The sequence below is a fragment of the Equus przewalskii genome, chromosome 6 (genome assembly GCF_037783145.1).
Source record: "Equus przewalskii isolate Varuska chromosome 6, EquPr2, whole genome shotgun sequence".
NCBI classification, from domain to species: Eukaryota; Metazoa; Chordata; class Mammalia; order Perissodactyla; family Equidae; genus Equus; species Equus przewalskii.
Genome location: NC_091836.1, coordinates 33,422,884 through 33,494,972, shown reverse-complemented (window position 1 = coordinate 33,494,972; position 72,089 = coordinate 33,422,884). Strand labels below are relative to the sequence as shown.

Here is a 72,089-nt window from a genome sequence, read left to right as displayed (position 1 = left end):
CTTTCTGTGAAAAAGCCTATTTGCTTGTCTTAAATCATCAGCCTGAGTGGCAGGCATCTAATTAACACACATCTAAGGGCATATTGAAATACTCTCTGGAGATGGAGCTAGTGGGAGCCATCTTTGTGCTCTCCTACTGACTCAGTTCAGCTTGCTGGTATCTCCCAGAAAAGAGGTTTGCTCCTTGCATGCCTCCCTGATTGCCGCAAATGCCACTCAGGGGACACTTCTAGATTGCCTGGCTCTGGTGACCAGCAAGGTTTGTACTTGTGGGTCTCACAGAACTCTAACCAATGGAAAATGTGCTCTTAACCAGCTTCCACCCCCAGGCCACAGCAAGAAGCAACAGCTGAAGTGCCCTCTCTTTCTGTGAAAGATGGCTATTATCTTATCTTCATAGCTTCAGCCTGAGTGTCAGGCTTCTAATTAAACACACTTCTAAGGGCCAACTTTAGTCCTCTCCAGAAACATTGAAGGGCAAGTGCTATCTTTACATTCTCCCTCTGCTGCTCTGCAGAACAGCAGTATCTCCCAGAGAAGAGGTAGTACATGTGTCTGGTGCCCAAGTTTTTACATCAGATGCTCCAGGTTTTGTGGCTGCTGCACAGGTGATGCCCCTTGATTACTTAGTTCTGGGGTCCAGCAGGACTTGAGTTCATGGGTCCCATGGAACTGCAAGAAGTGGAGAAATAGCTTGTGTTCTGCTACCATCTCTTGGCCATAGTGCACACAACAGACTAAAAGACATCCCCAGTCTTTCTGTGAAAGAGGCTTATTTGCTTGTCTTGGAGCTTCAACCTGAGGACCAGGCTTCTGTTTTGGCACAGAAATAGAGACCTAATTAAATGCCTTCAAGGATGGAGGCAGGTGGATGTCATTTTGTGTTCTTATTCTGCCTCACTCCAGGTCAGCAGTATCTCCTGGAAAGGAGTTTGTGCACTCATTTGGTGCACCCATTTTTGTGGATGTCCCCCAAAGACACCTCTAGATTGCCTGGCTCTGATGACCAATGAACTTACACTTGCGTTATGCAGTCTCACAGGCGTGTATGTATTTGCACACTTCAAAATCTGCTGCCTGAGAGTCTGGATTCCAATCAGCCTGAATCTAGATGCTGACAGTACCTTTAGGACACTGACAGATCTTAGTACACCCTTAAATATTGAGAACCACTAAAAAGAATCACAAAGGTTTGAAAGACAACAAAGAACTAGGGCAGAGTTGAGTGATAAGTTTCATCTCCTATACCAAGCCACTCCTTCAATGCTGGGAGAGATAGTTGTTTTATCTAATACATATAAACAAACAGAGAGAGTCAAGGAAAATGAAGAAAGAGAAAAAATATGTTACATATGGAAGAACAAGGTAAAACCACAGAAACAGTCCTTAATGAAACAAAGATAAGTAATTTACCTGATAAAGAATTCAAAATAACAGTCATAACGATGCTCACTGAACTTGGGAGAAGAATGGATGAATACAGTGAAAACTTCAACAAAGAGATAGAAAACATAAGAACGCATTAAAAAGGAGTCACTTTTTATGACTGAGGAATATAATAACTAAACTTAAAAATACACTAGAGATAGTCAACAACTGACTAGATGAATCAGAAGAATGGATCAGTGAACTTGAAGACACACAGAGGAACTCACTGAATCAGAGCATCAAAAAGAAAAAAAAGTGAAGATAACTTAAGGTTTTTATGGGACAAGATCAAGTGGACTAACATTCGCATTACAGGCTCCCAGAAGGAGAAGAGAGGGAGAAAGGGCCAGCAAAATTTTCTGAAGAAATAATGGCTGAAAACTTTCTTAACCTTGGAAAGAAAATGGACATTCAGATACAAGAAGCTCAGTGGTTCCCAAATAAGATGAACCCAAGGGACTCACACCAAAATGAATTATAATTAAAGTGTCAAAAGTTAGATAAGGAGAAAATCATAAAAGCAGCAAGAGAAAAACAACTTGTTACATACAAGGGAACCCCCCATAAGACTATCAAAGTTGTTTTCAGCAGAAACATTGCAGGCCAGATGGGAGTGGAAAGACATATTCAAAGTGCCGAAAGAAAAAAAGCATCCAACCAAGAATACTCTACCTGGCAAAATTGTCATTCAGAATTGAAGAAGAGAATAAGTACTTTTAAGACAAGCAAAAGTTAAAGGAATTGGCCACCACTAGACTGGCCTTCCAAGAAATTTTAAAGAGGCTTTTTTAAGCTTAAAAAACAGGACACTAATTAGTCATAGAAAATTATTTGAAAGTATAAGTCTTGATGTAAAGTAAATATACATTAAAAATCAGAATAATCTAATGTTGTAAAGTAGTGAGTCAATCACCTAAAAGTCTAGTACAAAGGTTAAAAGACAAAAGTACTTAAAATTGCCATAATACAATAAGTTTTTAATGGACACAAGGTAAAAAGATTTAAACTGTGACATCAAAAAATAAAGCATGTGGGGCCTGGACTGGTGGTGTAGTGGTTAAGTTTACATGCTCCACTTTGGCAGCCTGGGGTTTGTAGGTTCAAATCCCAGGTGCAGATCTAGCATCACATGTCAAACCACATAGTGGCAGCATCCCACATAAATTACAGGAAGATTGGCACAGATGTTAGCTCTTCAACAATCTTCCTTAAGCAAAAGAGGAAGATTGGCAACAGAGGTTAGCTGAGGGCCAATCTTCCTCACACATCAAAAAAACCCTGAAAATAAATAAATAAAAATAGATTACCATGGGTGAGAGTAAAAATGTAGAGATTTAGAATGTGTTCAAACTTAAGTTGTCAATTTAAAATAGACTTTTATGAATAGGAGGTTTTTTTAAATGTAAGCCTCATGGTAACCACAAAGCAAAAACCTACACTGGATACATAACTGTTAAAGGGAAAGGAATCTGAGCATACCACTATAGAACATGATCAAATCACAAAGGAAGAGAGGAAAAGAAGAGAAAGGAACAGTGGAAATACAAGACAGCTAGACAGAAATTTTAAAAATGGCCATAAGAATGTCTTTCAATAATTATGTTAGACATAAATGGACTAAATCCTCCAATCAAAAGACATAGAGTGACTGAATGGATAAAAAACAAGAGTCCTCTTGGGGCCGGCCCGGTGGCGCAGTGGTTAAGTTCGCATGTTCCGCTTCTCAGTGGCCTGTGGTTCGCCGGTTCAGATCCCGGTGCGGACATGGCACCGCTTGGCATGCCATGCTGTGGTAGGCATCCCACATATAAAGTAGAGGAAGATGGGCACGATGTTAGCTCAGGGCCAGGCTTCCTCAACAAAAAGAGGAGGACCTACAGTAGTTAGCTCAGGGCTAATCTTCCTCAAAAAAAAAAAAACAAAAACAAACAAGAGTCCTCTATATGCTGCCTACCAAAGCCTCACTTCAGATGTAAGGTCACACACAAACTGAAAGCAGAGAAATGGAAAAAGACATTCCATGCAAAAGGAAACCAAAAGAACGCTGGGGTAGCTATCCTTAAAGCAGATAAACAGGCTTTAAGACAAAGACTGTAACAAGAGACAAAGAAGACCATTACATAATGATAAAGGACTCAATCCAAAGTGAGGATATAACATTTATAAATATTTATACACCTAAAATAGGAGCACTTAAATTACATAAAAGAAATATTGACAGATAAAAAGGGAGAAATGGAGAGCAATACAATAATAGTAGGGGACTTTAATACCCCATTTTCACCAAGGAGCAGATCATCTAGCCAAAAAAATCATTAAGGAAACATTGGCTTAAACAACATGTTAACTAGATGGAGTTAAAAGACATGTACCAAAGATTCCAAACAAATTAAAAGAATTCACTTTCTTCTCCAACACATATAGTACATTCTCATAGATCATCTGATAGGCCACAAAACATGTCTTAATAAATTTAAGAAGATTGAAATCATATCAAGTATATATGCTGGCCTCAATAGTATGAAACTAGAGATCAATTGCAAGGGGAAAACTGGAAAATTGACAAATATGTGGAAATTAAACAACATGTTACTGAACAACCAATGGGTGAAAGAAGAAATCAAAAGAGAAATAAAAAAATACTTCAAGCCAAATGAAAAAGGAAGTACAACACACCATAACTTATGGGGAGCAGCAAAACCAGTTCCAAATAGCAAGTTCATAGCAATAACTGCCTATATCAAGAAACAAGAAAGATTTCAAATATACAATCTAACTCTGCAGCTCAAAGAATAACAATAAAAAGGAACAAACAAAGCCTAAAGTGAGCAGAGGAAGGAAATAACAAGTATCAGAGTGGAAATAAATGAAATAGAGACCAAGAAGACATTAGAAAAGATCAATGAAACTTAGAGCTGTTTCCTTGAAAAGATAAATAACACTGACAAAACTTTAGCTAGACTCACCAAGAGAAAAAGAGAGAGCACTCAAATAAATAAAATCAGAAGTGAAAGAAAAGACATTACAACTGATACCACAGAAATACCAAGAATCCTAAGAGACTATTATGAACAATTATACATCAAAAACTTAGACAATCCAGAAGAAATGGATAAAGTCCTAGAAACATAAAACCTCCCAAGGCGGAATCATAAAGAGACAGAAAATCTGAGCAGATTGTTTAATAATAGGGATATTGAATCAGTAATCAAAAACCTCCCAACACACAGAAGTCCAAAACCAGGTGGCTTCACTGGTGAAGTCTACCAAACATTCAAAGAAGAGTTAGTAGCAATCTTCCTCAAAGTCTTCCAGAGAAAAAAGAGGAAGGAAAACTTCCAAACTCACTTTATGATGCCAGGATTACCCTGACAACAAAGCCAGATAAGGAGGCTATAAGAAAAGAAAATTAAAGGCCAACATTCCTGATGAACATAGACAAAAAAATCCTCAACAAATATTAGCCAACTGAATTCAAAAGCACTATAAAAGGATTATAAATCATAATCAAGTAGCACTATTCCAGAGATACTATGATGGTTCAACATGGATAAATCAATCAATGTGAAACACAACACTAAAAAAATGAAGGATAAAAATCATATAATCATCTCAATAAATGTAGAAAAAGCATTTTATAAAATTCCACACCCATTTATGATAAAAACTCTCAACAAAGTGAGTACCTCAACATAAGTAAGGCATATATGACAAGCACATAGCTAACATCATACTCAATGGTGAAAAGCTGAATGCTTTTCCTGTAAGATTAGGAATAAGGCAAGGATGTTCACTCTTACCACTTTTATTCAACATAGTATTGGGAGTCCTTAGTCAGTAATTAGGAAGGAAAATGAAATAAAATGCATCAACACTAGAAAGAAAGAAATGAAATTGTCATTTATGTAGATGACGTGATCATATATGTAGAAAATCTTAAAAATTCCATCATAAAACTGTTAGAATTAATAAATGAATTCAGTAGATTTGCAGGATACAAAATTACTGTACAAAAATCTTTGCATTTATATACACTAATAACAAACTTCAGAGTGAGAAATTAAGAAAACAATCCCCTTTAAAACAGCATCAAAAAGAATAAAATGCCTGGGAAAAAATTTAACTAACTGATGAATGACTTGAACACTGAAAATAATAAGACACTGTGAAAGGAACTGAAAAAGACACAAATAGGCTGAAAGATATTCTTTGCTCATGGATTGGAAGAATTAATATACTTATCTTACTCTTTTTTTAATTGTGATCATAATAGTTTATAACATTGTGGAATTTCAGTTGCACATTATTTGTCGGATGCCATATTAATGTACCCTTTCACCCCTCGTGCCCACCCTACAGCCCCCTCTCCCTGGTAACCATTAAATTATTCTCTTTGTCAGTATGTTTGTTTATCTTCCACAAATGAGTAAAATTGCATGGTGTTTGTCTTTGTCTGATGTACTTCACTTAACATAATACCCTCAAGGTCCATCTGTATGGTACTAATGGGACAATTTTGTCTTTTTTATGGCTGAATAGTATTCCATTGTACATATATACCACATCTTCTTTACCCAATCATTAGTTGATAGGCACTGGGGTTGCTTCCACATCTTGGCTATTGTGAATAAAGCTGCAATGAACCTAGCAGTATATAAGTCTCTTTGTATCTTTGATTTCCATTCTTTGGATAAATACCCAGTAGTGAGATAGCTGGGTCATATGGTGTTTCTATTTTTAATTTTTTGAGAAATTTCCATACTGTTTTCCCCAGTGGCTACACCTGTTTGCATTCCCACAAGCATCGTATGAGGGTGCTCTTTTCTCCACAACCTCTCCCACGTTTGTCATTTTTGGTCTTCATGATTGTAGCCATTCTAACATGTGAAAGGTGATATCTAAGTATAGTTTTGATTCACATTTCCTTGATGATTAGTGATTTTGAGCATGTTTTCATGTGCCTATTGGCCATCTGTGTATCTTCTTTGGAAAAATGTCTGCTCATATCTTCTGCCCACTTTTTGATTGGGTTATTTGTCTTTTTGTAGTTGATTTGTGTGAGTTCTTTATATATTATGGAGATTAACCCCTTATCAGATATATGATTTGAAAATATTTTCTCCCATTTGGTGAGTTGTTTTTTTATTTTGATCTTGGTTTCCTTTGTCTTCCAGAAGCTTTTTAGTCTGATGAGGTCCCACTTGTTTATTTTTTATTTTGTTTCCCTTGTCTGAGTAGACATGGTATTTGGAAAGATCCTTTTAAGTCTGATGTCAGAGAATGTACTGCCTATATTTTCTTCAAGAAGTTTTATGGTTTGGGGTCTTATCTTCAAGTCTTTTGTCCTTTTTGAGTCTACTTTTGTGTATGGGGAAAGATAATGGTCTACTTCCATTCTTTTGCAGGTGGCTGTCCAGTTTTCCCAGCACTGTTTACTGAAGAGGCTTTCCTTTCTCCATTGTATAATTTTGGCTCTTTTGTCAAAGATTAGCTGTCCATGGGTGTGTGGTTTTATTTCTGGGCTTTCAATTCTGTTCCATTGATGTGTGTGCCTGTTCTTGTACCAGCATCATGATGTTTTAATTACTATAGCTTTGTATTTTGTTGAGGATTTTTGCATCTAATATCATCAGTGATATTAGCCTGTAATTTTCCTTCTTTTGTGTTGTCCTTGTCTGGTTTTGGTATCAGGGTGATGTTGGCCTTGTAGAATGTGTTAGGAATTTTTCTGTCTTCCTCAATTTTTTTGAATAGTTTGAGAAGAACACGTAATAAATCTTTGAATGTTTGGTAGAATTCTCCAGAGAAGCCATCTGGTCCTGGACTTTTTCTCAGGGAAGGTTTTTGATTACTGTTTCAGTGTCTTTAGTTATGATTGGTCTATTCAGATTCTGTATTTCTTCTTGATTCAGTTTGGGGAGGTTGTAAGAGTCTAAGAATTTATCTATTTCTTTAAGATTTTCCAGTTTGTTAGCATATAATTTTTCATAGTATTCTCTTATAATCTTTTCCATTTCTGTGGTATCCATTGTAATTTCTCCTTTTTCGTTTCTAATTTTATATATTTGAGACTGCTCTCACTTATTTTTTAGTGAGTCTGGCTAAAGGTTTGTCAATTTTGCTTATCTTCTCAAAGAACCAGCTCCCTGTTTCATTGATCCTTTCTATGATCTTTTTGTTTCAATTTAATTTATTTCTGCTGTAATTTTTATTGTTTCCCTCCTTCTGCTGAGTTTGCACTTTGTTTCTTCTTCCTTTTCTAGTTCTGTCAGGTGTAGTTTAAGATTGCTTATTTGAGCTTTTTACTGTTTGTTAACGTGGGCCTGAATTGCTATAAATTTCCCTTTCAGGACCACTATTTCTACATCCCATATGAGTTGGTATGTTGTGTTTTCATTCTTGTTTATCAGATATTTTTTGATTTCTCTCTTTATTTCTTCAATGATCCATTTATTGTTCAGTTGCATGTTGATTAGTCTCCACATTTTTGTTCCTTTCCCAGCTTTTTTCTCGTAGTTGATTTCTAGTTTCATAGCATTATTGTGGGAAAAGATACTATTTATGATTTCAATCTTCTTAAATTTATTGAGGTTTGCCTTGTTTCCCAACATATGGTCTATCCTTGAAAATGTGCACATGTGCACTTGAGAAGAATGTGTAACCTGCTGTTTTTGGATGAAGTGTTCTATATATATCTATTAAGTCCATCTGATCTAGTTCTACATTTGATTCCACTATTTCCTTGTTGACTTTTTGTCTGGATGATCTATCCATTGATGTATGGGGTGTTCAGGTCCCCTACTATTATTGTTTTGTCATTAATATCTCCTTTTACATTTGTTATAGTCGCTTTATGTACTTCAGTGCTCCTTTGTTGGGTTCACATATGTTTATGTGTTACATATGTTTATATACTGACTCTATTTGTCTCTCTACCTGTTTTGTCTTGAAGTCTACTTTGTCTGATATAAGTATGGAAACATATGCTTTCTTTTGTTTGCCATTAGCTTGGAGTATTGTCTTCCATCCCTTCACTCCAGGCCTGTATTTGTCTTTGGAGCTGAGAGGTGTTTCCTGGAAGCAGCATATTGTTGGGTCTTTGTTCTTTCATTCATCCTGACATTCTGTATCTCTTGATTAGAGCATTCAATCCATTTACATTTAGAGTGATTATTGATATATGAGGGCTTAATATTGACATCTTATCACTCATTTGCCAGTTCTTCTGCCTTTCCTTTGTTTCTTGTATTTCGGAGTACCAATTTGATTAGGTAGTTTTCTATGATGGTTTTCTTCATTTTCTCCTTGTTTATCATGTATGTCTCTGTTCTAATTATTTGTTTACTGGTTACCATTAGGTGTGCATAAGAAATATCATAGATGAGATAGTCCATTTTCTGATAGACTCTTATTTCTGTAGACTATGCCAATTCTGTCCCTTTCCTCTACCCCTTCTAACTTATTTTTGTCATATCTTTTTCCTTCTTGTGATGTGAGTTTGTGGTTAAAATGATGGATTATTTTTATTTTGGTATTACCTTTCTCCTTATCCTTAACATTAAAGTTAAGTGTTTACTAGTTGGATTTGATAAATAGCTGTCTTTTTCTAATCATTGTCTACCTATTCATCTCCTTGCTCAGGGGCTTGTATAGCTTTTCCTATTTTTCTTCAGGTATGAAGGCCTTCTTGACAATTTCTTGTGTGGGGAGCTCTTGTGGTGACACACTCCCTTAGCTTTTGTTTATCTGGGAAAGTTTTTATTTCTCTATCCTATCTGAAGGGTATTTTTGCTAGATAGAGTATTCTTGGCTGGAAGTTTTTGTCCTTCAGAATTTTGAATACATCATTCCACTCTCCCACAGCCTGTAAGTTTTCTTCTAAGAAATCCACTGAAAGCCTGATAGGGATTCCTTGATAAGTTATTTTCTTCTTTGCTGCCCTTCCTATTTTTCCTTTGCCACTGACTTTTGCCAGCTTTAGTACTATGTGGCTTGCAGTAGGTCATTTTACATTGATGTAATTAGGAGATCTATTGGCTCCATTCATTTGTATTTCCAGATTTTTTCCCAGGTTTGGGAAGTTCTCAGCTATTATTTCTTTGAACAAGTTTTCTGCTCCATTCTCCTTCTCTTCCTCCTCTGGAATACCTATAATCCTTATGTTGCATTTCCTACTTGAGTTAGATATTCTCTGAGAGTTTCTTTACTTCTTTTAGTCTTAGTTCTCTCTTCTCTACCTGAAGCATTTCTATATTACTGTCCTCTATGTTGCTAATTCAGTACTCCATAATGTCAGCTCTGCTATTTAGGGAATTCAGATTTTTCTTTATATCAACCATTGTGTTTTTCATCTCCTACAATTCTGATTGGTTCTTCTTTATAGTTTCAATCTCTTTTGTGAAGAAGATCCTGAATTCATTGATTTGTCTTTCTGTGTTTTCTTGTGACTCTTTGAGTTTTTTTATGACAGCTATTTTGAATTCTTTGTCACTTAAGTTACAAAATTCTGTGTCTTCAGGGTTCATTTCTGGTACTTGTCACTTACCTTCTGGGCTGGAGATTTAATATACTTCTTCATACTGCTTGACAGTGTGGAGGTTTGTCTCTGTATAGTGTTATTATCTGGTCACAGCTTCCACCTGCTGCCACTGGGTGGGGATCAGGTGCTGTGTATTCTGGGCACAGCATAATCCATGGCTTCTCAGCTCCAGCTGCTGACTCCTTTTCTCTCTGTATGAAGCTCTGACTGATGGCAGATCTGGAGCACCAGGCAGGGGAAGGGGCACCTTCTTTCACCTGCACTTCCCCAGCCACTGCTTTTCTCTCTGCCTGTTACCCTGGGTGATCACTGAACTGGAGTGCCAGACGGGGGAAGGGGTGCCTTCTTTCACCTGCATGCCTCATCCAGTGGCTGCGTTTCTCTCTGTGTGGTACTCTAGGTGATCACAGACCTGGAGTGCTGGGTGGAGGAAGGGGCACTTTCGTTCTCCTGCATTTCCACCAGCTGCTGCTTTTCTCTCCATGAGTTGCTCTGGGCAATCACATGGCTGGAGTGCTAAGGGGGAAGGGGTGTCTTCTTACACCTGCATACCCCTCCCAGCTGCTGCTTCTCTCTCCACATGGTGCTCTGGGCAATCACAGGGCTGGAGTGCTGGACAGGAGATGGGTACCTTCTTACACCTGAGCACATTTCCCAGCCTCTGATGCTCTCTCTTCACAGTGTTCTGGGCAATAGCCAGGCTGGAGTGCTGGGAAGGAGAAGGGGCATATTCTTACAGCACACCCCCCCTGGCCTCCATCTCTCTCTCTGCATAGCACTCTGGGTGATCACAGGGATGGAGTGCTGGACAAGGGAAGGGCCACTTTCCCTCACCTGCATGCTCCCCCAACCACCACCTCTCTCTGTTTGTAGAGCTCCCACCCATCAGCTTCCACTTCCTCTGGAGGATCCAGCCCCATCACCTTCAGATGTATGGCTGTGTGGGTCTCTCAGATGTCTGTTGTGTTGTGTAAATATTCTCTGTTGGTGTTTGAATTCCCTTTTGGTTGTATTTTAGATCGGAGTGTTCAAGGGGAGAGCTCACTCTGCCATAATGTTTATCTCACTAAGAATTAACATTTTTAAAAGTCCATAGTACCCAAAGCAGTCTACAGATTAAATGCAATACCCCCCAAAATTCAAAGGGCATTCTTCACAGCAATAGAACAAACAATCCTAAAGCGTGTATGGAAACACAAAAAACCCTATATATCCAAAGCAATCTAGAGAAAGAAGAGCAAAGCTAGAGAAATCAAGTTCCCTGATTTCAAACTATATTACAAAGTTATAGTAATCAAAACAGTATGGTACTAGCATAAAAACAGACACATAGATCAATGGAACACAATAGAGAGTCCAGAAATAAACCCACAAATATATGGTTAGTTAAGTTGTGACAATGGAGCCAGGAATATACAATTTGGAAAGGACAGTCTCTTCAATAAAAAGTACAGGGAAAACTGGACAGCCACATGCAAAAGAATGAAACTATACAACTCTCTTACACCGTAGACAGAAATCAACTCAAAATGTATTAAAAACTTGAATGTAAGATCTGAAACCATAAAACTCACAGAAAAAAAATGTGGCAAGCTATTCTCTTATGCATCAGTTTTGATGATATTTTTTGAATTTGATTTTAAAAGCAAAAATAAAAAAATGTGACTACATCAAAGTAAAAATCTTCTGCAAAAGAAAAACAGAAACAAAACTTCTGCACAGCAAAGGAACCCATCATCAAAATGAGAAGGCAACCTAGTGAATGGAAGAAAATATTTGCAAATTAAATATCTGATAAGGGTTAATATTTAAAATATGTAAAGATCTCATACTACAAATAGCAAAAAAGAGACAATCCAATCAAAAAATGAGCAGAGGATCCAAAGGAGACATAAAGATGGCCAACATGTACATCAGAAAGTGCTCAACATCACTAAATATCAGGGAAATGCAACTCAAAACCAAAATGAGATAACATCTCACACTAGTTAGAATGATTATCATCAAAAAGACAAGAAATTACAAGTGTGGTAAGGCTGTGGAGAAAAGAGAACCCTTGTGCACTGTTGGTGGGAATGAAAAATGGTGCTGCCACTATGGAAAACAGTATGGACTTCCTCAAAAAATTAAAAATAGAAGTACCGATAATCCATAAACATTACTTCTGGGTATTTATCCAAAGAAATGAAAACAATAACTTGAACATATATATGCACTGCCATGTTCATTTCAGCATTATTAACAATAGTCAAGATTATGTGTATAATATTATATTTACACACAATAGAATATTATTCAGTCCTGAAAAAGAAGCCAATCCTGCCATTTGCAACAACCTAGATGGACATTGAGGGCATTATGCTACATGAAATAAGTCAGACACAGAAAGACAAATACTGTATGATATCACTAATATGTGGAATCTAAAAAGAAAAAAAGAAAGGAACTAATAAATACAGAGATGAGATGGGTGGTTGCCAGATGTGGAGGGGGAAGGAGAATTGGTTAAAGGAGACAAAAGCTACAAACTTTGAATTATGAAATAAATATGTCATGGGGATATCATGCACTTTATGGTGACCTTAGTTAATAATACTGTATTTTATACTTGAAACTTGCTAAAAAAACACATCTTAAAAGTTCTCATCACAAGAAAAAAATTTGTAACTTTATATGTTGATGGGTGTTAATTAGACTTTTTGTCATCATTTTGCAATAAATACAAATATTGAATTATATTGCTGAACAACTGAAACTAAGATAATGTCATATGTTAATTATGCCTCAATTTAAAAAACCCAGCATTGAATTTATGTTTGTGATATGAATTTTTATAGAAGTATATTTGTATGGAAGTCTATTCTATTAAATAAGATTTTATAGTGCATCTATTATATATTCATCACTGTTTTAGATACTGGGTGTGTTAGTATATGCAAAAGTTATGAGATAGATTTTTCTTGGAAGGACCTTTTACTAGTTGTGGCTTATAGAATATATTCTTGAAATAATCAACAAATAGCAGAAGGCTCTTTTAGACCAAGTATATATAAAGAGTTATGTAAGAATGAGTGAACAGGACAACAAGAGAATGATCTAATTGTTATGTTCAGTCTATCTGTTGACTTCTCAAGAATATAGCCATCCCTCACCCTTCAACTCTTCTGCTCCCTCGACATGTGTGACACTTCATTTATTACACAATTATTTGCTAACTTGAATCTTTGCTAATGCTACATCAAATCCTCAGAAACACCTGCAAATTTAGAATTATTATCTCTGATTTTTATCGGGACACTGAGTGTAGACAATGTTAAGCAACTTGCCCAATTTCATGCAACTATTGAGTAATAGAGTTAGGATTTAATTCAAGGTCTGGTTGACTTCAAAACCTGCTCTTAGATGCTACACATGTTTTTTTAAACACTTCTGTTGATCCACTTCTTTTTCTCATGTAAGGGCAGCTTTAGGGGAGACTTTTAGCTCTTACCAATCATTCTCTTTTTAAACACACTTGCTTGGAGCAATTCACCATTCCCTTTTTTTTTGTGAACAACTCTGGCCCTATAATTCTCCAATTTGCATCTATATCTCTTCTCTCCCAAGCTCTGATCTTCCATTGTCAACTTCTTTCTGATCTTTGCCTTTTGATAATTCTGCTAGGACTTTTTATTCTTGTCTATAATTCAGAACATTACCCTCTTCACTCTTTAATTCTTCATTTCTGTCATTCTACTCCTGACTCCCAGGGCTTGAAATTTTAGTCAAATTTGATTTGTGTCTCTTTCCATCATTCTCTCCTGTACCACTGAAACACTAAATCGTGTTAATAATTCCATCACTACCTGTCCTACACTGCTTGTTTTTTTCTGTATTTACTCATTGTGAAAAGTTTCTAACTGATCTCCTTGCTTGCTGTTCTCTCTGTTTCAGCCTATTCTGACACCACTGGCTATATTAAACACCACTACTATTAATAGAGATGTTTCAATACTAACATTATTTAAACTACTTCATTTTATACCTTTTAAGTGCTGTAATCAGCACCATTTTTTCATCACAATAATCCTTTGAGGTGTGGTTATCATCTTGATTTTAAAGTAGGGGACTGGAAGGTCAGAGACAAGTTAAACACTTCCTAAGTTCACACATCTAGTTAGAGGAAGAGGCAAGTCACATACTGAAGTTAGTCTGATTCCAAAGTTCCTGCTCTGAAGATTTAGGGAGACCATTCACTAATATATATCTGAGACAGAAAGGTGGTGCTACTAATGGTTCTGCTGAAACAACAGGCATAACTAGGACTGTTTTCGACAAATTGACGGGGAGTCAGCTTATTGATACTCTATTGTCATATTGTTATTCCTTTCCAATACTGTACCCAGTTAATGGGGCAGGTTGAGGATGTATTTGCTTTTTCAGAAGAGGAACTCTGTTTTTATGTTGGTGTTTGATTCATCACAGGACAGCCTATTGTAAATATACAGTAAAGTTGTTGGATAATATTTTAGCTGCTTAGTAGAGAGATGAGAACTAAAGTAACGAATTTGAAGGCCATTCTTATAGAGGAAGTTGTTGAACAGAGGAGCTCACCAGGAAGAAGAAAAAGTACATAGGACACTGGGGAAGTAAAATATGAGGGGAGAGGAAAAGGAACAAGAGACAATATGAAAGTTATTTCTTTTAGACTATAAGTTCCTCCAATGCAGGAACAATGTCTTTTTGTTGCTAAATCTAGAATTTTAAAGTGCTAAATGAAGTACAAATTAAAGATTAATTGAACATTAAAAATAATTATATCCTTTCTGCCTCTTGAGTAATCACCTTAATTTTATTCATTTGCTTGGAAGTTCAGGCTATTTCAAACGAAGAGTAATCAGGTGCCATCTTTTTTTTTCCAGCTAGGCTCTATGCCTCTTCTTGTAGAATTAATGTGAGTTCTGGTGTTTCTCTGGTGTGTAGAATGAACAACTCACTCAGTACCATACTAGTGCCCTTTGATGGTCTACAGTGACTCTGAGACGTGTATGTAAACACATTGTATACATGTTTACATATCAAATATACATTTACATCACATATATATAATGTATATAGATACACATATGTTAGATACGTGCTAGAAGTAACTGAAACAAAGAAATCATTAAGCAGATATTCAGGTTTTAGAAAGGAGAAAATTCTGTACCAAAATGAACATGGTCAAAAATATTTCTCTGTATACTGTGCCAGCTTGTGCTGGAGCAAGTCATCAGTGAACTTGACTTTGGAGAAGCCATGGGTGAAATGTATTTGAAATAAAGTTTTCATGACAATAGCCTCTGAAGTGACATCAACTCAGAGGGAATATTCCTGGTGTTGCATCATACAGACAAGCAACCTCTGAGGCTCCTAGAGGGAAGCCAACTTTTAATGAATCCCTGAAGTCTTCTTTACCTTTAGTTCCCTGTGGGAGTTTATGACAGTTAATTATTTCTCTCCACTTGTAACTTATGTGTAGTGCAATTAAGATCAGGGTTTGGGATGCATTAGAAACACTAGGAAACAGCAAAATTCCAAGTGTAAATCTAAAAATGAAGCACCATTATTGTGGAATATTGGCTGAAAATGTCTCATAGAGATGGATAAACAAGCATACAGTGATGTATGCAAACACACAAACACAGTGATAGGTGCAGTAATTGCAGTTAGATTTGATAGGGAGCTGGGTTTCTGCCTTTGTGGTACAATTTCATAAACTCCACATGAGAAGCTCTCAGCAAAAACATAGCTTACCCACTTGTTCACTGAGGCTTGATTTTCTCTGAATACAGAATTTTTGTCCCCTTTTGCTAAAAGTAGCATAAACACCCTCTGAAAAGATTTGCAGTATAGGTGACCACACATCAGCTCAACTAGTGTCTGTACAAAGGGGTTATCGGATCCCTTCCTGTGAGCTGACTCAAAAATTAAGTGAATTTAGAGCAGCTGGTGCTGCCTATTTAAAGACCAGAAATGTGTGTGGACAGTGACCTTCATTGTGTGACTTTACGATTTTATAAAAAGCTCAGAAAGGTCTTTTGGTCTCTCTGTCTTGTCACTAAGCACAAAATTCCCTCCATGAGAGCCAGTGCTTATGCTGAAGCTATTGTCTGAAGCATAGGACAATAATGCATTGCCTGGGAGAAGTGATACATTAAGTCCATTAGAGCAGCTGATATTAACAGTACAGCTGTGACTATAGTCTTTCAAGTCTTTGTTCAAGTGTTACTTCACAGAGAGATCTTATCGACCATCCTATTTAAACACACCCTTTGGTTTGTTTTTTTATAGCTATTGCTATCTTATAAATCTTACCTAAGGTACTTATTTCTTTTATTTATTGTCTATCTTTCCCCTACTGGGGTAACCGCTCAATGAGGGGAGTGACTTTGATTTGTGTAGAACTTTATCTGCAGCCCCAAGAACAGTACAGGACACATAATTTCTCAACTAATATTTGTTGGCTAAATTTGTGGAGCTCTGCTTTGGCAGCCTGGGTTCAGTTCCCGGGTGCCGTCCTACACCTCTCATCAGGGGCCATGCTGTGGTGGTGACACACATACAAAAGAGAGGGAGACTGGGATGGATGTTAACTCAGGGTGAATCTTCCTTAGCAGAAAAAAATTCATTTAATTCTTGTTTCTAACTCTCTGTTGGAATTTGCTATCTGTTATTAAATTTTCTCTCTTTTATCTAAATTTAAATACACAATTAGACCAATAATTTCAAATTTTATGTCTGCTAATTACAACTCTTAGGTCCCATGTGGATCTTCTTTTATTTAGCATATTATTTTTTTCTTCGTGATTCTGGGTCCTATTTTCATGTTCTTTGCATTTCTAGCAACATTAATTTTATGATGCTGGGCATGTAAATATATTGTAGAGACAGTGGTTATGTTATTCTTTCCTACAGAGTATGAATTTTGTATTGGGATGATTTTAATTTACTAGCAGATCACATTGATCCTGTTCAGAACTGGATTTACCTTTTGCTACCATGTATCCGTTTCAGTTTGCCCTTATTCTGAGTGCTTAGTCCTTACTCTTAGGGTTTGGGTTTCAGGGGTCCCAGATTGATGCCTTGTTTCTTCTCCAAAGCCTCTCTACTCTCACTAGGTCAGAAATCTAACATCTCCCCAGTACTATGTGATCTATGTTCATGCCTTAGTCGTACTACAGCTGTTGTCTCCTAGACCTCTAGAGTCTTGCCATGCATACACAAAATTTAGGATTCAGCTAAGAACCCAAGTGAGCCCTTTATCCAGATGGCTGAGGGTCCTTGTCTATGTCTTCTTCTTCTCCACACCTGGACCTTAAAATTCCAGCTGTCTTAGTGTCCCTGAACACTGATCTTTCTTTATTCCACTGGTAGCGACTGCTGCCATTTGCTTGGGCTCCACCTCACTATGCTTGGTTTAGAAATTGCCCATAGGGAGCAAGTTAGGATGAAATGTGGTAGCCATTTAATTTTCTTACCTTCTCTTAAGTACTTCATCTCTGTGCTGTCAGCTTCCCAAAGCTTGAAAATAGTTGTTTTATATATATTTCCCAGTCTTATAGTTGTCTATGGTCAGAAGGTAAGTGTGAAACCAGCTACTCTATTACACCTGAAATCAGAAATCTCATTCCTTAATTTTTAATTACTTGTTCTTTGCATTCCTGCCAAACTAAGACCATATAGGCTCATGCACTAGGAGAGAATGGAAACCTGGAGAGTTAAACTAGATCTATCTGTGACCTTGGACCAGTGGCTTTACTTCTTTGGATCTCCTTATTTTGTCTGTAAGACAAGGGAGAATATGAATTCTATGGAGCTATAAGGTGATGGCATTGGGATCATGTGGGAAGATTTAAAAAAAATACAGCTACCATATTCATTCTCATAGAGATTCTAATTCAGAAGGTCTGAGTGAGGCACAGAATTTCTTTTTAGTAAATTCCGCATGTAGTTGTGGTTCTCAGCCATATTTTGGATATACTGGATTTGATAATTTGCTGTCTTCTCAGGTCTAAAACTCTATGAGTTTGTGGTCTTGATGTTAAATGAAGTAAGTAAAGATCTGAGAGACTGAGACATAAGGTAGATAATTTTTCTCAAGGAGAGGTTGGTGGTAGGGAATAGAAGTCAGAAAAAGACAAAAGCAAATCAAAGAGGAAGAACAACTTTGGATGTGTCTCTGCACTGGGCATCTGATCTGATAGGATTCAATTTGAGAAAACAGAGAAGCTAGAAAGTCACTGGAGAGAAGTGCTTGAAGAAAAGTGGGTGGAAGGCAGAGACAGTAAAGGGACTTTGACTAGCTGGTAATAAGAGAAAGGTTGTTTTAGAAAGAGGTTGAGAGCAATTTCCTGATATCCCTTACTCTGATATCTTGTTATCATAAAACTTAGACTCCATGAGAGGGCAGGGGAACAGAGAAGTCTCTTTTATTGTCTATGCTGGAAGTAGAGCAATTATTCCTAGAATGAGCTGGAAGATGAATAATTTACTGAATGTCCTGTCTTAAATTACAATAGATGTCCCCTTCTGTCAATCTTTCTTTGATATAATAACTTCTTTTTATTATAGTCATTGTTTATTTATTTGTTACTTTTCAAGAGATTGTCATATCCAATAGGCAATGACCACTCTTTATGGATTTCAGTAGCTCTACTCAGGAGGAAATTTAGTCTAGTGAATATGATTCAGGACCTTGGAGTTAGAGAGACATAGGCATGTGGGCTCTGAAACATATTGTCTGTGTGAGCAACTTACCTTTAAATGGATATCATTACTGCAAGGAATAAATGAGGATATGTTTGTGTAGTGCTTTGGATCTTGGCGGCCAGAAGTCAGTATAAGTGTGCTGTGTCAGGTACATTACTGGGTATGCAAGAAATGGAAATGATAATAATTTTTTTCACAATGATTTTTCCCCTGTAGTGCTGGTTAAATGTTACCTGGAAGAAAGAGTCATCTTTAAAAGCCTAAAAAGTAATATCAAGAGTATAAATAAACATCTGTTCTTCCTTTGGTAAAATAATCTCTGAGGAAATGGTCTTGAGGGAGTCTTTGTGTTAACAATTAGGCCACTGAGATCTGTAAAATGGAATAAAACACTTTAATCCCCTGTATCCATTGGTCAGGAAAAGGAACTGTCTTCTTCCTTGAAGCTGGATGACAAATCAACAATTGGAAATCATGTTCTTCTGTGCAGAAGAGGTTATAAGATAAAATAGATGTTCTGATCCTTTGGACTGGACTGGGAGAGGAGAGTTCTGAGCTCTAAGCTGTGTCTTCTATTCACTATGGTCACTTTCCTTCCCAGAAAAGTTGTGCACAAGAGACAGTATTATGGCTCTGAAAAAAGGAAGATGAGTCAGTCCCCGCCGGACCCTGGTGAGTCGTGTAACATCATTGCTACAAGTGCAAACTATGAGACTCGGGCTGCCTAAGTTCACCTTCTGGCAGCCACTCAGTAGTTTTGGGACTTTCGGATAGCTTCTTAACTCAGTTGTCTGATCTGCAAATGGGATAATAATATTATAACATAGCTCTTAGTACACAGCCCCTTGTAGCACCACTTAAATAAGTGTTAGCTTAAAAAACTATCATTAACCCCATAGCCACTTGAGCTAAGAAATCTTGGAAAATGTAACCTCACTTTCTTTATCCAACAGCAGTGAGCCAAATGCAGGAGCTTTGAGCAGAGTCACAGTGGTTTCTGCCTGTCAGGACTCCCACCATGGAAGAGGCCCAAGTTTCAGCAAATGAAGCAGAGGCAGAAGAGAGAAGGACATAGAAAATGGACTGACTTAAAAATCTAATGACATCTATCTTATTTTTCCTATCCTTTTCTCTGGTAGCACCAGTTCTCTCTCTGGAGGCAAAGTTCAGCCTCATAATGTTCTCCGGAAGTGAAGGTCACTTGGGATGTGAAGATAAATCCATAGCAGACAGTTGACAACCTTCCTACCATACTGAAGTTCAAATCTCTCTGTGTGGATTCTAATCTCAAGAATGGGGGGTAAATACTGGGAGTGTGTTCGTGGTGTTTCTTTCTCTCTAACATTTTCTCTTTTCTTGTCCCCACAGAATACCCTATTTCTGCTTGTCTCTAGAGAATAATGGCAGCCCCAAATTCTTCTGTGACAGAGTTTATCCTACTAGGCTTAACAGACCAACCAGGACTCCAGATACCTCTCTTCTTCCTGTTTTCAAGTTTCTACATGGTCACTGTGGTGGGGAACCTGGGCTTGGTAACTCTGATTGGGTTGAACTCTAACCTACACATTCCCATGTACTTTTTCCTTTTCAACCTCTCCTTAATAGATTTCTGTTACTCTACCACCATCATCCCCAAAATGCTGAAGAGTTTTGTCTCAAAGCAGAACATAATCATGCATGCAGGGTGCATGACTCAACTCTTTTTTTTATGCTTCTTTGTCATCTCTGAATCCTTCCTCCTGTCAGCAATGGCATATGACCGCTATGTTGCCATCTGTAAACCACTGGTGTACACTGTCACCATGTCTCTTCAGGTCTGTTTACTCCTCTTGTTGGGTGTGTATGTGATGGGATTTTCAGGGGCCTTGGCCCATACAGGAAACATAGCAGGTCTGACCTTCTGTGCCAAGAACCTTATCAATCATTTCATGTGTGACATCCTTCCTCTCCTTGAGCTCTCCTGCAACAGCACCTATGTCAATGAGCTGGTGGTTTTTGTAGTTGTTTCCATTGGCATTGGAATGCCCATTGTCACCATCTTCATCTCTTATGCTCTAATCTTCTCCAGCATTCTCCACATTCACTCCACTGAGGGCAAATCCAAAGCCTTCAGTACATGTGGCTCCCACATAATGGTGGTCTCTCTTTTCTATGGTTCTTCAGCTTTCATGTATCTCAAGCCACCTTCTATTTTGCCCCTTGAGAAAGGAAAAGTGTCCTCCCTATTCTATACCATTGTGGTTCCCATGTTAAACCCATTGATCTATAGTTTGAGGAACAAGGATGTCAAAGTTGCACTGAAGAAAACCTTGGGAAGAGAAATATTTTCTTGAGAAAGTGTAGTATTTGAGGAAGGAGATATAATGCTTTGTTTACTCTTGTGTGTGTTTTCAATGAGAGATCCAAGTTCTAGGTTTTTTTAGTCTCCTGTACAGAAAGAGAAGTTTAAGTCTTTATGTTTGGATTGGTCTTTAGTGCAGATCTGTTCTCCTTGTCCCTAGACCCATCTCTACTATTTCAAAATTTCTTTATTTTATTCAAAGTATGTCTACAATCATAGATAATTTAAGCTTGAATGTGCCTCAAAAATCATTTAGTCCAACTTCCTTAGTTAATGGCTTTGACACTTAGAAATATTTATTTTGGCCAAGGCCACACAACTCCCTGGTACTGAAATTGACTGGAATCCAGGCCCTTGAGTTCCAATCTACTTTTTTCTAATGTCATATTTTCATTCTTCACTGCTGCCCTTGCTGTTTTCAGTTTAAAAATATGATACCTTATCATTTAAAACCTCATTTTATTCGTAAAAATTTAATGTAACTTCTATATTAATAATTTTTGAACGTTTCATTTTTTTGAGTGATAGAAGTGAAAAATTTACTTAATTTGGTCTTTGCTCAACCAGAAGAGAGGCGTGTTGAGAATGTGGGGTGTGGGTGGCAAGTATGTAGGGCCCACTAGCAGGTAAAGCATGGTAATTCCTGAGATCATGTATGAAAACCTAGGGACCCTGCTTAGGGAATTAGGACTTCGGTAGGTTTAAGGTTCATGAAGATGCTGAGTGAAAAGTTTTATACATTATTTCAAGACCAAGAGAGTCAGAATTGAGAGATTTTTTTCCCTCTGTGTTAGTTTGGGTGTTTTAGCTATGAGGCAGAAATCTGTGGCTCACGATAATCACCTAAGTGTCTGTAAGTTCTAAAGGAGGAGTAAATAATTTGGGGGATCTAGTTAGTTATTGAGGCTGCACCAAGCAGCTGATTTTTAGAGGAAGCAATTTGCATTGAATTTTATGGAACTTCAGATTGCACTGATCTTCTCATACAGGTATATGTGAGGGATAATTCACCTCAGGACTTGTTTATAAATCCACAACATTGGGAAAGAGAGGTATTAATTACTCAGAACACTTTGATCTCAATGACTTAGTAATGGAAGGTTCTTTGGAAAAGCACTAATGTATTAAGTACTGGGTAGACACTGACTTGTCAGCTGTTCTTTGGGAAGTTTCTCTTCTTTGGGATAGAAGGAAGTTTAGATGAGTGTTTCGTTTTGACCTTTAGAATGACACAGACGAAGTTGGGGAAGCTGTAAAACTGAGAGGTTTGGGGGAACATTTTGCTTTAATCAGTATGGAATAGGGAAAAAGAACTGAGTTTGGGAGGACTGTGGGGTGTGTGTCAGGTGGGTAAGGTGAATAGGCCACATTCAGTAGGTAGTAAAGGAAACAGCAATTTGTGAGGCATACAGTGGGGACAGTTTTGTATCCCGGCTCAGTCACCTAGTAGTTGTGTGACTTTGAGCAAATGACTCAATGTCTCTAAATATTAATTTCTGTGTTTTTAAAAGAGAGACAATGATCTTGATTTCATTAGGTTTTTGAGAGAAATAAACACCAGGCACTTAATGAATCTTAGTTCCCTTCCTGCTGGAACTCCTTCATCCAGTTTCAGCACCTCCTCTAGCTTTTGCCTGACCTAAGGCAAATCACTTCATCGTCCTGGAACTCTGCTTAGTCATGAGAAAAAAGATCTCTTCTGTAACTTTCATTTAAAAGGTATATTAAATATTATTAAAATATATTTTGAGTAAGTAATACTTTGCCAGCCCTGGTGATCTAGTGGTTAAGATCTGGTGCTCTCTCAAGCACAGTGTGCGTCACTTCTGGGTCAGTGAACCACACCACCCATCTGTTGGTTGTCATACTGTGGTGGCTGCATGTCACCTTGATGCTGAAAGCTATACCTCAGTATTTCAAATACTAGCAGGGCCACCCACGATGGACAGGTTTCAGTGGAGCTTTCAGACTAAGAGACAGTAGGAAGAAGGACTTAGCCACTCACTTCTGAAAAATTAGCCATGAAAATCTTATGAATAACAGCAGAACATCCTCTGACACAGCCTCTAGAAGGTGAGAGGATGGCTCAAAAAGATCCGGCAGGATTCAGCTTTGCTATCAACAGGGTTGCTAGGAGTTGTAATTACCTCCACAGCACTAACGACAAAATTAATACTTGCACATGGTAGAAAATTGAAGAATATACGTAGAGATTATACAGTAAAAACATGTTTTCCTCCCATCTAGTCATGCTGTTCCTGAATTCTCTTCCTTAGAAGCAATAATTGTTGCTAATTCCTTATGAATCCTTCCATATTCAAGCATATACATGTCTTTATATATTTGTATGTATATTTCTTGTGCGCCTTCTTATATTCAAGTAGTATAAAAACGTATTGAAGAATGATTTTTTGAGTGGAAACAGCTTAGAAGAGGATGGAACAGAGAACATTTCAGAGGTAAAAAGAAGAGGAGCCAATCACAAAAGAGGCAAGGGGAAGGATTTGGGTGACAAGAAAAAGGAGAAGAGATGCATCCTTGGCCCTGGAAGTGTCCCTATGGATCCAAATCCTGCAGCCACAGAATAACATTTTGTCCCCTGGTCTTCTGTCCTCGTTCTAGGTTGCACCACCTTTATTCTTGGGTGATGCTGTAATGAGGTCAAAGCTCTTCATAGCTGAAATGCTTGTCAGGATGGCAAGTGTTTTTAATTCAGCACATGGTTCTAAACTTGTTTATTTATTTATTTTAATAAATGAGGCACATGCTTTCTCTTTTTCCCACTCTTGAAGTAATTCATATTTAATGTCACAAGTTCAGAATATAAAAAAATGTGTGAAGAAAAAAATTACCTATACTTCAATGTAGTAGTTTAGATTATTGGTCAAAATTTGTCACTCATCTAGTAATAGTATTGATCCATACTCTTGCCATGGTCTCATAGAAGTTCGCTATATTTGCTTGCCTCATTACTGGTCAGGTTTGCCATGTGACCCATTTAGGCCAATAGGGTATCAGCAAATGTGACGTAAGTAGATGCATGGGATGTGTTTACACGGTGGGGCTTGCCCTTTTGTGTTTCTGCCTTTGCCTTGAGAAGAGCTTCTCCTAGGCAACTGCTATTGCTTCCAACTGATTCTCATGGTGAAAACATGTGGAGCAGATATTGAATCAGAGTTGCCCACCTAGGCCCAGGCAAGATGAAGCACCACAATCACCTTGTTGATGCGTGAGGAACAAATATTCACTGTTTTATGCCAATGAGATTTTTAAGGTTGTAACTGATACACTCCATGTTTTGTGCTGGTCTCAGCTTATCAATAACCAATGTTGTGGTTGGACCAGTCTTCATGGTTCTTATTATGATTGCAAGATGCCCTTAAGCAATAACCATCAGGAAACTTTGAAAAAATAAAGGTTTATTACTTATAGGACCTGGCAATTAGACATCACAGCTGGGGCCACACAGCAAAGTTGCTGGCGGGCAGAGGCGGTGGGAGGCGGGGAATGCACAGGCCTAGAGTTTTACTTTTATTGGGGTTGAGGTTGATGGCCCAGGGTTTGGCAAGTTCACTCTTTAGTATAACTGTAAAACATAAGAGTGGAAATTTGAAGCATGGGAAGAGAAAAAACATGTGGCCCAGATAATCAGTTATTGAAATCAACCAAGATCTCTCAAACAAAGGAGCTTCAGTTGGCTAGGTGACCTGGATCTTTATCTAGTCCTGTGGCTGGTAATGTGTGTATTTGAAATAGCCATCTTTGAAGTGGATGCCTAGGTAAGCAAAGCTTAAGTCAGGCACTTCCATTACAAAAAAGAAAGAAAGAACACCCAGCTGTCTGTGTTTACACTCCTGCATTCCGAATTAAGGAAAGGAGCATCTCACCTGAAGTATAAAATTTTGTTCCAGTGGAATCATAGTCTATATTCCATGCTATAAAATATCGTCTAACATCTCTATAATGTGAACTTCTTTGCTTACCAATAAATATTTTCTGAATTATACTTTTTATGGTTTTCATTATGTAGGTATGCCATATTTTATTTAAACCTTTCCCTATTATTGAACATTAAAATTGTGTCAAGCTCTTCTGTTTTATTACTATAGATAATGCTGTGATTACAATTTCTGTTAACAATTTTGTCGGGGTTTCTGATTATTTTCTCAAGAGAGATTCCTATTTTATTTTCATTATTTTTTTGCTTCAAAATATTTCCAGTTGTCCCTCTGATTTCTTCTTATGTTTCCTATTTGTTACTTAGAAATGTGTTGTTAAATCTTTGTTTTCTCGGATAAGTTTTTGCTAAATTGACAGGTGGATCAGAGCTCCAGTCCTGTGTGTTCTCTTTGTTCTTTGGTCCTCCTGATTTGGATAATTCTAACTTCAACACCTCTGAACGTTTTGATCTTTAGCTTTTCCCTCATAATTTTCTTCTCCTCTATCATTTCTCCTAGAATGATGATTTTTGTGACAATTAAAAACATAACCACCTATTTGACATCAAAGACCCAGCTTTTCCCTGCTGCTATGTGTGATAATCCAGTTTTCCCAGCATCATTTACATTAGTTGACCATAAATGTGAAAGCAATTTATGGGCTCTCATTTCTGTTTCAGCAGTCTATGTGTCTATTTTTATGTGAGTACCCTTCTAGTTTGAAATCAGGAAGTGTGATGCCTCCAGCTTTGTCCTTCTTTCTCAGGTTTGCTTTGGCTATCCTGGGCTTTTTGTGGCTCCATACACATTTTAGGATTGTTTTTTGTATTTGTGAAAAATGACAGTATAATTTTGATAGAGATTGCTATGAGTGTATAGATGGCTTTGGGTAGTATGACCATTTTAACAATATTAATTCTTCCAGTCCATGATCGTGGAATATCTTTCCATTTATTTGCATCTTCTTCAATTTCTTTCATCAAAGTCTTATAGTTTTCAGTGTAAAGGTCTTTCATCTCCTTGGTTAAATTTATTTCTAAGTAATTTTTAATTTTTGATGTTATTGTAAATAAGATTGTTTACTTTATTTCTTTTGCAGATTATTTGTTGTTAGTATATAGAAATTCAACTGCTTTCTGAATGTTGATTTTACATTCTACAACATAACTGAGTTTGTTGTTTTGTTCTAACTTCACTGAATCAATTGATTAACTGAATTCATTGAATAGTTTTTTGGTGGAGACGAAGATTTTCTATATAAGATCCTGTCATCTGCAAACAAAGACAATTTTACTTCTTTTTTTCCAATTTGAATGCCTTGTTATTTTTTCTTGACTGATTGCTTTGGCTAGGACTTTTAGTTCTATGACAAATAGGAGTGATGAGAGTGGGTATTCTCACTTTTTTTCCAGATCTTAGAAGAAAAACTGTCAACTTTTCACTGTTGAGTATGATGTTAGCTTTGGGCTTGTCATATTTGGCCTTATCATATTGAGTTAGTTCCTTCTATACCCACTTTGTTGAGAGTTTTTAATATGAAAAGATCTTGTATTTTGTCAATGCATTTTCTGCATCTATTGAGATGATGGTATGATTTTTTCTTTCATTCTAACCATCCTTCAATCCCAGTGATGAAACCCACAGAATCGTGATGTCTAATTCTTTTGATGTGCTGTTGAATTCAGTTTACTAGAATTTTGTTCATAATTTTTGCATCTATATTCATCAGTGACATGGGCCTGTAATTTTCTTTGTTTGTACCTGGATTTGATATTAGGGTAATGGTGGCCTAATAAAGTAAGTTTGAGAGTGTTCCCTCCTTTTCAGTATTTCAAAATAGTTGAGAAAGTTTGACATTAATTGTTTTTTAAATGTTTAGTAGAATACTCCAGGGAAACCACCTGGTCCTGGGCTTTTCCTTGTTGGAATATTTTTGATTACTTATACAACCTCCATACTTGTTATTGATCTGTTCAGATTTTCTATTTCTTCCTGATTCAATTTTGAGAGGTTGTCTGTGTCTAGGAATTTTTTCATTTCTTTTAGATTATTGATTTGTTGGAATATAATTGTCCTTAGTAGTCTCCTATGATCTTTTATATTTCTGTGGTATCAGTTATAACATCTTTTTTATTTATGATTTAATTCATTTGAATCTCCTTTCTTTTTAATTACTCAGGGTAAAGGTTTGTCAATTTTGTTTGTCTTTTCAAAAACCAGATCATAGTTTTGTTAATCTTTACTATTGTTTTTCTGGTTTCGTTTCATTTACTTCTTCTCTGATCTTTGTTATTTCTTTCCTTCTGCTAACATTGGACTTCATTTGTTCTTCATTTCCTAGTTCCTTATGTGTAGAGTTAGGGTGTTTCTTTGAAATTTTTCTTTTTCCCGTTTTAATGTGGGTATTTATAGCTATAAACTTCTCTCTTAGAACTGCTTTTGCTGGAGTTCATAAGTTTTGATATGTTGTGTTTCCATTTCATTTGTCTCAAGATATTTTTAAAAGTTTCTTCTTTGACCTATTGGTTGTTCAGGACTGTCTTGTTTAATTGCCATGTATCTGTGAATTCTCCAGCTTTCCTCCTGTTATTGATTTCTAGTTTCACACCAATGAGGTTGGAAAATATATTTGGCATGACTTCCATCTTTTTACATTTCATAAGACTTGTTTATGACCTATCATATGATTTATCCAGGACAATGTCTCATGTACACTTGAGAAGAATGTGTATCCTGCTGCTACTGGATGGAATGTTCTGTATTTTTCTGTTAGGTTATTTGGTCTAAAATGAATAATTTTAAAAATTAATTAAAAAATTTAAAAGTAATCCATAATTACGCTAATGTATGTGCCTTTTGCTTGAGAATTTAATTCATTTACAGTAAGAGTAGGCATGGACTCACTAATGCTTTCTAGCCATTTTGTACTTCCCTTGTAACTTTTTCCCTCTCCTTCTACTTTCCTTTGTGATTATTTTCCATAGCATTATGCTTTTATTCAGTCTGTTCTCCTTATCTTTTGTGTGTCTACCGTAGGTTTTTGCTTTGTGATTACCATGAGGCTTACATAAAACATTTTATAGATAGAACAGTCTGTTTCACTGGATAGCAGCTTAACTTCAGTTGCACACAAAAACGCTACACCTTGACTCTCCCCATTTTCATGTTTTTGATGTCACAATTTGCTTCTCTTTATATTGTGTATCCATTAACTAACTAATGTCCCTACAGTTATTTTAATATTTTTGTCTTTTAATCTTTATACTAGAGTTAAGTGGTTAAGACACCACCATATTTCACTGTGAGAGTATTCTGAGTATGACTATATACTTACCTTTACAAATACTTGTATATTTTCACGTATTTTTATGATACTAATTAGTGTCCTTTTATCAGCTTGAAGAACTTCTTTTAGCATCTCTTGTAAGGCAGGTCTAGTGATGAACACCCTCAGCCCATGTGCATGGGCTTCAGATATAAACCAATGAATCCAGGGTGCATAACCCCCAAAACCCTCTTTATCAAGCTTTCAAACTCTGGGTGACTATCCACTTTAACTAATCATCCCAGAGTCAGATCCAGAAAACTGAAGACAGCCCTATGCTCCACAACCAGGTGAAATTATTCAAAAGTGGCCAATCCTACACCCACTTACTCTGGCTTACTCATTCTTTCCTTTGGAAAACACAATAAAATTTCTTATCCAATTTTCCCCTCTCTTTCTGCCTCCTGACCAATCCTGGTACTTCCCTCTTTGGCCTCACTGGTGTGGCATTCTCCCTTTTCTTGAAAACTATGAATGTGAAAAACTCTCTTTTCAAAAAAAAGCATTATTTTTCTTTGGAGCAGTTTTAGGCTTACAGCAAAATTGAGCAGAAAATACAGATATTTTCCACATATCTCTTGCCTCCCCACATGCATAGTCTCCCCCATTATCAACATTCTGCATCAGAGTTTTATATTTGCCATAATTGATGAACCTACATTGATATGTCATTGTAACCCCATGTACATGTATTATATTAGGGTTCACTCTTGGTGTTGTACATTTTATGGATTTGGACAAATGTATAACAACATATAGCCACAATTATAGTATCATACAGAGCAGTTTCATTGCCGTAAAAATACTCTGTGGTCTACCTATTCATCCCAACCTATTCCCTACTCCCTGGCAACCACTGATCTCTCTACTGTCTCCACAGTTTTGCCTTTTCCAGATTGTCACAGAGTTGGCTTCTTTCACTTAGTAATATGCATTTAAGGTTCCTCCATGTCTTTTCATGACTTGATAGCTCATTTCTTTTTAATGCTGTATAATATTTCATTGTCTGTATGTACTATAGTCTATTTATCCATTCACCAACTGAAGGACACCTTGGTTGCTTCCACATTTTCATAACTATGACTGCAACTGCTATAAACATCCATGCATAGATTTTTATGTAGACATGGGTTTCAGCTCCATTGTGTAAACATCGTGGAGCACAGTTGTGGGATCATATAGTAAGTGTATATTTAGTTTTGTAAGCAATTACCAAACTGTCTTCTAAAGTGGCTGTACCATTTTCCACTCTCACCAGCAATGAATAAGAATTTCTCTTACTCTACATACTCATCAGCATGTGGTGTTGTCAGTGTTCTTGATTTTAGTCATTTTAATAGGTGTCAAATGTTATCTCGTTGTTTTCATCTGCATTTTCCTGATGACAAATGATATGGGGCATCTTTTCATGTGTTTATTTGCCATGTGCATATCTTCTTTGGTGAGGTGCCCATTAAGGTCTTTGGCCCATATTTAAGTCAGGTCATTTTTTTTTTTATTGTTTAGTTTCAAGAGTTTGCATATTTTGGATAACAGTCCTTTATCAGATGTATCTCTTGCAAATATTTTCTCACAAACCTCTTTTCAATGGCAGTCATCTCCTGATCTGTTGTCTTTGCCATGCCTAAATAATAATAAAACTCATATTTTAAAACATCATCCTTTACCCTTACTGTACAATATCACATTTGGATTTGTCTATTCTTCCCAAAGTTCAGACTGAGAAAGGAAAGCCAGGTCTTCTCCTTTTTTCCATTTGGGCTCCTCTTCTTACAAGGTTGATTTCTTGTATAAGGATGCATTTATCACATTGTTGATTGACACTAGCAACCCTTTCACTCTGAAGAAGAACCCAGTGGGGCATCTCTTCAGTTTTGCAGCAAATGAAGGCATCAGAGTTTGATTAAAATCAGCCTGATCACAAAGCCTATATCGTTTTCACTGTATGATGCTTCTGCAAGATTTGCATTTCTCTGAGAATCAAGTTGTCATTTTTACCTGGAACCCATCAGATCTGTGAATATGAATTTCTAGTTATAATTTAGGCCTTAAAGAGAACATGATTTTTTGAGTCAATCTAAAAACATGTTCACATCTCTGTTCTGCCTGTCACTAACCATGCAAACGTGATCTAAGTATTTTTACCTTTTTTTTACCTTTGGCTACTTATTTGTATAATGCAAACATTATGTATCTCATATGGTTGTTATGAATATAAATTGCATTATATGTAGCAATCACGTAGAATAGGGTTGGACATTCTGTTATTTCTTTTTTTATCTTCCCCTCTGATTATATAAGAAATATATCTCATGTGCTATAATAATGTTGCTTGGGTTTACTCATAAGGAGGAAAAAATAGGACCCATGTCATAAGTTTCTCAATATTTCATGCCTCAGGTAGATAATATTATCAGCAGTTCAGATAAAGAGGCTCAGAGATTAAGTACCTTTCAATTTATAGAAAATATGGTAGAAAATTTTATTTGAATGTTAATTGATGCCCTTCCTCATTCTGTTTAAACACCTAAGTTTTGCAATTCCTTTTTGCCTAATCCACCCATCAGAAAAAGGTTGACTTTAAAGAGTTTGAACCAGAGAGACCTGGAGTGGGATCTACAAGCCCATCAGAATGAGGGGCGTGACTCTTTACTGCAAAGAGGGTGATTAAGTTTAGGAATGTTTACTAAAGGGTGAGATCTGCAGACTCTTCCAACTGCTGGATTCTAAGAATATTTGCAGTCAGTCTTATGGTCATCCTGCTTGACCCCCTGAAATTAGAAGATTGTAGGGCTTTTCTCTGGTGAAACAAACCTGCCTAAGGAAAAAGAACTAAGATACTGTTGGATGTTTGACTCCTAATAAAGTGGCCCACATGGATCACCCTTTCCCTAAGTCCTCTAGTTGACAAGTCCAGCCAGATTATAATGAGTGTTCAGTCAACTTGTTATTGACTTGAATATATGAGGACAGCCTAGGATCACCAGCCATTTGAGCAATGATTTTATATTTAAAAAAAGAGAGAAAATAAAATGTCATGTGACAGCTGCCCCCTCCTTTTTCTCAGTGAAGAGGCTCATGTCGGCTGTATTGTGAGAAACCAGAGAGGTGGCATGATTTTGTCAGTCAGGCTCATACTGAATGCAATGGGCAAGGAGTTCCTGCAAGAGCTATCCATGTAGGCAGCCTGCTGGGCATGGATGTTGGAGAAACAGATGCTGGGACAAGAATATTGCACTGAGGCATTCCTGAACTAGAACAGAGGAGTGGAAGGAACTCAGGGAGCAAGCATCTTGGTGTCTCTAGTGGGCCCTTCTATTTCTGCTCATCCATTGTCTTGATTTTCTTCACGTAGCCTCTGCTTTCTGGGTTGATACTGCTGGGATATAATAGTACAGAACATGACAGGTGCAAGGACTTTGCTCTTTGCCCTAGGTCAGCCAAATGTTCTGACTCAGTCTTTTGTTCTGATAGCTCCTTCCTCTCAAAGGCTCCCCTGGACTCCCAGGCTAATGAGCATTTGCATCTGCTGCCTTTGCATTTTGGCTCCAGCATGCATGTAATTTCATGACTCCTTCTTAAGATAGCTGACAGTTGTGGAACATTTTCTGCCTGGATTTCTGAAACAAGAGGGGTGTGGGGTGACATTGCAGGAAGGGATTGGGGTTGAGAGAGAGCCCCTGACATTCCATTTCCTTCTTCCAGAAGGAGAAGAGAAACAACACTTCTCCCCATCTGTGGTTGAAGAGGCAGGGGGTTGATGATGAACCATTCTTGGTAAGTGTAGTAAGCAAACAGCACAGATGGGGAAGAAAATAAGAAATCCCAATTCCCACATGGCCCATGTTCTCTTTAATAGGGGTTGTGGATTTGCTGAGTTATAATCTAAAACAACAGATATCTATATTTATATCTATATATGTATTTGTTTATATTTTTGTGACTTGGGTTTGTTGAGAGAAACAAAGGGAAGTGGAGAGTGAATGGAAGTGACTATTATCCAGAACCTATTTATGTGACAGGCATTGATATGCATTTTACCTAAGTGATGTAATCAATATCTCTGGACGTGGAAGTAAAGAGGCAACCAAAGCAAAAATAGACAAATGGCACTATACCAAACTTGAAAACTTTTGTGCATCAAGGGACACAATTGCTAGAATAAAAAAGCAAACTAGTTAATGGGAGAAAATATTTGCAAATCATATGTCTGATAAGGAGTTAATATCCAGAGTACATAAAGAACTCCTACAATTCAACAACAACAAAAAAACACAGTTAACCTGATTGAAAAATGGCTAAAGGACTTTGCTGTAGACAGAACGTTTTTATTCCCCCCAAATTCCTATGTTGAAACTTAATCCTCAATGTGATAGTAGTTGGACTTGGGCCTTTTTGGTGGTGATTAGGTCATAAGGGCAGAGCTCTCATGAATGGGTTTATTGCCCTTATAAATGATACCCCAGAGAGGTCCCTTGCTCCTTCCACCATGTGATGTTATAGGAAGAAGACAGCTATCTATGAACCAGGACACAGGCTCTCACCAGACACTGAATCTGCTAGCCCCTTCATCTTGGACTTAGCCTCCAGAACTGTGAGAAATAAATCTTTGTTATTTATAAGATACTCAATCTATGATATTGTGTTATTGCAGCTTGAATGGACTAAGGGAGACTTGAATAGACATTTCTCCAAAGATGATATATAAATGGCCAACAAGCAAAGATGCAAGTCAAAACCACAGTAAGATATCACTTCACACCCATTAGGATGGCTGCTATTAAAAAACAAAATAAAACAAAAACAACACAGCAAGTTTTGGTGAGGATACAGAAAAATTGTAACACTTGTGCATTATTAATGGCTGGGTAAAACATTACAACTACTATGGAAAACAGCGTGGAGGTTTCTCAAAAATTAAAAATAGGACTACCATATGATCCAGCATCCTACTTCTGTGATATATCTAAAAGAATTGAAAGCAGATATCAAAGAGATATTTGCACACTTATCTTCATCTCAGCACTATTCACAATAGCCAGGAGGTGAAAGCAACCCACATATCCTACAACAATGAATGAACAAACAAAGCATGGTGTATACATACAACAGAATATTATTCATCTGTAAAAAGTAGGAAGATCCTATCACAAGCTACCATATGGATGAAACTTGATGACACTATGCTAAATGAAATAAGCCAGTCACAAAATGAAAAATACTGTATGATTACACAAATACTGTATGATTATATAATGTATCTAAAGTAGTCAAATTCATACAATCATAAAGTAGAGTGGTGGTTACCAGGGGCTTCAGAAAGGAAGGAAAGGGTAATTGTTTTTTAATGGGTATAGAGTTTCAGACTTGTAAGATGAAAAAGTTCCAGAGATCTGTTTCACAACAATGTGAATATGCTTAACACTCCTGAACTATACACTTAAAAATAGTTAAGATGGTAAATTTTATATTATGTTACCCCAATAAAAAATAAGGCTAATAAAGTGATAAATAAAATATGTTCCTACCTCTTGCCTTGACAAACTATTTTAACAACCCTAGAAGGCCAGATTCAAATTTAGAATCCTGAGAATCTGTATAGTCCATGCCAAAACATGGTGGCACAGGGAGAGCCATCCTGGTTCCCAGGTACCTGCCCATGGGCCACAGCTTTCTCCCTCCACTTCTCACTCCCACTCTTCTTACAGTGTGTGGAGTCCACACATGCACAGATATGAACACCTCCAGTCCACAGGCCCAACTGCCATCCACATCCCTGGAATACAGCTTCTGCCCAACCACTTCATGAGGTGAACACAACAACAGTATGGTCTGCTACTGGAAGAATGGACCCACAGAAGAGGCTTGCATAGAGCTTGGAAGCTGAGTCGTCTTGCTCCAGGCCAAATCTCTGCAATCTTTCAGGCTGAGCATAGGCAATTATGAGGGCTCTTCCTGGCAGTCCTTACAGAGCAAAAGTCCAGGTGGTTCTAGCCCTCCAAAGGATAAAAGGAAATACCTAATTCCAGCCCTCTCTAGCCATCCTGTCCAGGTTTATATGGGTTTAATGGTGATTTCTACCAAATATTTAAGGAAGAAATTATACAATTGTCTAAAATTTCTCTCAGAAGATAGAGGCAGAGGGATTACTTCCTAGTTCATTCTATGAGGACAGCTTTATCCTAATATGAAAAGCAGACAAAAACTATACAAGAAAAAAATAAGAAAATTGCAGAACATCTGTCATGAACATAGATGCAAAAATCCCCAAAATATTAGCAAATAGAATTCAATGATATATAGAAAGAATTATACACCATGACTAGGAGGGATTTATCCCAGTTATGCAAGGTTGGTTGAACATTCAAAAGACAATTAGTATAAATCCTCACATAAACAAGCTAAAGAAGAAAAATCACATGATCATATCAATAGATTCAGAAAAAGCATTTGACAAAATCCAACATCCATTCACAATAAAGCTCTCAGTAAACTAAGAATAGAGAAGAGCTTCCTCTATCTGAAAAAGAACTTCTACACAAAATCTATAGTTAACATCACACTTATTGGTGACAAACTTGAGGTTTCCCCACTAAGACCAGGAACAAAGAAGAATGTCCCTCTCATGACTGCTTTAATATAGTACTGGTAGTCCTAGCTAATGCAGTCAGACAAGAAAAGGAAATATAAGTTATACACATTCGGAAGGAAGAAAAACTGTTTTGCGTGTGTGTGTGTGTAAGATTTGCCCTGAGCTAACATCTGTTGCCAATCCTTCACTCTTTTTTGGTTTTTGCTTGAGGAGTATTAGCCCTGAGCTAACATTGGTGCCAATCTTACTCTACTTTGTATGTGGAATGCCTCCACAGCATGGATGAGTGGAAGAGGTCAGCACACTTGATCCCACCCTGTGAACCAGGGCTGCTGAAGCGGAACACGGAAATTTCACTGGGCCATGGGGCTGGCCCTGAAATAAACCTGTTTTTATTCACAGATGACATAGTTGTCTATGCAGAAAATCTGAAAGATCAACAAAATTCCCTGGAGCTAATAAGCCATTATAGCAAGGTTGAAGAATACAAGGTTAGCATACAAAAGTCAATTGCTTTGTTATACACCAGCAAAGACCAAGTGGAATTTGAAATTCAAAACACAGTGCCTTTTACAGTAGCACTTCCAAAAATGAAGCACTCAAGCATAAATCTAACAAAATACGTACAAGATCTAGTATAGGAAGAAAACAACACTCTAATGAAATAAATCATAGAAGAACTAAATAAATGGAAAGATATTCCATGTTCATGGACAGGAAGACTCAATATTGTCAATATGTCAGTTCCTCTGAATTTGATCTATAGATTCAATGCAATTCCAATCAAAATACCAGCTGGTTATTTTGTGGATATCAACAAACTGATTCTAAAGTTTATACGAAGAGGCAAAAGACTCTGAATAGCCAACACATATTGAAGAAATAGAACTGAATTAAAAGTTGAAAACTGACACTACGTGATTCCATGCCTTACTATAAAGCTACAGTAATCAAGACAATATGGTATTGATGAAAGAATAGTCAAATAGATCAATGGAACAGGATAGAGATAACGAAAATAGACCCACATAAATATAGTAAATTGATCTTTGACAAAGTGGCAATAAATGATTGAGAAAAGATAGTCTTATTAAAAAATGGCACTGAACATCAACATGCAAAAAAATGAATTAGACACACACTGCTCACAAAAATTAAGTCAAATGGATTACAGACTTAAACGTAAAATGCAAAACTATAAAACTACTAGAAGATAACATAACTACAAATCTAGATGACCTTGGGTGTGCTGATGACTTTTTAGGTACAACAGCAAAAGCACAATCCATGACAGAAAAAATTGATAAGCTGGACTTTATCAAATTTAAAAATTTCTACTCTATAGAAATACACTGTTAAGAGAATGAAAAGACAGGTCACAGTTTATGAGAAAATATTTGCAAAAGACATAGCTGATAAAGAACTATTATATAAAATATTAAAACCCTGGATGGACCCCTGAGGACATCATGCTAAGTAAGAAAAGTCAGAAAGAGAAAGACAAATACTGTATGACATCACTTGTAGGTGGAATCTAAGCCAAACTGGTAAAAACAGATTAAAATCATGGTTGTCAGAGGAGAGGGGAGTGTGGAGATAGGACAGATGTTCTTTAAGAATACAAACTTGCAATGAGTAGTAAATTAGATGCACAATATACTGAATACAGACAACAATATTGTATTATAATAATCAAACTTACTGAAAGACTAGAACTCAATTATTTCAATGACTAGAAAGAAATGGTAATTATGTAACATGATAGAAGTTCTAATTATCAATGCAATTGCCATAATATTGTGCTATACAAATGTTTCAAATTAACATTTTGTACACCTAAATTTACACAATGTTAAATGACAAATATATTTCATTGAAAAAGACAAAAAAAAAGGGATCAGTCTGATAAAAAAGTGTTCCAAAGACCTTAACAGACTCTTCACCAAGGAAAATGTACAGATGGTAAATAAGCATAAGAAACGATGCTCCACATAATTTGTCATCAGGGCAATGCAACTTAAAAAACAATGAGCTACCACTACACGTCTATTATAATAACCAAAATCAAGACTACTGACAACACCATATGCTGGTGAGGAGGTAGAGCAACAGGAACTCTTATTAGTGCTGGTGAGAATGGAAAATGGTACAGCCACTTTGGAAGACAGTTTGGCAATTTCTTACAATATTAAACATACTCTTACCATACAACCCAGTAGTTGTGCTCTTTGGTATTTACCCAAAGGAGTGAAACATATGTCCACACAAAAACCTGCATATGGATGTTTATAGCAGCTGTATTCTTAATTACTAAAACTTAGAAGCAACCAAGATGTCCTTCAGTTGGTGAATGGACAACTGTGGTACATCTGTACTTTGAAATATTATTCATAGCTTAAAAGAAATTAGCTATGAAGCCATGAAAAGACATGGAGGAAACTTAAATGCATTTTATCAAGTAAAAGAAGCCAACTCCATGATTACGGATACAGTAGAGATCAATGGTTGCCAGGGGTTCTAGGGGAGGGAGAGATGGACAGGTGGAGTACAGAGGATTTTCAGGGTAATGAAACTGCTCTGTGTGACATTATAAAGGTCATGCATATAGTGGATACATTCCATTATACATTTATCCATACCCATAAATTGACAGCACCAAGAGTGAACTTTAATGTAACTTAAGGACTTTGGGTGATAATGATCTGTCAATGTAGGTTCGTCAATTGTAACAAATGTATCATTTTCATGGGGGACGTTGTTAATGGAAGAGGCTATGCATGTTTACGGGACAGAGAGTACATGGGAAATTTCTGTACCGTCTCCTCAGTTTTGCTGTTGATCTAAACTACTCTAAGAAATAAATTCTATTAAAAATTGCCAAAAAAATACTGTGGCCGTTTAGTTTCCTGTATTAAATCACTTTCTATTTCAGAAACTTAGAATTATTCATTTTTCCATGTCTGAATGATGGATGAGGTGTTGCACCTAGAAGAATTAAAAATGACAAAAGACAGATATAGTGTTATTCCTAAAATAATTATAAATGACAATTAAAAGAAAGTCCACAGACCTTTGGCAGTGAGAGGTAACTAATTCTTTAACATGAATCCCTGAGATTGTTTCAACCAAATTGGCAGAAGAGGTTTTGTCCCAAGCCAATTGGATTTACTGAATCTGTTTGGCAGATGATGCAAAATGTCAGTTATTTACAGAGGAGAAAAGACTACAAGAATGTTTAATTTCATTGGCTATCTGGGAGCTCTGGGAAGATAGCGGAAGGAGAGGAAGGCATTTTCAGGATATATTTGAAATTGGAAGGTTATCAATAGGCTGCATAGAGGGACTGTTGGCCAAAAGAGAGAGGATAATGAGTTGTGGCTGTGATTTTCAGTTTTAATTGTTTACCAGCTTTGAGATCCAAAGAAAAATTACTTAACCTCTCTAAACTAAAGTTTTCTCATCTGAGAAAATGAGATAATTAAGGAAAACACTTAGATTGCCTAGCATCCATAAATGTTAGATGTGATGACGACAGTATAATGATGATGATGTTGGTGATAATGATAGCAGTAATTGATTAAGGGGCTAGTTAGATAATATTGGCTGGAATAAGTAAATAGTAAGAGTATAATAAGAGAGAGAATAGAGGGAGAAATCTGGCTGAGAAAGAGACTATTTGCTATTTCTTGGTGACTTTGAAATTCATCTCCATTTGTCTTGAGTACACCCAAGTGCAAATTACTATTAGTTTGGGTAATATTTTCTCTATAAAAGATGATAAATCAATGAACAACTCTCTTAAACTCATTGTGGAAAGTTCTAAATTTATGTCATATTACAATTAATATAGATACATGTTTACCAGAAGGCCAAGGACAAGAAAAATAAACAAATGAAAAAGTGATCCCAAGTGGAAGAAAACATGAGCTTGAAACCAGCAAAGATTTAAGCAGAGTAAGACCTAAAAGAAGCAAGAAAGAGAAAGGGAAGAGGAAAAAGGAGTAAATGCACACAATCAGCCATGTTGAGAAGTGTTTGTTTTCCATTCCTGTGCACCCAAAGTTTTAGAAGCCTTCTCCCTATATTTCAACCTGAGAAAGACTAATGACATTTGTATCCAAAGATTTTTCACCTCAGTGTTTTCTGCACAGCAGCCTTTACCTTATTCCCCAAGCTGTAGATTAGGGGTTTCAGCATGGGGATCACTGTGGTCACATTCTCCTGGGCCAGGGAATGGGCTGTGGAGGGTTTTAAGTATATGAATGAAGCAGACCCATAAAATAATTCCGCAGCAGCAAGGTGGGAGATGAGGGGCTGAAGACTTTGGACTTTCCCTCTGTGATGCTGATGCAGAGGATACTGGAGAGGATGAAAGTGTAGGAAACAAAGATTGTTAAGCTGGTGACTATGATGTTAAATCCACCCACAAAGAAAGTTATCACCTCAATATCATAGGTGCTAGAGCAGGAGAGCTTCATGAGGGGAACAATGTAACAGAAGTAATGACTGATGAAGAGCTCACAATAGGACAGTTTTAACATTAGGGCAGTCTCTATTGTTGAGCCAATGAACCCCATGGCATAGACCGCAGCTGCCAGCTAAGAGCAGACTTGATGAGACATGATGATGTTGTAAAGCAAAGGGCTGCAGATGGTGACATAGCGGTCATAGGCCATCACCGTCAGCATGTAACACTCGGCAATGACAAACTCAAGGAAGAAGTAGAGCTGTGACATGCACCCTGCATAGAAGATGATGTTCTTCTCTGACACAAAGTTCACTAGCATCTTAGGGGTAATGACAGAGGAATAGCAGAGATCCACAAGTGACAGATTACTGAGGACGTAGTAGATGGGGGTGTGAAACTGAGCATTCAGACAAATCAGTGTGAACATGCCCAGGTTCCCTATCATGGTGAATGAGTAGAACCCAAAGAAGAGGAGGAAGATGAGGAGCTGGAGCTCTGGCTGATTTGTTAAACCTTCAAGAACGAACTCTGTCACTGTCAAGTAATTTTCTGCAGCCATTCTCCTTTGTTTGGGACCCTTGTGGAGAAAAGAGACTAGAGCCTATGAAAGGCTATATATGAGTCTTCTGTTGAGGCAAGGTACCAGCATCTGCTCTTGAATGAGTGATCTTGAACTCTTGCCTGATCCTTTGTCTCTTAATTCCTTCTAAGGTTTTCTAGGATTCAGATGATTTTGCTAAGTTTTGGAGAACATGAAGGTGAGAAAAAAGGGGTCTCTCTGGAGCTTTCACTACCCTCATGTTTCTCAAATACCCTAGAGGTAACTATAGTATGTGTTATTTATTAGTTTGGAGTTGAATGTTTCTCTAGAAAGAGAATCTCCTTTGTCATCTGTGCAATCCCAAAATATTACCAGTAAAATGAAAATGTGTGGCCACCTTATCTCAAGTCCAGGTACTGTAGACTGGTATTTAAAGCCCTACCAATTCCGGAGTGACTTCAGTTTCCACATTTGAGAAACAGATGAAGTTATAATATCAATTCCCAAAGTTAAAAAATATATATATGTAATTGGATAATATACATGGAAATATATTCCAAATGTTCACTTGCTATGCAAACGTGAATTTTCATTAGCCATATGAGATTGGTCTTAATATTTCATTGAACCTGTGGTCCTAGGGTATTTATTCTTGGTTCTAGCTATGCATAATAATCTCCTGGGGAGCTTTAAAAAATAATAGTATCAGGTCCCTATCTATAGCAATTCTGATTTATTGTTCTATGGCATTTCCTGGGCATTGAGCTCTATGTTTCTGGGCAGGTGGGAAAGTTCAGCTAAAGAAAGTAAAGACTTTGTTTTTGAAAATTTTTAGTGATTATTGGAACCAGAATAATTTTGTTAATTGAAAAATTGCCATGGATTGTGGTTTAACCTGAGTAAAATAAAGCTACTGAGGAACAGTTTGAGGTTGATTGCTCTCCATTGTGTTGAGAGGACTCAGGAAAAGCTCAGGTTGTATCAGGATTAGGAGTTGGTGGAAGTATAAATAGAACATAATGCAACTTACACATCAAAAGCAAAATGATTTGAGTGGGAAATGGACATTTTCCCATATCCCCTTCTTTGCATACCCTTAAATCCTAATGTCCTTAGTGGTCCGTCTATCTTGGCCTCTTTCCTCACACTAAATGTGTCTTCTATAATAATCAGTCTCTCTTATTTCTTCACCATGTTTCTCTTTCTATGCTGCTGATTTCCAATTTACTACTTATTGTCTATTTATTTTTAGAATCAAGCTATGATCAATGCAGAGAAGATTTTTAGCTGATAGTAAATATATGTAGATACTCAAGAGACTCACAGGAAGGAATCCTGGTATGTCTAAGTCAACATGGGAATTCAAAGTTGGTCTGGAGAAGGAACTCCTGTCACTAGATGTTTCATCTTCTTGTGATGATTTTTCTTAATTTCTCCTTTCTACTTAATGAGAAAAAAGACAAAAAAACCCATAATTTATAAGAGCAGATGGTATTTTTCTTCTGATAAGTTGCTTGCTAAAAGTAATTTGGTAGATTCTGTTGAGTAATTATCAAGTGATAAATGTAAGCTGCTGGAAGATCATTTGCCTGATACTGGCTAAAGTTTCCTAAGTTCTAAACAAGATTGGTCAATAGAAGAAATGACTCTAAAACTACTCTAGTCTTATTTTTTATGATTTCAGCTCATAGATGAGCAAAGAGAAGTTCCATATGAGTGAAAAAGAGTTTTACTTTTTTTTAATTTGAAGAATTTCACAACATAGTCATTTAGAATAGTTAAAAGTTAGTGGGTGGACTTCTATTTTCACCCACGAAGGATGAACTCCTACTGGAATTGTGTTTGCACCATAAACAACTAGAAAACCAGACAAAGTATATGAAACCAGTTCCAGCCATTTGACAACAGGCAGCACCAAACTGATTCCTGAGAGGAGGGTAACAAACAACATGATCCCAATGATAGTACCAGCTTACCTGCCTGTAGGAATTTTTCACTCCAGAAAGAATGAATGTTGTAAAACCTAGAACAACAACTAGTTAATAAAAAAAGAGATATAGCTAATAAGTCAATAGTGGAGATAAAATATAATCATCAAAAATACTCAATTAATCCAAAAGAAAGCAAGAAAATAAAAAGTGAAATAAAAGACAGTTGGAAGAAGTGGAAAACCTATAGCAAGAAGGTAGAATTAAACTCAACCATATTGATGATTGAAGTAAATGCCAATGGTTTAAATATTCCAATTAAAATGGAGAGATTGTCAGAGTGAATACATATATTACCCAATTAAATGCTTTTCCAAGATATCCAATTTAAATATAAAGACACAGGCGGCCAAAACTATAGGGATGGAAAAAGATAGACCATGCAACAACATCAAAAGAAACCTGGAGTGTTTGTCCAGGTTTCAGCATTTAGCAAAATAGACTTCAAAGGAAGGAATATTACTAGAGCTAAGGAGACACGTTTCATAATGATAAAGTAGTCAATTCATCAAGGTGATATAATACTCCTAAATGAGTTCATCTATTAATAGAGCTTCAAAAGACGTGGACCAAAACTGATAGAATCGGAAAGTGAAATAGACAAATCCACCACTTGTTGGAGATTGCAATACTCCTCTTTTATTAATTGATATGGCTAGTAGAAAAATTAGTAAGGACATAGAAAATATCTAAAAGTTGACATTTTTAGAACACTCTACCCAGAAGCAGCAGAATACACAATTGTTCAGGTTTAAATGAAACATTTTTCAAGATAAAATCTATTCTGGGCAATAAAACAAGCCACTACACCTTTAAAGAGTTGAAGTCATATGGAATATGCACCCTTAACACAACAGATACAAACTATAAATAATTTATGGAGAGATACCTGGAAAATCTTCAAATATTTAAAAATTAGAATACTTTTAAGTAACACGTGGGTCAAAGAAGAAGTCACAAATTAAGTTAGAAAATAGCATTTTGAACTGAATGAACATGAAAATACGTCAGTCAAAATTTCTAGAATACAGCTAAAGTAATAATAGGGAAACGTCATTAAATTATTATTTTAGAACCAAAGGAAATTCTAGAATCAGTAATCTAGGCTTCCACCTCAATACACTACAAAAAAGGTAGAATTATGGAAATAGTATTATAGATAATCATGGAAATCAATGAAATAAGAAACAGTAGGAAGAAATTTATGAAACTAAAACTGGTCTTTGAAAATATTAATAAAGTGAAAAATATCTCGTCAAAGAGATAGCGATGAAGATAGAGATAGAGAATCACATCATATAAAGAGCAGAAATGAGATGAGGATGGCATTGGACATCTCAATGACAATACTGGGACCTAGGATGGAGGGGATCCACACAGGAAAGGAGCAAAGGGAACTCCAGGCTGACTGCCATGCTTCCGATCTGGAGAGTGAGTTCAGAAAGGACAGAGGATGGAGGCCTTCAGGAGAAAATGAAATTGGTAGATTGTCCCAAATGTTTGGACATTTGGAAAATAATATAAAAGATTACATGACAGATACTACAGAGCATGTGGAAACATAAAGGAGAGATACTTAGTACTGGGTAATTATTACAATACAAACAAGGTGCAAATGAGGAAACAATGCAAAGCACAATATTTGGCTCTGCAGTGATGATTCACTGCAGAATTCACTATAATAGTGAAATCTGCATTATCATAGTTCTAATACTGTAGACAATGAGTACTGAGAATACAAAATTGTATTATGGCTATTTTGGGAGAATAGGGAGAGGAATTGGGGTGTGGGAGTATTAGATAAATCTGCATCCACATTAAATGGAAGTAATGCTTTCAACAAATGTTTATCAATACATATTATGAGTTAAGTCCTATTATAGGCCATGAATAATGTCTAAAATAATGAAATCCTCAAAGATAACTGTAAGCATGTAATGGAGAAACAAGAGGTAATAAATAATTAGCAATAAGGAAGGTTCTTTGGGAAAGCACTAGTGTCTTAAGTGCTGGGGAGACACCTTGACTTAAGAGCTTTTGTTTGGGAAGATTCTCTTCTTTGGGAAAAAGTAGACCATCAATCTGTTTTGTCCTCCACCACACCACGCTGTCTTGCTGTATTTTATCTTTTTGTGACATTTTATTTTTATATTTTAAGTAAACTTAATTTAACACCTTAAGACCAAGGAGAGATCTTATTACCGTATTTCCAGAAACATGTTTTTAAACTACCAAAGTAATATATTTGCATCTAGAAAAGTAAACATAGAGACAGGCAAAAATAAAATCATCATAGTCTAACTACCAAGAATCTAAAACTTCTATGTATATTCTACCAGACTTTTTCTATGCATATACACATTTACATATATGGCTAAATATATGTGTATCTTTTTTACTCAAAATGATCATACTACACATGTTGTTTTGTAACCTGCTTGCTTGTGTAGCATTAAAAGACATTGACTCACTTGTCCAGCAACAATATTACTTGTGTTTGTTGTGGTATTGAAGACAGGGAAATCTGCATTATCATAAACTTTAAACCTTAAATTATTCACAGTGAGATATTTAACTTCTTAGAACTAGTAACAGCTAGAATTTGAATTGCATTCCAATTTCTTATAAAAAGAAATGTTTCACCTAGATGGTGACAATAGATTTAAAAGATATTTCACATATCCTCTTCTTTCAGTTCTGAGTCTCCTAAAATAAGGAACAGAAAATCCACTACAAATATATCACTACCAGGAATCAGAGTTCCTTACAAACACAATTATTGTTCAGAGCAGAGTTTCTTCCTGCCTTTCATGTGAACACATTTTCTATTGTATAGAAAACTGTGGGCAAGAGAAACCTAAGTTTTACTCCTGTAATCTTCTAGCTAACTTATACAGGTCCACAGATTTCATGTTACCACTGGTTTTATCAGGTTATCAGAAGCTCAGAATTGCTGCTAATAACAACATTCAGAATTACATAGACAACTAGATTTCCTTATGAAGGAGGGAAAAAGCACTGTGCAAAAGGGAATATGTGATTGAAAATAGTATATATAGAGGTTTGCATTATAAATGGGAATTCATGGAAGATATTTTATCCTTATCTTACATAATTCCTTTAAAACTATAATTGAATATGTGTATTGAGGAAAACTGGAATACCGTTACCTGGAAATGTTAGATGGTACTTTGTTTTTAGCAATCAAGAAATACATATCAGAAAATAGAAAGTCATCAGATTTACATTTATTTCTAGTCAAAGGGGCCAACACAGTCATAAAGACGGGTCACTGAGATTGGGAGAATTAAGTATGTTCATGAATAGGCAGAGCTTCTCCTGGGATGTAGGCACTACAGAGTAGCTTCTTATTGAAGGAGTAATTAGTCTGGGTTTACACTTGCACTATGAATGATGTTTTGCTTCCCAGTTGTGTTAATTTTTCTTCTCTTGGGAGAGTTACCCTGTAGTCTGGGAAGCTTGGTGCCTGGTGCCAGCACTGGGACATTTTTAGCTTCATCATCGTTACCATGACCACTATGGTCATTACCATCAATATCATCATCACCTTCACCAGTATCATCACCTTTGCCCTCAGTCACCACCATCATGGTCAGTATTCATGATTAATTTTTTGTCTTTATGTACAGTGAACTCTATTTATAATATTTATTATAAAAATATTTATTTTACACATTTATGTTTTGAATAGTTCTCCAAAAATAAATTCACTGAATGTACTAAGGAAAGAAAACCTGTTTAACTTTGGTTAACTGTTTTTTTTAATTGAAACAGAATGAACTTTTATTTTATATTTTACAATTAACCTTGATTAATTTTATTTTCTACAGATTTATTGAGATATGCTTGACAAATAAAAATTGTATATATTTAGGTTGTACAAGGTGATTTTTTTAGGTGTACAATGTGATGATTTGAAATACGTATATGTTGTGAAATGATTACCGCAATCAAGCTAATCAACATATCCATCATCCCACAGAGTTACCATTTTCTTTTTTCTGGTGAGAACTTAAGATCTACTCTCTTAGTAACTTTCAAGTGTGCAATACCGTATTTCTAACTATATTCACCATGCTGTACATTAGATCCCCAGATCTTATTCATCTTATAATTGAAAGTTTGTACACTTTGACCAACATCTCCCCTTTCCTCCACCCTCTAGCCCCTGACAACCACTATTCTTAGATCTATACGTAAATAAATATTTAATGCTACAATGTCTATATAGTAATTTTGGTTATTTAAAGCTTGTTGTCCAGTAGATTCCTTAGGAAAAACTCGTGGCAACAAGATCCGCTGAGTTTTTATCACTTATTAACAGTACGTCTGCAGCTTTTATATCCAAAGTCAGATTGTCTGTATAAAAAATCATCGTTGGTTCATATTTAAATTTTTTAGTTTCTGAAAACTATTATTCCATTTTCTTCTTCTGTAAAGCAAAAGCATTGTTGTCAAAACATTTGATAACAATATAAGTTTTTCCCCTTATGAGTTAATTGGTCTTTTTGCCTGGGTGCCTAAAAGCTCTCTTCATTTTCGTTAAGGTCCAGTCATTTTATTAGAACATGGTTTGGTGTTTTTCATTCTGAGTTGATATTCTTTGGTATGCTGTGGTACTTTTCAATATATGCTTCAATCCTTTTTTTTTTTTTTGTAACCTCAGGAGAATTTTCTTGAACTCTAATTTTTAGTGTTCCCTTGCTTTCATTATCTTCTTGGGTCTTCTGTGTATATCAGATCATCTTTGTCTAGCTTCAGTTAGAAGTTTAGAAATTAGAAATTAGAAATTTCTCTTGAATACTCTTTCTTTTATTTTGATCTTAAATTGTCCTTTCTTTTCCACATAAGTTTCCCTTAAGATATTATCTATTGTGCTTATTTCCTCTTCTGTTACATCTAGTTTAGTCTTCATTCCGGATAATTTTTTCTTTAATTTCTAATTATTTCTTGAGTTCTGTTGCCTATTTATGAGTTTTTTGTAATTCTGATTTATATTGTTCCTTCATATGTTGTAGTATTTTCTAAATTATCTCAGCGCATTTTGAAATACAAGGTTAGAGGATTAATGTGTTTTGTGGGCACGTCTTTTGGCCATGCTTTTTCTTTTTTCTTTGTAGGGCTGTTTTCTGTTCCATACTCTCTCCTCTCCCACTTCCCATTATTTTTCCAGGAAAATTTTTCTACCTCATATATATATGAAATATGTATATATATATTTTTCATATAATAACTTTATATGGGATTTGAAAACTTAGATTCTTTTGCTCCTTTTAAGGATCTCTATTGTCCTTGTGCTCCCCAGGCTGGATTTTATTCCCAGAAATTTCTTATCAGTGTAGGGCTTTGTTCTGGTGAAGAGTTCTGTGTGATTAAATTTGAGAATTATGAAGAACAGACTTATGCAGGCCCTAAGACCCTATGGTGGGAATCTGACACTTACTTGCTGGAGTGTGTTAAACCTCTCCCAGTTTCTGTTGCTATTCCCAGTCTGGCCTACTAAGCTTTCCTATAAGTAACTTTAAGTCATCTTGGGAATCTGAGCTTTGTCTGATCCCTTCTTGCTTTTCTCACTTTTTCTTGCACAATTGTTGATAACATGAAGATTTTATAATTTTTGGTGTTTTATTCCCAAGTGCTTGCACTTTGGGACTCATGCTGTTGGTCATCTATTTTTGTTATGGATATTGTCCATAGAATTTTTAGTTCACTGAATGTTTTTAAGAAGAATTTGTGGAGAGAAACAGTAGACAAATACAGCCAACAGTTTCCAAGAATTCCATAATGCACTCTTTTTGTATATATTTCAAAGAAAAATATACTCATTTCAAATATATGTTTATAAGGAATATAAATTTATTTATTATATCTATAAGAATATATATACACACATTAAAATATATTCAGAAAGTAAATTCCTAAAAGATACACTTTTGAATATTGTAAATATGTTAAAAATATTCTTTAAGTATGAGTAATAGTAATACCTAGTGCTTACTCTATCTCAGGCATATTTTCTCAGGCATATATTTCTTTTGGCTTTTATTGGTCTTTCTTTCTCTGTGTCTCCAACATTTAGCAGTCACTAAAAGCCAGTCAAAAGTAAACAGATAAGACTTCTGTGTGCAGCCATGACTGAGTAACCAATACTAGCCTTATCTTCCCGCTGTAAACTGGAAAACTGGAAAAATATGTGTAACTAAGCTTTAGACATCTGAGAACAAGCATCTGGGGACTGGGATTTAAGATGGAAGAGAAAAAAAACAGGTGAGTCTTATAATTGTCCAAGCTATAATTTTAGCTTGTGCTAAATTTTTAAAATAATTTTACCTGTGTGCAGACCCTGCCACCAGAGGGGCAACCGAAGCAGAGCAAAAAATTGTCACTGAGTTTGGAGTCAGAGATCAGGAAGGCTGAGTCACCTTGAATTTATGGGGAAGACGACTTGAGCTACGATGAAAAAAATGAATACAAGTCCAGAAATATGAATACCAGTCCCTTTGTGTTTCCATGAAACTAGGTAAGAAGAAAAATGTTAAAACCAACCAGATAATAAAGACAAATTTCACAAAGAGGACCAAAATAAGGATGGTCGTTGACTTCTTGTAATGAATAAACCGAAGAACAATGAGACTATGTATTTAAAACACTGAAAAAAAATTTGTCTGTTCAGGATTATATCCAGAGAAAACATTCTTCAAAATTAAAGTAAAGAAAGATTTTTTTTTTTTTGGTCAGAAAAATAAGAGCTTAGAGAATTCATTGACAGCATGTCTGCCCTAAAAGAATTGTTGAAGTCAGTTCTTCCAACTAAAGGAAAATGATGTCAGGTGGAGACTTGTATGTAGACAAAAGAATGTAAATATAAAAGATATTTGTTTTCTACTTAAATTTGTTTAAAATGATAACAGTTTATAGCCAAAATAATTATGGTGTAAGGTGGAGTTTTTAATATATCTAGAAATAAAAATATTACAATAATAACACAAAGAACATGGAAAGGAAATGGATTAGACTTTTGTTAGCTTCTTAAATATTGCAGGAAGCTGTATAGTATTATTTAAAAGGAGATAAATTACAGATGCATATATTAAACATTAGAGAAATCTTTAAAAAATAAAGACGTATATTTAATGAGAGGAAATTAAAAAATATTAAAAATCAGAATATATTAAAATATATAAATATTCATGTAAATATAAAAAATAAAAAAGGACACGTAGAAAACAAATAGAATGATGGTGCATTTAAACCTAACTATATCCATAAGTACTTTGATACACTCCAATTAAACACTCCAATTAAAAGACAAAAACAAAGTAAAACACACTATTTGTTGTTTACAAGAATCACACTTGGACGATAAAGAGATGGATGGCTTAAAATTAAAATGATGAAAAAGAAGGTGATATCAGCATCATAGCAGCATGAGTTGTTCCTTTTTTCTCTCCATTTTAACAACTAATTGGACATGCATAATGGAATGAAAGTGTCTCTGAACATTACACAGGACGCCTTGGAGGTTTCTATTCACCTGTGCATTTGAAAGTGAATGGCAAGGACTTTGGTCAGGGCTGCAGACCCAAGGGAGTTAGCAATCCTACCCCACCTCCACTAGCCCAAGCAGGAAAAAGGGAACCTGGAGAGTGCAAAACTGGGTGGATACCCAGAGGCAATAAATAATGGAGATTCCTGCCCAAGGGGGAATCTGGCATCCATTGGAACAGGATAGAGATGAGTTTGGAAGCAGAGGAGAGGGAGGAACTCATTAAAGTAGTCCCACTCCCCAGGGCAACATTACAAGGGGCTGAGATTTTGGCGGCAGCAGACACATACTTTCTGGCATGGGAGTGGAAAGCAAAAGTAGTGAGTGACTTCCTGGCTGCCCTCGTTGCTCTAGTTGCAGCTCAGAACATCAAAGGGGAGGGACCGGCCTGGTGGCACAGAGGTTAAGTTTGCACATTCTGCTTCAGCGGCCCTCTGTTCACCGGTTTGGATCCTGGATGCGGACATGGCACCACCTGGCAAGCCATGCTGTCGTAGACATAAAGTAGACGAAGATGAGTAGTAAAGTAGAGACATATAAAGTAGAGGAAGATGGGCACAGATGTTAGCTCAGGGCCAGTCTTCCTTGGCAAAAAAGAGGAGGATTGGAGGCAGATATTAGCTCAGGGCTAATCTTCCTCAAAAGAAAAAAAAAAGAACGAATATCAAAGGGGATTAAAAGAATGTGATTCCTCCCACCTGCTTTGGGATTTCAGCAGCAGGTCCACTCACAGACCTCTGGGACTGTCCCACTGGAGGATCCCTCCACCAGCCCATGGACACCCCCAAAGCTCCAGATGCTAAGCCCACACATCCCTCTACCCTGCTGCTAGCTCCTTATGCACCACTCCTGAGTGCATTCACTAAAATCAGCTCCTATAGGAGAAACTACAAACTTGAGATTTTGTGCCACCTTCTGGAAAAGAAAAGAAAAGTTTCAAATAAGCAGCCTGTTGAATTGTAAGAACAAAAGCAGACATAAAACTTTAGTTAAGGAAGGTAACTGCTATCTCAAATGTGAAAGCAAAAGTACATACCCTCAAACTCGATGAAAAATCAAGGAAATATGGTATCACAAAAAGAAAATGATAAATCTCTAGCAACCAAACTCAAAGGCATGGAACTTTGCAATGTAACCGATAATTAAAAGAACTGTAGAAGAAATTCAACAAGCTGCAAGAAAACTCAGAAAGGTAATTCAATAAGCTCAGGAATAAAATTAATAAAAGTAATAAGTTCTTCACCAGAGATTGAAATTATAAAATGAACCAAACAGAGATTTTGGAGAGAAGAATTCAGTGAATGAAACAAAGAGCCAATAGAGAACATTGCTAACAGGAAAGACTAGATGGAAGCGAGTATAAGTGACTTCAAGGGTAGGAATATAGAAATAACTTGGTTAGAAGAGGAGAGAGAACTAAAACCTTAAAAAAGTGAGAAAGCCCTATGAGAGCTATCAGATTTGATCAGAAAGGCAAATCAGAAAGGCAAATACTTCGTTTTATGGTGGTTTGCCATGTTGAGATTTACAGATATTGTGTTTCTTACAAGACCCTACACCAGCAAAAAGATAATGATTCACTGAAGGCTCAGATGATGGTATTTTTTAGAAATAAATTATTTTTTAATTAAGGTATGTACTTTTTCTTTTGTTTCAGAAATAATAGATTACAGTATAGTGTAAACATAGTTTTTACATGCATTGCAAAACCAAAAAATTCATGTGACTCATGATATTAACATTATTGTGGGAGTCTGAAACTGAACTTGTAATATCTGAAGGTATGCCTGTATAAGAATAGTGTACCAGAAGGAGAAGAGAGGGAGAAGGGAATAGAGAGTTTATTTAAAGAAATAATAGCTGAGAACTTCTCAAACCAGGGGTAGGACTTGGACATACAAGTCCAAGAAGCTAATAAAATTGCAAAGCTTCTCCAAGACATATTACAATGAAACTGTCAAAAATCAATGATAAAGAAAGAATCTTAAAGGCAGTCAGGGAATAAAGGAAAGTAAGCTACAAAGAAACCCTCATTAAGCTATCAGCAGATTTCTCAGCAAAAAGTCTACAAGCCAGGAGAGAGTAAAATGACATATTCTAAGTGCTGAAAGATACAAAATTGCCAGCCAAGAATAATATATCCGGCAAAATTATTCTTCATATATGAAGGAGAAATGAAGGCTTTCCCAGACAAAAAAATAAAAAAGCCCTGAAGGAGTTCACCACCCCTAGATCTGCCTCATAAGAAATGCTAACAAGAGTTCTTTAACCTGAAATGAAAAGATGCTAATCAGTGACATGAAAACATATGAAAGTACACAACACTTTGGTAAAGGTGAAAGACAAATGGTCAGAATTAGAAAACTGTAACTCTATATTAGAATGGTGTGTTAACCACTTAACTATAGTACAAGGTTAAAGGAAAAGAGTATTAAAAATAACTACAGCAGTCTTCCCTTATCTGCAGTCTTACTTTCTGTGATTTCAGTTACTAGTGGTCAATCAATATCTGGAAGCAGATGATCCTCCTTCTGACATGTCCTCAGAACATCGATAGTAGCCTAATGCTATGTCACAGTGCCCTATCATTCACCTCTCTTCATCTCATCATGTAGGCATTTTATTATCTCTCATTATCACAAGAAAAAGGGTGAGTAAGGTACAATAAAATATTTTGAAAGAGAGAGAGACCACATTCACATAACTTTCATTACAGTATATTGTTATAATTATTCTATTTTATTATGAGTTATTGTTAATCTCTTACTGTGCCTAGTTTCTAAATTAAGCTTTATCATAGGTATATATGTATAAGAAACAACATTGTGTATATATAGAGTTTGGTTTCAGGCATCCACTGGGAGTCTTGAAACATATCTCACATGGATAAGGGGGGTACTACTGTACAGCTAGTATAATTTGTTAAATAATGCACAGCATAAAAAGAGGTAAGTTGTCACATGAAAATGTAAGAGAGAAGGAGTAAAAAGGTGGCGCCTTTACAGGCAAATGAAGATAAGTTGCTCTCAGCATAAAATGGACTGTTTTATCTACGAGATCTTTTTTTTTAAAGATTGGTACCTGAGCTAATAACTGTTGCCAATCTTCTTTTTTTTTTTCCTGTTTTTTCTCCCCAAATCCCCCAAGTACATAGTTGTATATTTTAGTTGTGGGTCCTTCTAGTTGTGGTATGTGGGACGCCACCTCAATGTGGCCTAATGAGCAATGCCTTGACTGCGCCCAGGATCCGAAGCCGTGAAACCCTGGGCTGCTGAAGTGGAGTGTGCGAACTTAACCAGTTGGCCATGGGGCCGGTGCCTCTATGAGATGTTTTATGTAAGCCTCATGGTAACCACAAATTAAAACTTTAGAGTAGATTCATGACCCATAAAAAAGTGGGAGACTGAACACACCATCATGGAAAACCATCAGCTTATAAAGGTGATCAGAAAAAGAGGGAAAAAGAAACAATGGAGACACATAACAACCAGAAGGCAAACAATGAGATGGCAGTAGTAAGTCCTTACATATCAATAGTCACTCTAAATGTAAATAGATTGAGTTCACCAATCAAAAGTTATAGAGTGACTGAATGGGTAAAAAACAAAATCCAGTTATATGCTGCCTACAGGAGACTCATTTTGGCTTTAAAGACACACATAGGCTCAAAGCAAAGGGATGGAAGAAGATACTCCATGCAAATGGAAACCAAAAGAAAGTGAGGATAGCCATACTTATATCAGACAAAATAGACTTCAACTAAAAATGGTAACAAAGGATAAAGAAGGTCACTATATAATGATAAAGAGGTCAGTACATCAAGAAGATATACCACAAATATATATGTACCCAACATCAGAGCACCTAAATATATTAAGCAAATACTAACAGATCTGAAAGGAGGAATAGACAACAATAAAATAATAGCAGGGGACTTCAATACTTCACTGTGAGCAATTGATAGATTATCTAGAAAGAAAATTAACAAGGAAACATTGGAATTGAACTGTACTTTAGACCTAGTGGACTTAACACACATATATAGAACATTCTAACCAACAGCAACAGAATACACATTTTTATCAAGGGCACAAAGCACATTTTCCAGGATACATCATATGATAGCATGCAAAACAAATCTTAGCAAAATTAAGAAAACTGAAATCATATCAACTATTTGACCAATGGTATGAAACTAAAAGTCAATAACAAGAGGAAATCTGGAAAATCTAAAAATATGTAGAAACTAAAAGTATACTTCTGAACAACCAATGGGTCAAAGAAGAAATGAAAAGAGAAATAAAATTTAAATTGAAAAAATGAAACTGGAAATACAACATATCAAATCCTGTGGGATGCTGCAAAAACAGTTCTGAGAGGAAAGTTTATAGTGATAAATGCATATATTAAGATATTATAAAGATCTCAAATAAACAGCCTCACTTTAAGTTTCAAGGAACTATAAAAAGAAGAACAAATTAAACCCAAAGTTAGTAGAAAGAAGGAAATAATAAAAATCAGAGTGGAAATAAATAAAAGAGACCAGAAAAACCATAGGATAAACAGAACTGAGAGCTGTTCTTTGAAAAGCTAAACAAAACTGACAAACGTTTAGGTAGACTAAGAACAAAAGAGAGAAGACTCAAATAAATAAAATTAGGAATAAAAGAGGAGACGTTACAGCTGATACTACAGAAATACATAGAATCATAAGAGACTATTATGAACAATTATATGCCAACAAATTAGATAATCTAGAAGAATGGACACATTTCTAGAAACTTACAACCTACAAAGACTGAAGGAGGAAGAAATAGAAAATATGAACAGACCAATAATGAGTAGAGGTTGAATCATTAATTGAAAACCTCCCAACACATAAAATTCCAGGTCCATGGCTTCACTGGCAAATTCTACCAAACATTTAAAGAAGAATGAAAGCCAAACCTTCTCAAACTCTTCCAAAAAATTGAAGAGGAGGGAACACTCCCAAACTCATTCTATGAGGCCAGCATTACCCTGATTTCAAAGCCAGATAAGGACTCTACAAGAAGAGAAAACTATAGATAAATACCCCTAATGAAGATAAATGTAAAAGTTTTCAAGAAAATGTTAGCAAACTGACTTCAAGAACACATTAAAAGGATTATACACCATGACCAACTGAGATTTATCTGAGGCATGCAAGGATGGTTCAACATATGCAAATCAATAAATGAAATACATTTACACTAATAGAATGAAAGATAAAAATCACATCATCATCACAACAGATGCAGAAAAGCATTTAACAAAATACAGTATCCTGCATGACAAAAACCCTCAGCAAGTTGGGTATACAAGGAAGAAACCTCAATATAATGAAGGCGATATACGACAAACACACAGTTAACATTATATGCAATGGAGAAAAATTGAAAGCTTTCTCTGTAATTTCTGGAAGAAGACAAGGATGCCTACTCTCACCACTCTTATTCAGTATAATACTTAAGTCCTAGCTAGAACAATTAGACAGGACAAAAAAATGAAAGTCATCAAAATTGGAAAGGAAGAAGTAAAAATGTTGCTATTTGCAGATGATATGGATTTGTATATAGAAAATCTCAAAGACTCAACCAAAAAACTGTTGGAACTAATCAACAATCTCAGTAAAGTTGCAGGATATAGAATAAACATATAGAAATCAGTTGCATTTCTATACAGTAATAATGAAACATCTGAAAAAGAAATAAAGAAACCTTTCCCATTTCTCATAGCATCAAAAACAATAAACTATCTAGGAATAAATTTAACCAAGGAAGTGAAAGATCTGTACAATAAAAACTACAAGACTTTGTTGAAAGAAATCAGAGAAGACACAAATGGAACGACATCTGACGCTCATGGACCAGAAAAATTAATATTGTTAAAATGTTCATACTACCCAAAACCATCTATAGATTCAGTGGAATCCCTCGCAAAATCCTAAAGAAAAAAATGACCCTAAAATTTGTGTAGAAATGTAAAAGACCTTGAATAGCCAAAGCAATCCTGAGAAAGAAGAACAAATCTGGAGGTATCGCTCTTCCTGATTCAAACTATATTACAAAGCCATGGTAATAAAAATAGTATGGTACTAGCATAAAACTAAACATGCAGATCAACAGAACAGAATAAAGAGTCCAGAATTAAACCACAGCGTATATGGTCAACTAATATTTAACAAGGCAGCCGAGAATGCCCAATGGAAAAGGATAGTCTCTCCAACAAACGGTGTTGGGAAAACTGGATAAACACATGCAGAACAATGAAATTGCACCCCTATCTTATGCCACTAACAAAAATTAATTTAAAATGGATCAAATACTTAAACATAAGACCTGATACTGTAAAACTTCTAGAAGAAAACATAGGGAAGAAATTTCTTAACTTTGGTCTTGTAATGATTTTTCAGCTATGACACCAGAAGCACAAACAACAAAATAAAAAATTAACAAATAAGACTAAATCAAACTAAAAGATTCTGCACAGCAAAAGAAACAATAAATAAAATAAAAAGACAACCTACAGAATGGGAGAAAAATATTTGCAAATCATATTTCTGGTAAGGGATTAATATCCAAAACATATAAAGAACTCATGCAACTCAATAACAACACCACCAAAATAATATGATTAAAAATGGGCAAAAGGACTAAATAGACATGTTTTTAACAAAGACATCCAAATGACCAAACAGGTACATCAACATTACTAATCATAAGAAAAATGAAAATCAAAACCACAATGAGATATCACCTCACACCTGTTAGCATAGCTATCACCAGGAAGACAAAAGATAACAAGTGTTGGTGAGGATGTGGAGAAAAGGAAACGCTTGTACACTGTTGGGGGGAATGAAGTTGGTTCAGCTACTATGGAAAACAATATGGAAGTTCTTTAAAAATATAAAAATAGATCTACCTTATGATTCACAGAAATTATGCTGAGCAAAATAGACCAGATCAAAGACCACAAACTGTATGATTCACTTTATGAAGTTGTAGAAGAGGTAAAGCTAATTTAAGGTGAAAAAAACCTGACTAGTTTTCCAGGGGGAGGAAATTACTCAGATGGAACAAAGAAAACTTTCTGGAGTGATAGAAAACTTATTTATTAAGATAATATTGTGAGTTACAGAGGTGCATCTTTTTGTTAAAAGTTGGATAGCTACGATTTATGTGTTTCAAGGTACATAAATTTTACCTAAGAAAGAACTGTAATTATTATCATCATTGATCGAGAGTAAAAAGTTAGTGAGGTATATATGATATAAGATTGTCAGAATGTTGATATTGTTGAAACTGGGATGGGTACAAAAGAATTTACTATACACTTCTGTTTACATTTCATCGTTTGAAATGCCCCAATATAAAAAAGTTAAACAAAATTAACTCAAAACGGACCATCAACCTAAACATTAAGGTGAAAACAATAAAAGTATAGAAGAAGACATAGAAGAAAAAACATTTTCCCAACATTGGGCTAGGCAAAGAATTTTAGACAGAACAAAAAAAGCACTAACCATAGTATAAATTGAATTTCATAAGAATTTAAAACTCTATTCCTTGAGATACACTGCTGAGAAAATGAAAAGTAAGCCACTGACTAGGAGAAAATATTTTAAATATATATTACAAAAGACTTATACCCAGAACATATAAAGAACTTTTATAACCCAATAACAAGAAAACACAAAAGCCAAGTAAGAAATAGATAAATAGTCAAATACAAGGATATATAAATGTCCAATAAGACATGAAAAGAGGATCAATGTCATTAATAATCAGAGAAATGTAAATAAAATCACAATGAGATACCATTACATGCCAAAGAAAATGAAAATTAGAAATACTGATAATACTATGTATTAGTGAGCATCTGGAACTCTCATTTATTGCTGGTGGGAGTGTCAAATGGCACAATCATTTTAGAAAACTTACACAGGTTTTTTAAAAAATTAAAAATACGTGTTCTATATGATGATCTTAGGTATTTACCTGAGTGAAACGAAAGCATATCCCTGTAAAAAAAATTTATGCATGAACATTCATAGCAGCTTTATTTATATTAGTCCCAAATTGGAAACAATATAAATTTCCCTCAACTAGTGAATGAGTAAACAAATTGTAGCACGTTCATATCATTGAATACTCCTCAGCAATAAAAGGGAATGAATTACTGATGAATGCAACAACGTGAATGAATCTCAAAACTATGCTGAGTGAAAGGAAGGTAACACAAAACAGTACATACTGTATGATTACATTGTCATAAATTTTAAAAGGCAAAAATAATATATAGTGATTGAAACCAGGCAGTGGTTTTCCAGGACCAGGAGTGCTGGTCACTAATTATACTAGGGAACTTTTTAGGAAAATTAAAATGTCATGTCTTTATTGAGTGGTGGTTGCATGGGAATATACATGTGTTAAAAATTACTGAACTGTATAAACCCATATATTGGGTTCATTTTATTGTATGTCAATTATACCTCAATAAAGTAGATTTAAATATTCAAGTACAACACATGAATGGCTAAGGCCAAAAGACAGAAAATTAAATTCCTGAAGCCCAACATAATTTGTAATAAAAGAGATATGAATTAAAGTAATGTGATGGCATTTTTAGCGTCAAATTGGCTCAATTTGTTAGAAACTTAGGAAAGACATAAGGAAAAAGGTGTGCTTATACATTGCTGATAGGAGTATAATTGAAAAAAGCCTTTCATGAGAACATTTCAGCAATATTCTTAACAGAGAGTATCTCTTTAGACTTAATTTAACTTTTAGGAATTTCTTCTCGGAAAACAAAGAGATTGTCTACAATTTCTAAAGACTCTCTGGAAAGGAACACCACACACTCTCTCAGTGATGTGTTCCAATATTTTACAAAGCTTTCTCTCAGGAACTTTATTCTGATGACTAGCTTAAACCAAGAGGCAATGTGGCATCCCGGAAGAACCCTAGGCTTAGGAGTCTAATGATCTGGCTCTGGTCAAAGAGTCTTGGACAAGCCACTACCTTGTGGAAGTTCATCTTCTATGAAAGAAATAGATGAAACCAGACGTTAAATTCAATGAATATTTTTCAGTCCTATTTTACTTAACAATGTGAGAGCTAACTTCTTCCTGAAATACTTATTTTCCTTTCTGTAATAAAAAAAAATCCATTTTTTTCTTTCCTGTATAGGGAAAAACCCAGTTCTTCCCTACTGTGTGTTTCTCTCCTGTGAGTCTCCTCTACTATTCACACAGCACGCTTCACTTCTGACACTTTTGGTCGCCAAATATGTGGGGGCTTTTCCCCACAGCAAGCAAGTCTCTCTGACATCAGCTGGATGTCCTACAATTTAACTCATTTCTTACACTGTCTATCTGGATATAGTGTCAGATCCCACAGGTTAAGGGCTGGATCCCACAAGACTGCCTCCCCCCACCACACACACACACACACTTCAAGCGCCAGTCGCAAGCCCAGGTTACCTCCTGTGCTTCTGATCCATTGGTTATAGATCAGAGGTTCCAAAGAATTCCTCCTTCGGTTCAATTAATTTGCTAGTGTGGCTCACAGAACTCGTGGAAATACTAAACGTTTACCAGTTTATTAAAAGATATGATAAAAAGGATACAGATGAACATCCAGATGGAAGAGTTGTGTAGAGCAAGGTATGTGGGAAGGGGCATAGAGCTTCTGTGCTCTCTCCAGGTGCCACTCTCCCGGCACCTCCATGTGTTCACTAACCTATAAGCTGTCCAAACCACATACTTGTGGAATTTTATGGAGGCTTGATCACATAGGCGTGACTGATCATTAACTCCATTTTCAGCCCTTTTCCCTTCTGATGAGAATGGGGGGGCGGGGCTGAAAATTCCAAGCTTCTAATCATGTCTTGGTCTTCCTGATGACTAGCCCTCATCCAGGAGACTATCCAAGTCACCTCATTAGAACAAAAGACACTCCTGTTACACAGGAAGTTACAAGGGTTTCAGAGCACTGTATCAGGAACCAGGATCCAAGACCAAATATTAAAACAAAGGATACTGCTAGTGCTCTTATCACTTAGGAGAGGTTGAGAGGACATCTACTTTTGGGGAAAGGAAAATGTATTCATCTATGTCCTCAGTGAGTTCAAGGATGACCACGGGACAGCCTCTTGGAAATATCCAGAAAAAGGTTGGTTACATAGGAAAAAAGCTTAATAGGAAATTGAGAACTAAAGACACAAATTTGAGAGCCATTATATGGAGGGACTGTTGAAGCCATAAAACAAATGAGCTAATCCGGAAGTTAATGAAGCAGAAACAGTGCGGAAGATTAAGAACTGAACCCCAGGAAATGTGAAATATGAAGGGACAGAAATAGGAAAAAGCGCCTACAGGGGCGATGCCTCTATTAGACTGTAAGTTTCTTTCTTGCATGAACCATGTTTTTTATATCCATGAACCTCACATATTACATCCTCAAATACATTTATTAAAATCAACTTAACATTAATTATTATACATATTACTCCTGAAAGATGAATTTAATTCTATCTGCTTTCTTAGGAGCTAATCAAAGGTATTTCACATGAAGTCCTCTCAGTTGCCATCTCTTTTCTCTGGCTAAATTTGTGCTTCTTGTTGAAGCTGGGAATCCTATGATATGTAGGGATTGGTTTGGGACCATACTTGTGCATCTTTGATGATCTACCAGAAGTCTGAGAGCTAATGGACATGCATGAGACATATATGCAAAGACATTTTATTAGTATTTAAATATTCACATGCTTCATAATGTTACATTTATATAGTTGAAGTCAGAAATAAGTAGAAGGAGGAGGCCATTTTTCAGAGATTCCAGTTTTGGAAAGGCAATAGTACTGCACAAATGGAAAAAGACAAAATAGCTTTTTTTGTTCTCTACTCTGTACGGGAGCAAGTCATCAGGTAACATGGCTTTAGAGGAGCCCTGCTGAAGATGCATTTGGAAATGAGGTTGTCATGGCAACTGTCTCCGAAGTAACAAAATCCCCCTTGAGCTCTCAGAGAACTCCCAAAATCTTCTTTGCACTTGGATATCAAGGAGAGCTTATTTTAATGAATTGTTTTTCTCTATTTATAATTATTGTGCAGTGGGATTGAGAACAAAGATTGGGATTCATTCGTTACTCTGGGACATGAAAAACTCTAAGTGTAAATCAAAAGATGAGGCACTGTTATTGCTGAGTCTTAGCTGAGGGTGAGCAGGTCCTCATGGATGTATGTGCACATACTCATAAGCATACACAGGCCTGTCTGCAGTAGTTTTAGTTGGACTTGTCTGGAAGAAGATGGACTTATGCCTTCGTGTTTTGATTTTATAACTTTTGTAAGAGGATTTCTGCCATTAACCCAGGACCAAAAACCTATCTAATCCACTGGCACATGAAATTTCCCCAAATCAAGATTTGTTTCCTGGCTAGGAAATCTGTCATCCTTAATATATAAAAGCCCCTGGTAAAGGGTGTAGAATGCAAGTTGCCACACAAAACTTCATTAGTCCCTATATAAATAAATTGCCTTCCAGATAACTATTTTGAAAATGTGTGCAGTTTGCAATAGCCAGGACTTGAGTCTAGAGATAAAATTGTATGTTGTCAGTAATGCACATTAAATATGTTCTGCTTGCTTAAGAAGCCCAGCAAGATCCCTGGCCCCATGAAGTTTGGAGTTGGACAGACCACAGTTTGACTCAAGATACTGGAACCTACAAGATGTATGTGCTTCTCATTGTTAAAGTGGAGATTAACAGGTCTAACCTATAAGGTTTTGTGAGGAATAAACAAGGTAAAATTATCTGTGCATTGCTTTAGATACTTGCTGTCAGTAGGAGGGTGCTGGATAAGAAACAGTGTTTGGCGCACAGTAAATGCTCAACACAGGGTAGTCAGTATTATTTTTCCCGCAGTACTTTGCTCTTAACTGTGCTTAAAAAGATGTAGTGAATAAAAGAATAAGTCATTAAAAGCCACGTCAAGTAGTATCAAGGGTGTAAACAAACATTTCTTCTTCCTTAGGAAAGGTGGTCTCTGGAGCAGTGATCCTGAGGGAGTATTTCTAAGTAGGTCACTGAGATCTTTAATTCTGAATAAAACTCTTTAGTCTCTGGTTATCCATGGGCCTTACGAAAGGATGATGTCTCATTCCCAGAAGCTGGACAGGAGGCTCATGACAAAGCCACAATCAGAGATCATGTTCTTCAGCTCAGCAAGGGAATCAAGATAAACTAGAGGTTTTGATCCTTAAACTAGAGAAGCAGAAGCAGAGGGGTATGAGCTGCAAGTTGTCACTTTCTTTTCACCAGTGCCACTTGAATCTCCATGAAAGAGATGGATGAGAGCCAGCAGAGTACAGCATTGTGATTCCAAGCAGAAGGGTGAGTGCCTGCCTGACTTGGTCTGTCCTGTAGCAGATGATTAAAAGCTCTATCCCTGGGAGCCAGACCACCACAGTTCACCTTCTGCTGCAACTTAGTAGCATTGGGACTTGTGCAAATCACTTAGCCCAGTGTCCTCAACTGTCAAATGGAGATAATCATAATGCCCCTCAGCATTTAGAACAGTGCCTATCATATAGCTAGTGCTCAGTAAATATTTATTTTCTTTTTTCTTAGATTTAATCAATAACTTTACATGATCATCCCAATATTATTATTACATAATAATTCCACAGCCGTTTCAGCTAAAGACTTTGGGCAACATGACCTCACTTTCCTGCCCTGTCTAGTATTGATCCAGTGGTGGAAAGTCTAGGCAGGGTCAAATGGCTCCCATTTCTCAAGAATCATGCTAGAGAAGAGCCCCACATCTAACAAACTTGATCAAGTGCTGTAGAAGGAAAGAAGTACACAGAAGATGGTAACAGTAAAAGTCGAAAGGTCATCCCAGCTGGGCTTTGTGGACTCCATTCTCAGTTGTACCAGCCCTTACTCTGGAGGTAAAATTCACCCACAGATAGTTACTAAGATGATTCAAAGCATTTGGGGACCATGAAAACAGAGACATATAGGAAATGCCATCTTGAACTTCAAAAATCTCTATTAAAATACCATTCTCAAAAATGTTGCCCCCGCCTTTTCTCTGAGCAATTCTTTTCTTTTTCCCTCAGAGATCCTCCTAGAGGAGAATGGCTGCAGACAACACCTCTGTGATAGAGTTTATCCTCACAGGCTTAACAAACCATCCAGAACTCCAGATACCCCTCTTCTTCCTGTTTCTAGGTTTCTACACGGTCACCATAATGGGGAACCTGGGCTTGATAACCCTGATTGGGCTGAATTCTCACCTTCATATTCCCATGTACTTTTTCCTCTTCAACTTGTCCTTCATAGATTTTAGTTTCTCTACTGCCATCATCCCCAAAATGCTAATGAGTTTTGTCTCAAAGAAGAACATCATTTCCTATGCAGGGTGTATGACTCAGCTCTTTTTCTTTTGTTTTTTTGTCTTTTCTGAATCCTTCATCTTGTCAGCGATGGCATATGACCGCTATGTTGCCATCTGTAAACCATTGTTGTACACAGTTACCATGTCTCCTCAAGTGTGTTTACTCCTCTCGTTAGGTGTCTATGGGATGGGAGTTTTCGGGGCTATGGCCCATACAGGAAATATAGTGTTTCTGACCTTTTGTGCTGGCAACATTGTCAATCACTATATGTGTGACATCCTTCCCCTCCTTGAGCTCTCCTGCAGTAGCTCTTACATAAACGTACTAGTAGTCTTTATTGTTGTGACTATTGGCATTGGGATGCCCATCGTTGCCATTTTTATCTCTTACGGTTTCATCCTTGCCAGCATTTTCCACATCAGGTCCACTGAAGGCAGGTCCAAAGCCTTTAATACTTGCAGTTCCCACATAATTGCAGTTTCTCTTTTCTTTGGGTCGGGAGCTTTTATGTACCTCAAACCACCTTCCGTTTTACCCCTTGAGCAGGGGAAAGTGTCTTCCTTGTTCTATACCATTGTTGTGCCTATGTTCAACCCATTAATCTATAGCCTGAGGAATAAGGACGTCAAATTTGCTCTGAAGAAAACCTTGCGCAGAATAACTTTCTCTTGAAAAACTATTAGAAAATGAGAAAAGGAATTCAAGGATTTTTTTATTGGAGTGTATTATTATTGTTATTATTTTCTTCAATGAGGAACCGAAGCTTCAGTGCTGTTTTTCCTGTCCTATATGTACAGGAATTTTAACTGTCTTTCCCAAATGAATTTATTCTCCCTCACCTTCATCCCCCAACTCTTCCTTCTTTATTTTATCAAAAGAGTTGCTACAATTTTAGAGTATTCAATATTGAATGGGGCTTAGGAATTGTTTAATCCAGTGCCTTTATATAATACATTACTCTTTGGAAATTCAGAAATATTTGTATGTTGCCCAAGAACATAAGACTACCCAGGGCCAGAGCTGGGACTAAAACCCCAGCTTGAACCCCAATCCTGTTTGCTTTCCTTTATGCCATGTTTTCTTGCCTCATCTCTTTCTTGGGAGATTTAATTTCTCATGTTGGTGACCTAGCACATTTAAATTATGAATATATTCATAGTAATTTCATGCTACTTTTTACAAGATAATTTTAATATATCACATTTTGCAAGAGAGTAGGAGGTGAAAATTTTATCGAGTTGGTTTTGGCAAAATGACAAGATCAGAGTTTGATGAATTATGTAGTGTGTAAGTAGTGAGTATGTTAGATTTCAGATAGAGGCAAGTATGGTGACCATTTACTTGGTGAGTGGAGCCCTAGGGACATAGTTTAGTGAACTAGAACTCCCAGGGAAGAGAAATATAATTTTAAGGTGTGTAAAGATGTGGAGTGGAGTTGTCATATATTATTTCAAGACTAACAGAGATAGAATTTGGAGTCTTTTTTCAAGGGTTACCTTGGTTGTGGTCTGAAGTAACTGGGAGCTGCACTATCCAATATGGTAGCCACTAGCTATGTTGAGTACTTCAAATGTGATCATCCAAACTGAGACATACTGTAAGTGTGCAATATAAGTGCAAAATACACACTGGATCTTTGAAGAATTAATATATAAAATAATGTAAGATATCTCATTGATAACTTTTTGTATTTAGTACATGTTGAAATAATATTTTGGAAACAATATGTTAAATAAAATATGTATATCATTAAATGAATTTATCTGTTTAGTTTTTTAATGTATCTACTAGAAAGTTTAGAATTATATATGTGGCTTGCATTATATTTCTATTTGATGACACTGGTCTGGAGGATGTAACAGAACACTAGATAGTTATGGGTACACATTTAGCTATCAGGGTAGCATTAAGCTGTTGCTTATTAGGAGAGTTGCAATTGCTACTGAATTTTCATGCATTGCAGATAGTCATTACATTCTAATGGGCAAAATGGGGAAGGGATGACAATCCAGGATGAGTTCATAAATCCACAGTACTATGTAATGTGAAATATAACTTTATATAAAAAACTCAAAGGAACAATTTTTTGATCTAAACTTACCATTAATGGTAAAAATTTCTTTGAGAAACAATGATAAGTGATGTTCTGGGGAAATATCTTTACCTATAAACTTTTCCTTAGGAAAGTTCTCTTCTATTGGGAAATAAGGGAAGTTTGGATAAATGTTAAGTTTTGCCCTTTGATTTTGTTCAATGTTGCTTCAGTGAAAAAAATACGCATATGGGGGATGACTGCACTTTAGATGAGACTGAATAGATCCTTGAATTCAGGGGACCTAGAATTTAGGAGTGAGGTTGGTGTATGTATTGGGTATGCAGTAAAATGTAGGCAATAGAAGAAAACGTAAACCTTCTTTTAAAACTCTGCAGTCCAGTTTTCATATAGCAAAGAGCACAAATCTTAAGTGTATAGCTCATTGAACTTTTGCATATGTATATGCAACCTAGATCAAGATGTAAACATTTCCATCCACTTTAGAAGGTTTCCTCTCCAGTAAATATTACCTGCCCTCAACCCCCAACTCTAAAGCTATCCGCTATTTTGACTTTTATTATCACAGATTGATTTTGCCTGTATTTGAACTTCATGTAAACATGTACTGTATTGTTTCTGGCTTCTTTTCCTCAGCATAAAACCTGTAATATTCATCTATATTGTTGCATATATGGATGGATCACTATTTTTGTATTGCCGTGTAGTATTCCATCACCTGAATATAGAATTATTTAGTCTGTTAATGAACATATAGTTTCAAGTTTTTGCCTATTATTAATAAAGCTGTTATAAACATTTTTGAACATGTATTCTGATTGAAATTTGCAAAGCTTTCTTTTGGATATGTACTTAGATGTGAATTTGTTGGTAATAGAGTAGGCATATGTTTAGCTTTTATAAACACTGTCAAGCTATTTTCAAAAACATTTTAATCAATTTGCACTGCTATCAACAATGCCCGAGGGTTCCAGTTTCTCTACAACCTCATTAACACCCAGTATTTTTATTTTACCTATTCTGATGTGTGTAGCAGAATGCATTTTTGTTTTAATTCTCATTTTCCTCATGAATAATGTTGTTGAGCACCTTTTAATATGTTTATTGGCTGTTTGGATATCTTCTCCTGTGAAGTCATTATTCAAGTCTTTTGCCTGTTCAAAATACAAGACTGTTAGTTGTTTTCCTAGTGATTTGAAGGAATTTAAAAAATTCTATATATAAGCCCATATATGTGCATGTATATGTGCATGCATATATAATATCTATCTCTATCTCTATTTCTGTACATCTTCTCCCTGATTATGCCTTGCTTATTCTTAATTGTATCTTTTGATAACAGATGCTCTTAATTGTAACGAAGTTTGACTTATCAACTTTGCCTTTTGCGGTTAGCGTTGTGTCCTGTTTAAGAGATGTTTTTTATTTTTCCTGAGGCCAGAAGAAGAGCAGTGTGAAGAGAGGAGTGAGACAGAAGATGTAACAAATCCGTGGCAGCTTTGGCTCTGTCAACATTTTGGGTCTCCTTATCTTTTAGCTCCACCCATGCTTATACTACCTCTACCTCTATTTGGTTGATGCTTTGTAGGGGCAGAGCACTTGAGACCTGAAGGTGCCAGGATTACAAGTATTTTCAATTCAATAAACACATTATTTGTTTATTTATCTACTTTTTATGTTTTAGAAAGAGTTTTAAGGAGAGATGATCAGCACACTAATTACAAATGTTTAAAGCATTAATTTTGATAAATTTTGACATATCTGTACACTCATGAAACCATCACCATGATCTTGTCCCTTTGAGAACCTTCCCTCCTACCTTCTGCCACCCCTCCCTCCCTTCTAGGCAACCATTGATCTGCTTTCTGACATTTTTTTTGTTTTCACTCTTAAGATTTTTGTACAAATGGAATCATACAGTATGTACTCATTTTTGTCTGGTTTCTATCACTTAGTATAAGTATTTTGAGATTCTTCCATGCTGAGATGCTTCCATGTTGTTCTACTAATAATTAATTACTTTTTATTGCTGAGTAGTATTTCACTGAATGGATATACTACCATTTGTTTATTTATTCCCCTGTTGATGGACATTTGGGTTGTTTCCAGTTTTGGCTTTTATAAACAAAACTATTATGAACATTCATATACAAGTCTTAGTATGGACATATCCTTTCATTTATCTTGGGAACACATAGATGTGGAATAGTAAAGTTATATCACATACGTATCTTTAACTTTTAGAAAAACTGCCAAAGTTTTCCAAAGCGTTTGCACCATTTTACACTCCCACCAGTAGTGTTTGAGATTTTCCATTCCTCCACACCCTCACCAACACTTGTCCACTTCTTAATTGAAGACATTTTAATAGGCATGCAATGGTATCTCCTGGTAGTCTTAATTTGCATTTCCTTAATGACTAATGACGATGAGCATATTTTCATGTGGTCACTTGTCATCCATATATTTTCTTTGGTGAAATGTCTATCCAACTTATTTGCCCAATTTTAAAAGTAGGTTGTTTATTCCATATCATTGAGATCTCAAGTTTCTTTTTATATTCTGAATTCAAGTCCTTTACCAAACAGGAAATTTTCAAATAGTCCATGGCTTATCTTTTCATTCTATTAACAGAAGATTTTAATTTTAATGAAGTCCAATTTATCACTTTTTTCTTTTATGAATTGTAGCTTTGTTGCTATATCCAAGAAATTTTGCCTAAAAAAAGATCACAAAGATTTTCTTCTATATCTTTTTCTGGAAGTTTTATAGGTTTTTACATTGGGTCTATAGTTCACTTTGAGTTTAATTTTTGTATATAGAGTGAAGTATGGATCAAAGTTGTTTTTTTGGTATGTGTGTGTGTTTGCATATAGATGTCCAGGGATTGTTCCTTTACCTTTGTTAATAATTAATTGACTCTATTTGTATGCGTTTCTTTTGTTCTTTATAATATATTCCTTTCATCTGCTTGTCTATCTTGATGCCAGTACCACACACTTTTGCTTACTGTAGCTTTATAATAATTCTTGAAATCAGTTAGTATAAGTTCTCTACCTTCATTCACCTTTTTAAAAGTTGGTTTGGTTATTTTAGGTCCTTCGAGTTTCTCTATGAATTTTAAATTGGCTTGTAAATTCCTACAAAAGAATCTGCTGAGATCTTTTGATGGGATTATGTTGAATCTGTGGATCTTTTTGGGGTGAATGGATATTTATTTTCCCTTCAGTCATAAAAAGGAGTGCCTACTTTTCTACAGTCTCTACAGCATAGTAGATTCTCAGAATTTTCACTCTTTCCAAACTGATAGGTAAGAAACAGTTTTTAAATATTGTTACAGTTTGCATTTCTCTAATAATGAGAAACATTGGGGATATTTCCATGTATTTAATGGCTGTTCCTATTACTTCTTAAAGAGACTATCTCTTCATACCCTCTCCCCACTTTTCTCTTGGATTTTGATTTTCTCAATTTTTAGGAGGACTATATATTAGCCATATTAGTTTTTTTGTTGAGATACAAGTTGCATATACTTTTCTCCCAATTTGTGATTTGGTTTTTGACTTTCCTTATGATATTAAATTTTTAAAATTAAAATTATTAATCTTTTATTGTTTCAGGGATTTTAATCATAGTTAGAAATGTTTTCTTTCCTCTTAGGTTATATAGAAATCCACTCATTTTCTCATAATGTTTGGGTGATTTCACTTTGTTCCATTTAGATGTTTGATATTTTTAGAAATTGTACCAGTATATGGTGTGAGGAATGGATCCAACTTTATCTTTTTCCATATGGCTATCCAGTTGTTGTATCACCATTTATAAAAAATGTCCATCTTTTCCCTGCTGATTTGAGCTGTTGCCTTCATTACATACTAAGTTTCATAGGCACTTGAGCTATTTCTGTGTTTTCCGTTCTGTTCTATTGGTCTGTAAGTCTATTCATAAACCAATAGCTCACTGCTTTAAGTATAGAAGCTTCACAATGCTTTCATATCTTGAAGGTAACTTCCCACATATTGTTCTTTTTTAGGGCTTTCCTAGCTATTCATTTTTGACTATAATCTTTATAATTAATCTGTATAGCTACAGAAAATACCCTTAGTGGTACACTTTTTGCTTGTATCTTAAATTTATAAGTAAACTTAGGGAGAACTGACATCTTTGGATCTTGAGACTTCCAATTATGAAGTGTAGTATGTCTTCCCATGCTTTCCAGGTATACTTCAGTATCTTTTAGGAGTATTTCATAATTTTCCTCATCTATGTTTTGCATATTTCTCATTAGATTTATACTTGGGAAATTTTTAAAATTTTATTTTTGCTACTATAACGAGGGTTCTTTCATTGTATGTTCTGATTATTCTTTGTATGTATGAATTCTATGTTAATTTTATACCTTGTAATATAATTGTTATTTTTTGTAGAAGTTTTTCCATGAATTCTTTTAAGTTTTCCAAATATGCAATAAACTTTTTTATAAATGGAGATAATTTTTCCTCTTTCCTTCTGATTCTTTTTTTTTCCCTAAAGATTGGCAGCTGAGCTAACACCTGTTGCCAATCTTCTTCTCCCCCCGCCGCTTTTTCTCCCCAAATCCCTCCAGTATACAGTTGTATATTTTAGTTGTGGGTCCCTCTAGTTGTGGCATGTGGGATGCCACCTCAGCATGGCCTGATGAACGGTGCCTTGTCCACGCCCAGGATCTGAACCGGTGAAACCCTGGGCCGCTGAAGCAGAGTGCGAGAGAGAACCTAACCACTTGGCCACCGGGCTTGCCTCCTGCTTCTGATTCTTATGACTCTTATCAACTTCCCATCTATAATGGCATTTTTTACTACCTTTAATACAATGTTAAGTAATAGAGGAGATGGTAGGCATTCTAGTTTTACTCCTGGCTCTAATTAGGAATGCCTTTGGAGTTTTCAAATTAAGTTGCTCGCTTTTGGTCTGAGTTTTATATATTTTATCATCTTAAAGTAGTATCCATCATTCCTTGATTCAAATAGGTATTTTAAAACGAATGGATATTGAATTTTATCAACTTCTTTTCATATTCTTTGGGATTTCATTCCCTCAAAATTTGCTCCACTTTCTTAGATCCTTTATCTCTCTGTCTCTACAGAATCTTCTACCTCTAAACATACGCAAGCCTGCTTTACCCTTAAAAATTTCCTTTGATACTCCTTCTCTGTTCCTCCTCTTCTGCCTAAAATTAAGAAGAGTGAGCAGTGCTGCCTTCTTCTCTGCATTCATAGTCTCAATGCTATATTTTATAGATTATATATGTAATTTCTTGCCTATGTCTCCCTTTGTACCCCAGTGTCAGAGTGTAACACCCCTGTACAGATGCACTTGTATCTCAAAATATGATTTTTCCATGCCAGTGAGGACTTCATGTCTGATTTTCAGGGCATTGTTGAACCCTAGGTTCAGCTCTTGTTTATGAGCCCTGATTACTGTCTTGAAATTTAGGCATGAAGTCACCAGGTGCAGGGAGTCACTCTGTCTCACCTAAATTTGAAGTTGTTATGCCAATTCCAATTTTTCAATAAGTATGAAGTTTCAGTTATGCAGGATAAATAAGTTTTAGAGATCTGCTGTACAACACAGTACCTCTAGTTAATCCTGTATCGTACACTTCAAAATTTGTTAAGAGGGTAGATCTCATGTTAAGTGATCTTGCCACAATAAAAAAAATATGTAAAACAACTTAGACACAGAAACAAGGAACATAACATTTAAAAACCTCACTATATTCCATATCACTTTAATTAGAAAATATATAGCATTATTTAAGAAAGTAAATTCCAGAAAAAATTGCACCATCATTCAATTAACATTAAGTTTTAGAGGAAACTTTTTACAGCAACTGGGTATGATTTAATTTCTATATTCTTTTTCAAATGCAGAAATTATTGAATGATGGAATAATTATCGAATAAAAGTATGAATCATTCATATAGTGAACTTCTGCCTTAGCCAACATAATAGAGAATATATACGCTGATTCTTGGCCTCCAAAAGTGAGGTATCTTTAGAAAAATGTCACCATGGTTATGTGTGATTCTTCCCTGCTGTCTCTACATGGCACATTAGTGCTTTCATAGAACCAGTGATAATACAGCATTTACTTCTTTCTCTCCTTTATGCACAGATTTTAAGCCCTTTTGGGGCAACTTCCATTATTAGTTGATGACAAAGAATCTTTGTAGCTTTGAAGATTTCTAGATAATTTTACTGAAAAAGGTAACATGATGAGAGCTTTGCCATGTTGGGCATGTTAAGATCTTAACCAATTGCCAGATTGTGCTACTGAAATTTGTCATTGTTATAGAGAGCCAACATAGGGATTCCTACGTAGAGCCAACCCTGCACCCTGTCTGTGGCTCTGGAAAGAGGGGCTCCTGCTTCTACTCCTTGGATTAGCAGTCTTTGGGAGACAGGAAATTCTGCAGAAGTCAAAGTGTGGTCTATTTTGAAGATGACATTTTCTTGTTTGTTATATAAACTCCACATAGGAGGACATCTGAGGAAACCTTCTTTGGGTGTCCAGTTAGATCTTGATATATAAACACATAAACAAAGACCCCTTTTAAATATCACCTGATGGCCACAGTGCCAGGGACAGGAGATGTTTCCTTTCTTCCATTGGAGAGGAGTGTCTGGACACGGCCTTGATTTGAAATCATGATCTTTGGCTCAGAATTGATTCCAAGATAGTGTTGGCTGTAGTTTTCCTGCCTGAACAGGAAAAATAAGTATATATGCTCAGGGTAGCCCTCTTCCTATACCATCCAAGCCATTTTCCTTCTAGGAAGTGGGAAAGCAGAGACTATAAGACTCTGTACTGCTGACAGTAAGCTGAGCAAAGGGGAGTGGCTGCATGGTGGCATCCTAGGTCCCTTTTTGTCCTTCTTCCTAACATAGAGTCCTGAAAACTGAGTGTTTAGGGACTACCTCTTCCCCTAATTTGGTTCTGGGGTGGAAGTGATTGAAACAACGGAGGCAGAGAACATGATGCCTCTAGGTCTCTTCTCAGTTCTCATTCGTTATTCAATATGTGGTTTCTCAGCAACCTGGGAGATTACTGAATGTCCCTGAGATGCCGCTTCCCTGCCTTTGCTGTGAGGACTGGGTTCCAGTGCACACT

At 36.1% G+C, this 72,089-nt stretch overlaps 2 protein-coding genes and 1 pseudogene across 2 annotated transcripts; 2 read left to right on the top strand and 1 right to left on the bottom strand.

The window, feature by feature from the left end:
• Positions 1-20,097: 20,097 nt before the first annotated feature.
• Positions 20,098-21,030, top strand: LOC103551576 (olfactory receptor 8B12-like). Its single transcript, XM_008521100.1, has one exon. It carries the CDS (start codon positions 20,098-20,100, stop codon positions 21,028-21,030), a length of 933 nt encoding a protein of 310 aa, XP_008519322.1.
• Positions 21,031-38,994: 17,964 nt separating this feature from the next.
• On the bottom strand, positions 38,995-39,920 carry LOC103551594 (olfactory receptor 8A1-like; annotated as a pseudogene).
• A 22,702-nt stretch (positions 39,921-62,622) lies between these two features.
• Positions 62,623-63,555, top strand: LOC103551578 (olfactory receptor 8B12-like). The gene has a single exon (XM_008521101.2). The coding sequence runs from the start codon at positions 62,623-62,625 to the stop codon at positions 63,553-63,555; it is 933 nt and encodes a 310-aa protein (XP_008519323.2).
• Positions 63,556-72,089: the final 8,534 nt, after the last annotated feature.

What these genes read in the sequence shown, in the direction of transcription:
- LOC103551578 (XM_008521101.2), top strand. Translation starts at nt 62,623, where the DNA reads ATGGCTGCAGACAACACCTCTGTGATAGAGTTTATCCTCACAGGCTTA.
- LOC103551576 (XM_008521100.1), top strand. Translation starts at nt 20,098, where the DNA reads ATGGCAGCCCCAAATTCTTCTGTGACAGAGTTTATCCTACTAGGCTTA.